Consider the following 72,089-nt stretch of genomic DNA (forward strand, 5'->3'; position numbering starts at 1 on the left):
TACATTTTTGAGGTTTTTTATTTTTAGAAATCTGTACACTAGTTGACCGTATTGTCTGCAGCTTCAACCTGGCTTCCTGCATATTTATGAAGAGCATTGAGTCTGAGGATTAAACTATAATGTGACCAAAATTCCAGCACAATTGGGAGACCTCACCGTATTTATAGTACAGTTTTCGATTTCCAAATATTGCATGAATCTAACTTTTTTTTTTAATCAATGTGCTAAGGTAATCTTAAATTCACGCTTCTTTAAATAAAATACATATTTGTGTTCTGTATTCAGCAATATTGCTTTATATATTACACTGATGTTTTCTTTCTCTTAACAGAATACAAATCTATAGAAGTTAAATCTTCAAATGAACTTACAAGTAAGTTCCATGTAGATATTTTTTTGTGGAATGACAGAATTACATCTGTTTAGTTACTTTGAATGAACAGTCTGGGTTAAATATATCTATATTGCTCAAAGTCCGGCACTATGGACAATATATTACAAACATTCCATTGCCCATTATATCATTAACATAAACAGTTAAGGGCCCTACACACTATGTGATCCGCCGCCGAGCTGCCCGACGGCAGATATGGCCGACGGGCGACCTGGCGGCTGTGACGGGGGGAGTGAAGTTTCTTCACTCCCCCTGTCACCCGGCTCCATAGCAGTGCATACCAATATGGACGAGGTCGTCCATATTGGCCTGCATGCACAAGCGACGGGGCACCAACGATGAACGAGCGCGGGGCCGCGCATCATTCATAGCTGGTGCCTCCACACTGAAAGATATGAACGGTATCTTTCAGTAATATCGCCCAGTGTGTAGGGCCTATAAGGTCTCCATGAGTAACTAATGCAACACTCATTGCTTTTTATATCAAAGTGATGCTCTATAATCCAAAATGTAGAAAGATTTACAGATATTACATCATGTAGCAGCAAACAAGATAGATAGACAGACAGATATATAGATATATAGATAGATAGATAGATAGATAGATAGATAGATAGAGAGAGATAGATAGATAGATAGATAGATAGATAGATAGATAGATAGATAGATAGATAGATAGATAGATCAGTCGATGTCAAAGGAGAAACTTTCAGTTTTGAAAGAGTCCTAGGCAGTACATAATATGATCATCATCATCATCATTGTTGATTATTTGTAGGGTTCCACAGATTCTGTGGGGCGAGACAATCATTTTATAGCTCCTGCACACATATAATAAAATAATATTTACAGATACTGTACATAAACACAAGCAAGCATAATCCATTCATAGATAGTCACAAGCCAGCAATTACAGCTAGCATGTATACAAATGCCATGAGGGCGACTGAACAAATAGCAGAGGAATTCAGCCTAAGACATAACAGTGGGGTGTATGAGGTGATCACAGTGTATAAATAACCCTGCAATGAGAGCTTTGATTAGACCTCTCCTGCCAAAGATGATTTTGCCCTGGCCTTTTGTTACATATTAGATTATTATTCTAAATCTTTTCTAAGTTTAAGACAAGGTAAATTTACTCAAACACTTTATATAGATTACATATGATTCTATATAAAAAAAAAACGATTTTGCATGTGAAAGAACCGTACTATATGCTTCATCTGCGTTCAATGTTTTCTTCTTTCCCAAGTGGAATTAATCCGTGCAAAGTTTTCTGACTTGATTTCAAGAATCAGCAAAACAATTTCTCACCGGATTGCTGATGAACTCTTTGCAAATCATTTTTTTACGATGGATGAGCTGAATGAGGTGAATTCTGAGCAGGTAAGCCATAAGGCCGCAAGGAGACTGATCACTGGGATTATGTGTAAGGGAGAAGAATCCTGCCAGCATTTTCTCATGTTTCTTGAAAAGCAAGATGAATGTTTATATCGGGATATGTTTGGAAAAAGTGAGTATTTACGCTATTTATAATGTACATATTATAGTTTTGTCTCGAAAACTGAATACTGTAAAATGTTGGATATACCACCATTCTTTCCAAGAAAATAAACTGTGATGCATCATGGAGTCCGTTTCAGTATAAAATAAATATAAATAGATTTATCTCCTCATTAGGATTGCACCCAGAGAAATCTATAGGGATACTTTGTACTGAGGGTTATGTCTCCCACCAACCACTTACATATCTAGCACTATGTCATTAATCGCTTTCTCATCACTATGTTATCCCAATCTCTTCCAATATCGGTATACCCCTCATTAATCACCCCTACTCCGTTACCTCACTGGCTTATGCCAACATTGGGGGTCATTCAGACCTGATCGCACGCTTGTTTTTTTCGCTGCGCTGCGATCAGGTCAGAACTGCGCATACGTATACACCACAATGCGCAGGCGCGTCGCATGGGTACAAAGCGGATCGTTGCTGTGCGATGGATTGTACGAAGAATCAATTTGCACATCCGATCGCAGGGAGATTGACAGGAAGAAGGCGTTTGTGGGTGTCAACTGACCGTTTTCTGGGAGTGTTTAGAAAAACGTAGGAGTGTCCATTTGCAGGGCGGGTGTCTGATGTCAATTTTGGCCCGGACAGGCTGAAGTGATCGCAGCGGCTGAGTAAGTTCTGGGCAACTCAGAAACTGCACAAAACTTTTTTTGTACCGCTCGGCTGCACATGCATTTGCACACTTGCAAAGCAAAAATACACTCCCCTATGGGCGGCGACTATCTGCTTGCAGCAGTGCAAAAAACCCCTAGCGAGCAATCAGGTCTGAATTAGGCCCATTATACCACACAGTCAAGGGCATAGCTACCGTAAGTGCAGGCAGTGCAGCTGCTATGGGGCCCCAGAGCTGAGGGGCCCACCTTCCCTGTCACAGTTACATGTGTTATATACATTTTTCACCACTAGTAGATACATAAGGGCCCTTACAAACGTTTGCCTTGGGGCCTACAAAATATCTAGTTATGCCCATGGTCCTGATCATTGTAATGTGGTTTAAAATGAACTAGAGGGCATTATAATGTTATATAATATGAACTGGGGCACTGTAATGTTGCACATTATCAAGTGGAGTCATTATAGTGTGACATAATATGAACTGGATGCACTTTATGTCATAATGTGAACTGGGGGTTCTTTGTAATAGGTACTGGCAGCCCTACAATGTGGCATAATGTGAACTAGGGCACTACTGTGATTCATAAAATAAACTAGGGCACTACTATGGCGCATAACATTAACTAAGGCACTACTATAATTCAGAGAATGGACTAGAGCACTATTATGGTGCATACAATTAGCAACGTTTGCAGAAAGGTTATCTCTAGAAGTTTTAGGACAGGGCCCCTTCAAAATGTTGCTATGGGGCCCACAAAGTTCTGGCTATGCCCCTGCACACAGTAGTGCCAGCAGAATGGTGTATGTTATATAATACATGTACAACTCACTGTAATAATCCATTCTCAGCTCTGGGCATAATTAAAACATGAAGTGATGGTTTGCACAGATACAGTATGTCTTGTGAGCCAGTGTCAGCTCACGGTTGCCATTCAAATCCCAATGTCCATTGAAATTTACAAAACTACTGTGAAAATTTATTGCCAGATGCTAGAGTATAACAATATCGAATTAGAATGAATCGCAGTGTGTTGGTGTACGAGCTCAATGCTTTGTGTACTAAAAACAAAAATTACCAAAATTACCAAACCGTATATTTTTGGGGTTACTTAGGTCCTCATTCATCTACTTTACCAGTGTCATCACTGGGATACCCCAGAAACATGCAATTGGTCATAAAGGTTAATAAAAAAACAACATATGTATGTCCTCTAAAGTAGTCCTTAATTTGTAAATAGGTTTATTTATGGGTTCAAAGTGGGGGGAAAAAACAATAAAAGCTAGTTTTACTTCTAAGAGTGTATGGAAGTTTTAAAACTATACGTTACCTACATGAAATAACATAACACCTAAGGTACATCTAAATCATACAATACTTGGAAAATTCTATCAAATATAATTTGTTGAATTGAATGTCTCCTAGTAAAGGAACAATTTATACCCCTTTTCCACTAGCTCAAAAAACACGGGTAAATGCACGGGGGCGCGCATTTACCCGTGTTTTTTGCAAGTGGAAAAGGGTAAACCCGGATCAAGTGACCCGTGAATCCTACCCGGCTATTTACCTGGTTAGGACACGGGACTGATCCGGGTAGGGTTGTAGTGTAAACGGGAGCCGTGTCGATGCGACACGGCTCCCATTTACACTGTATGGAAGGGCGGCGCTGGGAGATCATGTGATCTCCCTGCGCCGCCCCTGCCGCGTCACTAGAAGCGTCACCAACCCGGCATATGCCGGGTTGTGACTGCTGATGGGAAAGGGGCCGAGCACGGGTCGCAGCAGGGGGCAGCTCCCGTGTCAGGCTCCCGGCTGCGACCCGTGCTCGTAAGTGGAAAAGGGGTATAATTAAACACCTCTGAGGCCATTTCCAAGAGAGAAAAAACATATTAATAGATTAATACTCCTTATTATACAGATATATCACTGGAAAATACAGCTATCTATTCATACTCTTCCATACATCACATGTCATTCAGGATTTAACAAACCATTACAGGTATGAAAAAATACCCAGATATAATGTTACTTTTCACTTTTCACACTTTTTAATCCTTTTGACAGACATATTTACCCCCTTTTAAAGAAAATACTTAAAATGTACCTACTTAGTAACATTAGACAATTAAAAGATCAGTACAAAAAAAAGAGCAACCCTGTCTTATTCATGTATTGCCTTAGTACATCTTAACGAAACCACACCTGTAACACTCACTATCCAACAGACCAGTGTTTTGCAATCAGATACACTTCAAAGTGTGTCCCTTTAACCTTTACCTGGTTAAAGTTTAAGAGGAAGTTTAACAGGACTGTACATTACCTGTAATCATGACAATAACTTAAATACATTGCTGCTTGGGCTTCTCTCTCCTGTGTTTCAATGTTTGCGCTCATTACATTTAAACATCAATATCAATGATTGTTTTATGAGGTAACCAAAGAAATTATACCCTGGTTATTTTCACAAGTTTTTTTTCCCTTTGTATTTAGAAAATACCACTTAACTTTTCAGTCAATATTTTCGTTCAATATTACACATCAAATAAAATGTCACTAGAATGTACAAATAAATGTTTTTCATAAACTTTTTGTGAAAGTGTACCAAAAGCTGATTTTTTCGTTTGTTTTAGAAAAACCACAAATAAATACTGTGTAGTTTTTCATGTCATTAAGTCATTGTTTAAAAATTGCAACTGGTAGAATTATACACAAAAAGATGTACACTTAAAAATTATTACTATCATCTTTACTTTTTTTTTATTTAAACTCTCTTGATTAAACATTTGAAGTGTAGAAATAATATTTATGCCCAAACCTACCACATTAATTGAGAGGACCCATTTTTTATTTGAAACAATATGGTGGAGGGTTGGTTGGGGTACATTTTCCACAGATATTATGTAGTGTAGGGTTAATACCTTGGGAATACGCTGAGCACCAGGCAATTACTTCTGTGGGGGCACCACGTTTGAAAGAAGTGGTTCCCATCTTTAAAATGAGGTTGCCACCATCTGACTAATAATACTATTTTTTTTTCCAGTGGGTGGGAGTCCCTACGGGTAACACTTTGTTTTATTTCAATAGACTGTCAATAGGCATTCCTTCAAAGTGGATAATGAGTATCACTTGTCACCCACTGTTTTAGTGTACATGTGGATGACAAGTGATACTTATTATCCACAGCAAATGGGTGCAGCATTACATTTAATCAAAGAAAAAGACAGCACGTGCCCTTACAGTAGTTCCCAGTTGTACTCCAAAATATATATCAAATATACCTCCATGCTACTGAAACCATCACTCACCCCAAAATATCTCTCAGACCCCCTTAAATTGCAGCTTTTCTGCAATATCCCCATATTCCGTTTAGCAATCTATTTACCCCAAAACATGTCTAATAACTTCCACTTGTCCTAAAACAAATTCCACATGGCTGTGTACTCCACACAAAATGCTCCTCAAATTTCCCACTTACACCTCAAAAGGATACTCAGAGACCATCCACTATTAATCTAATGACTAATTACCTACCTAAAATTCCTTATCTTTAGGGGTTATTCAGGTTTTATTACAGATTCTGCTAAAAAGCAGAATCTGCAATCCATTCTTTCTGACGCTGGGGGCCACCTGTTGCAGGACAAGGTCATCCAGCATACTGACCGCAACTGTGGACGGCCCCTTGCCTCCGCAGCCCAGCTGAGAAGCCAGGCGCCCCGCCGACTGGAGCGGCTGCATGTGACATCATGCCGCCACCCTGAAAACGCTGCCGCACCGATGCCCCTGCAATAGTCCATCGCGTCAGTCAGGTAGAGGCATTCGCAGCCAATGTGATGCGATCGCATTGGCTGGATCGCACAGGATGGGACATGCGTGTGCGAATTGGTGCCAGTCCCAGGGCGCGACATGAATATCCCCCTTAGTTTAGTAAAGTAAATAGGAATGATTCTGCTCTTTCCCACAGTGTAAATGCACTTCCCTCCCTCTCCTCTCAGATACTTTGGTGTGGAGGGGTCCCATGATGCAGGAGCTAGCTGTTCCGTTCAAAGAATAAGATACAGTTCAGCATTATTATCTGTATTATTATGTGCCACAAATACATAAATGTATGAATAATATATTTACAGTGTGCCTCAGTATGCCATTAGAACAATATACATTGTTTAACCAATAGTCATATAATACATGTGTTTTATTTGGTTACTGTCTAGAAGAGTACCCACCAACTCCTTTTTTATTTTAGCTCCTATGGGAAGTGTAACAGAAGAGGATTTAGAATATTTAGAAAATCATCTAAAATATTTTTATCAGCACCCATCCTTTCAAACATTTCACCCACTGGGTAAAGATACGGGCATCGACATACTTTTTAATTTGGAAACAACATTTACGGATCCTTTACTATGGAAGAAAGACACACTAAATCAGAGGAAAATGCAAATGACATTGGAGGACGTATTAAACAAACTCCAAAGCCCATGTATTATTGAGGGAGAAGCTGGTAAGGGTAAAACCACAATATTGAGGAGAATTGCTGTTCTCTGGTCATCTGGAATTTGCCAAGCTTTACAGGAGTATAAACTTGTCTTCTTTATCACTTTGCGTAATACAAGTGAAGAGCTTTATGAAACTCTGTGTGATCAACTTTTTCCTGTTACATATGATTGGAAGAAAGAGGCGTTCATGCACAAAATATGGAAGCTTGGGCAAAAGGTGTTGTTTTTACTGGATGGTTACGACGAATTTAATTCTGCAAGCTGCCCAGAAATAGACGACCTCATTAAGCAAAACTATAAATATGGCAGTACCGTTATTCTTACGACAAGAACTGAATCACTTGGAGAAGTGCGATATTGTGGGTCTCAAATTGTTGAAACAAGTGATTTCACAGTTGAAAGTGCCAAAACCCTGATTACAAATGTCTTACGGGAAGAGGAAGCTGCAGGCTTATTGCTTCAATTGGATGAAACTGATTTCATGAAAAACCTCATCAAGACACCCTTGTTTTTAGTGATAGCCTGTGTCCTTAGGATGGGTGAAAGTGATTTTCAAATGAACACTGAAACAGCTCTCTTTTGTACTTTATATGATCTGATGATTGAAAGAGGCCAAAACCAATTCAAAAATATACAGGCAAATATCATAGAAGAGAACATCCGTTTTTGTGGAGACTTAGCTCTAAAAGGGCTTTTTGAACACAAGTATGAATTCCGAAGAGAGCACTTGACCAATATCAAAGAGGATATCTTGCTTAAGATAGGGCTGTTAAATAAGTATGGGGCTCAACAAAAAAATCCTGGCTACAGATTTTTTCATACATCATTTCAAGAGTACATAGCTGGAAGAAGACTCTCTCAACTTTTGTCATCTGAGGAAAGTTCTGATATGAGGACAGCAGAATGCTATATTAACAAGATACAAACCGTTTACGATGTTACCGGTAAATATAAAAATATGCTGCTATACACATGTGGATCATCCCAAACTGCGACTCGCAAAGTTCTCCATCATATTAGAAGTATGTACAAAGAAGAAATGAATGATTACAGTTGTGAATTTGTAGAGTTTGGCATTAACCTTTTTTATGAGAGTGCCACTAAAACGGAACTGAGTCATGATTTTAAATCCTTATTTACTGGCAAAATATTGCACATCAGTATGTATAATATAGCTTCTCATCATTTTGATTTTTTTGAGTATTTACCAAGCTGTCTAAGTGCTCTGAATTTGGTCAAATTAGACTTATTTGGCACACAAAGTAATAAGCTAACTGAAGGTGAAGACGAGGACAAAAGCCCTGCAAACGTACAGTTATCTAAGTCCAAGACTTATATTTCTGAAAAGGTTGTCAAGTTGTTTTTTGATTGGACTCAAGCTCTGCAGACGCTAGAGGTCACACTAAAGAACTTTGATCAGTTGAACAAATATGACATAAAATGCCTTGGAAAGATATGCTGCTGTGCTGAGCGTCTCAGGCTCAATATTAGCTGCAGTAAAGGAATCACGGGGACTCTGACAAGTGTGGTAGAGAATTGCAAACGAATGCAGGACCTGATTATTGAAAATACCCCTCTTAGCGCTGAAGATGAGAGGCGAATTGTAGATATGACAAATATGAAAATATTAAGCCTCTCCAATACCGAAATTCAACAACAACCAGGTAAATGTCTAAGAGAAAAGTAAATATTTTATTCAAAGAAAATGTATAATTTATTTAGGTTTTGCACAGAGCTATAGTCATTGGAGCCATATTTATTATATTATATATTGTTATAGTAGTTATTGCACTACAAATACCAAGAAAATAGGCTTTCATGTTTCTCTTTAAATGAACAGTGACTTTCTTATTTAAAGTGTCTTTGACCACAGTAAGAACAATTTTGTTTTCAGCCTTTATTCCTGTTTAGATTATGTACTCCATTTTGAAATGATTGGAAACATAACAAACTGTAGCAATCAGATTTCAGAATATGCACAGAAGTACAGAATATTTCAGGAGTAGTGTGTGAACTTCTGGGAAGAAGGAACTTGGTGGCAATGTTGCTGAAAACAGGTTACACATTTTGCATAGAGCAATATTAATAACACATTAACAGAGCTTAATGTACATTTTAAATGAATTATGACAGTGAGGAGACCTTGGGACAAAGTATGCCTACTCTTTCCCACAGTAGTGCAAGGCATTTTTAGTATCAAGACACAGTCTCCAGGACAAGGCTCCCACAAAGCAAGGAATGACACTGTAAAAGCACCATCTTTACTAATGAAAAGAATCCTGTCCCAGAAAATAAACATTTTATACTTCAGTCTGCAACCTCACTAAGCCAGACATTTCCTTAATCCACCCAACTCCTTCCAACCAGCGCAAACCTTTGCTCCCCTATAGATGCCTCCATCTTTGCCTGCATATCCATGTACTCCCCTGTAACACAAGTCACACTTGCATAAATAAAGGTGCGTCACATCCAGGACTGGCATTGTAATTAGGCAGCCTTAGGCAGCTGACAAGAGCACCAATGGTCAGGGGAGCATAAAACTATGAATGAGATAATGTCACACAGTGTTTATAATGTCCACACATGGCGTACCAATTGCTGGCATGAATGAGAAACGTCTTACCTGTGATACTGCCAGATGTCAGTAGCCATGTGGGAGAGTAGCATCAGGCTTACAATCTTACAATCCCAGGAGCAGAAGAGGCTGTCCCCACCACCCACCTACAGATGTATCCTCATACACCTTTCCCTTTTTGATTCATTTGGCACAAAATGCTTAGCATGGCTAAGACGCTCCACCATTAATAGCAATTGGATGGATTCCCAATTTCTTTTTACCGCAAAATAATTTGTGTGAAGTAGCAGATTAAAGTAGCATATTTTAAGAAATATCACAAGGGGTGGCTATGTCGCAGATTCCACTAAACGGCTAATTTGGGTATAAAGCTTAAATGAGGAAAGGGATATGTGGACACATCTGTATGTAGGAGAAGAGATGTACGGTATTAAAAAGGATTGTTTATTCAAGGAGTCACAGTGCTCCATAATGTAAATAATAAGGTGCATGTAACAGAAAATAAACAATAGTCCACACCGTCTATGAGACTGAATTCCATAGTGAGTCTATAGTTGGGGCTGATTTCAATAGTAGTGGTACTATATGTCCAAGTCTCTGTAGGTTAGATCAGCACTAGTAATTGTAATCCAAAGCGATAAAACCGCATCCAAATTGCAAAATAGTAGGTTTTGTGTTCTGGAGCATACCTTAATATTTACATTATGGAGCATTGTGACTCCTTCAACAAATAATCTTTTTTAATACCGTACATCTCTACGGTGGGGATTTGGGGATTCCCACAGGGTCTAGCTGCTCCTACCATCCCCCCCCCTCCTCAGTTGAGAAGCGCTCCGTCACCCGCTCTTGATTATTATATAGCAGCTGGTGGGGGGAGGGGTTTAACCCCTTTGGGAGCCACAAATAATATTAATCATACATGTTTACAAATAATTTAATAAAGTTAGCCTATATGGTTTGCTCCACTTTGACTCCACTTCCACTTCTGAATTTGAATACATCTCTTCCAATAACAGTTTTTAAACAGAGTACATAAAGTTGTTTATAAACCAATAGCAGTTGTCATTACCATATGTCTATTTATTATTTGTAGGATGTCTGTTAGATGGGTTGTGCAACCTTGTAGAAATTGAAAAATTTGTTTTGCACAAAATAAGCATGAACGAAAACGACGTGGAACTCTTGGGTGAGTACGTTAATAACTATGTAACAATAAACATTACTGTCATTAAATCAAAACCATATTTGTGGTGTACTGTAATTCACTGTTACGAGGAGATGTATCAAACATTCTAAAGAAGACAAGTGGATAAGTTGCCGATGGCAACCAACCAACTTATTCATGGATTCGGTATGATTAATTAACATTTAGAATGTCTACAATCATGATCTAGACTACAGCATATTGACATTTCGACATGATCATAATGTTGACATGCACGATATCGACTTGGAATATGCTGACACTGGTATAAAGTTGACATGTTAAATTATCGACATATCACTCAAACACTAACCCAAATTTTTATATTGTTGACATTATGATTATATAGACATGTAATATGCCAACGTTTCAACCATGTCAACAGAATGCTAAAATTCTACATTGTGGTGTTAGCTTGATGAATGTCTAACTTTATATAGTCTTTGTCAATATAATGACTTCATACCTTTCTCCACTTGTTCTCTTTAGAAAGTTTGATCCATCTCCAACTGTAACACATAAGGGCCTGATTCATATTAATGTGAATCTTTGCCTGTATTCAAAGTTAGCTACCTATAGTTTGTAATCTCTCACAAGTCAGGCCCACTTTCTTTTGTCTTCCCTGCATAACTATGCTAATTATACACTGTAACTATGGGGCAGATTTATTAAGCTCGGTGAAGTGATAAAGTGGAAGGTGATAAAGGACCAGCCAATCAAATCCTAACTGCCATGTCACAGGCTGGATTTGAAAAATGTCAGTTAGGAGCTGACTGGCTGGTCCTTTATCACCTTCCAATTTTTTATCACTTCACCAAGCTTAATAAATCTGCCCCTATGTGTTTATGTGAAAGTGTTAACTTGTTTGTATTAGTCCTTACTCGTGTAACTTATTGTCAGTTGCATTTTCCCTGTTGGACACTATGGAACCCTTATGGTGGTCTAGTGACAGTAGCCGTCATTACTATAAACACACATGTGCCCCTGGCATATCCTTGATGCAAGAGATCTGTATATGCTTAACTCTGCATGCAATCAGTCAGGGCAATCGGGGGGAGGGCACCCATAGACCCAAACATATAGCAATATAGCCAGTGGGGGGGGCGCTGTGGTATATGTGGTCTGGGTATTTTGTGTTACATATGTTGTAAAACATATGTGTGATGCTGGAAGTACAGTATTATACTGTACCTCTGATGACAGTGCCAGCCTATCATATTAATAGTGTTATTCATAGGGCCCCCACTAGCTAGTTCCCTGAGGTCCCCAAAAGCCTTAATCCAGCCCTGCACTCATCTCCTTTTAGACGCTGATGACACACCCTCAGAATACTTTGGGAACCATTTATCTATGAGTTTTAGCTATTTAAAACTTGTTGCGTATGATAAATAGTGCTCCAGCCAATCAACTCCTAGCTGTCATGTGTTTGAAAAATGACAATTGTGAGCTGATTGGCTGTTTTGTGTGTAGACTAATGGGCCCATTAGTCTACACACAAAACACCCCGTTGCTGTCCAATTACACCCACTCAGCTGCAAGTGAAGCTGAGACACATATGACTCTGAATTACCTATTACTCAGAGCTGTGTATGCTTGGCTGCAGAGCATGCGCAGTGAAAAAATATTATAATATCATTCCACAAAACGTATACGCATTCAGCTCTGAGTCAGTCCCATCGTATGAATACACATTAAACTTTTCAGAAATTATTGATGTGACTATAGATTTCCAAATTCTATTCTAAAACCAAACTCAATCCACACATCCGTACCAAAACATTGCTTACAATGACACAGACATATTTATATAGCATTACAGTTGTCTATATAGTTATGTTAATATAACCTTTTGAACAACTGACTTTTTAATATGTAAATAAACAAAGAGGGGTTTACTATTTGCCGCAGTAATTTTTCTTCTGAAAAATAAAAGCTTTTTTTGCGATTTTTGCCCGATGGTTACTGTCGGGCTATCCATTTATAGCCCATTTTTCCACAAGAATACAGTAATTATACTTTTTCGTGAAAGCACATAGGATCCACAAAAAGCCGCAGACCTATGTGTTTTCGCTGCTCAATCACTGAAAAAATGCTTACTTAAAAATCCCAATAAGTGCCGGCATTAGGGCTAATCGATAACTCCGGGCGAGTCAATTATCCGCTATAATTACTGCATATAATTGGTTACTGCCCAAAGAGTAAATTACTTATATCTTATATTTGCACAACAAAAAAATCAGTAGCAATAGGGATGTACTCAAAGATTTATGGGAACCCAATGTATAATTTAATTTAATCCCTCCTAATTTATATTAAAATAATTAGCAAACTGTATCATGGACTATTAAACTGTGTTGTGGGAGGACATAGCACAAGCTAAATACATCTCTTTATCTTAATTATTTCTGTGGTTTTCATATCATTTTATAATAGTTTTTTATATAATTTTTTGTTTGTTTGCTGTCCTTGGACACAACAGAAACTGCTCTGTGACTATCATGGTATCAGAGACAACCAATGTGACAAGCAGAGCTGTGTTGTATCCAAGGGTAATTGAAACGAACACATTTACTTAAATCAAAAAAGAGTTATGGTGAAAAATAGAAAGATAAAGCAATTTTAGTAGCAGGAGATAACTTTGCAGAGACTGAAAGAACATGCTACCACTAGCTCAGTGTATGTCCTGCTCAGGGGTGTCAGAACATTTTTTGGTTGGGGGGGGCAAGATGAAATCTCAGTTTGGCGCCCCTAACTTCTGACCACCTTAGAAAGGTCACTTGTACCTGTACGGAACTGTACGAAGTAGCTGGGAGTGAGTGGCTCCTTGTACACATTATGCCAGGTAGAGCCGCTTATACACCAGTGATCGCGCTGAGCCTAAAAAAAAGTGGGTCCCAGGGACCCCTCACTTTTGAAAATTGGGGTCCTATCGGTCTTTTTCTGGGTCCCATCAGAATGAAGGTTCTTTTAAACTTAATCTTGTTTGGACACTACAAAAGTGTTGCAAGGTGGGGAGGATGGGGGCGACAATGCTGCTGGGCTGTGTAGCATGCAGGACACCCTGCACCAGAGGTGTAACTAGACATTTTGGTGCCCTTAGGCAGGAAGTGAATTGGTGTCCCACCTCCCAGACCGCAAAGTATAGGCAATGCGCGCCGAAGGCGCACCACAAAATTTGTGGCTTCGTGGGGAAGGGGCGTGACCACATAATAGTGCCAATTCACATTACACCACACAGTAGTGCCGCTTATACACATTGCACCAGGTAGAACCTCCTATGCACACTGCGCCAGGTAGAGCACTTTATACATATTGCGCCAGGTACAGCACGTTATACACTTTACACCAGGTACAACACGTTATACACAATGCACAAGGTACAGCACGTTATACACTTTGCACCAGGTACAGCACGTTATACACTTTGCACCAGGTACAGCACGTTATACACTTTGTACCAGGTACAGCACGTTATACACTTTGCACCAGGTACAGCACGTTATACACTTTGCACCAGGTACAGCACGTTATACACTTTGCACCAGGTACAGCACGTTATACACTTTGCACCAGGTACAGCACGTTATACACTTTGCACCAGGTAGAGGACTTATACAAATTGCACCAGGTACAGCACGTTATACACATTTCTCCAGTTATTGCCCATTATACACATTGCGCCAGTTAGAGCACGTTATACACATTGCGCCAGGCAGAGCGCGTTATACACACTGCGCCAGTTAGAGCGCATTATACACACTTCGCCCGATAGAGCACGTTATACACAATGCGCCCGGTAAAGCACGTCATACACAATGCGCCCAGTAAAGCACATTATACACAATGCGCCCGGTAGAGCATGTTATACACAATGCACCAGGTAAGAGCACTGAGACACACTGCACCAGGTAAGAGCACTGAGGCACACTGCACCAGGTAAGAGCACTGAGGCACACTGCACCAGGTAAGAGCACTGAGGCACACTGCACCAGGTAAGAGCACTGAGGTACACTGCACCAGGTAAGAGCACTGAGGCACACTGCACCAGGAAAGAGCACTGAGGCACACTGCACCAGGTAAGAGCACTGAGGCACACTGCACCAGGTAAGAGCACTGAGGCACACTGCAGTAATCACCGTCGTCGCCCTCCTCTCCCCCCTCCTCCCCCCCCCCCCCCCCCCCCCTGGGCCGTAGCGGACACAGGGACACAGTACAGGGAATGCACCACACGTGTAGTGATCGGCGTCCTCCGTGATCTAGTGGGTAAAGCTGGGCTTTGTGACTGGGGCTTCCCGCAGTGCCGTCTGAGGCAGTGGCCGCGCTGCCGCTCTTGCTTCGAGGGGTTAAACACCACAAAGCAAGAGCGGCAGCGCGGCCACTGCCTCAGACGGCACCGCGGGAAGCCCCAGTCACAAAGCTTTACCCACTAGATCATGGAGGACGCCGATCCCTGCACTTTGCCAGCACCCCCCAGAGACGCTGTGGCAACCCCCCCCCGTAACCCATTCACCAGCCACACTATTCACTCACCGACACCAAGTCACCCGGCCTCCGCAAGCAGCCAGGCGCCAAAGAGGAGGGGAAACTGCCTCCACCTCCTCTTTATATCATTCAGCCCGAGGCCAGCGTGTCAGTTAAAACAAATCCCCCTTAGGGATTGGCTAATGAGGAGCGCGTCCCGGGGGACCCTCCCACTTTGTAAACTGGAGTCCCATGTCTTCAAAAACGGGTAAAAAACACGACATAGCGCGTTTATGCGATCACTGTACACATTACCCCTGGTAAAGCCCATTATACACATTACACTGCAGGAGATGAGGTGGGGGCGGAGCACACGGGGCAGGCGCAGGCTGCTTCAGCACTGCCCAGAGCCGGCCTTAACCAATTTAATGCCCTAGGCAAGATTTTGTCTGGTGACCCCTAGAACATGGAAAGGGGGGTAACATACACACATATGCCTTTGAGGGGCATGAGGACATACACTCTGGGCCTGGGGAGCGGGATGGTGACATACACAGAGTAGCTTGGGGGGATATGGTGACATACACACTGGCGTGGGGGCATGGTGACATACACAATGGGGTGGGGGCATGGTGACATGGTAAAGCATGGTGGCACACATACTGGGACCTGGGGCATGGTGGCACACATACTGGGACCTGGGAGGATATGGTGACATATACATAGGGGCTTAGAGGGATATGCTGTCACACATACTGGTGTCTGGGAGGGCATGGTGACACACATACTGGGGGGTGGGTGAGGGAAATGGTGACACACATAGTGGGGCCAGGTGAGGGACATGGGGGCACACATCCTGGGGGCTAGGTGAGGGACATTGTGACACACATACTGGGGGGTTAATGAGGGATATGGGGACACACATAGTTGGGCAGGGTGAGGGACATGGGGACACACATCCTGCGGGGCCGGGTGAGGGACATGGGGACACTCATCCTGGGCCGGGTGAGGGACATGGGGACACACATCCTGCGGGGCCGGGTGAGGGACATGGGGACACTCATCCTGGGCCGGGTGAGGGACATGGGGACACACATCCTGGGGGCCGGGTGAGGGATATGGGAACACACATACTGGGGCCGGGTGAGGGACATGGGGACACACATCCTGGGGGCTGGGTGAGGGATATGGGAACACACATACTGGGGCCGGGTGAGGGACATGGGGACACACATCCTGGGGGCTGGGTGAGGGATATGGGGACACACATAGTGGGGCCGGGTGAGGGACATGGGGACACACATCCTGGGGGCCGGGTGAGTGATATGGGGACACACATAGTGGGGCCGGGTGAGGGACATGGGGACACACATCCTGGGGGGCCGGGTGAGGGACATGGGGACACAAATCCTGGGGGGCCGGGTGAGGGATATGGGGACACACATCCTGGGGGGCCGGGTTAGGGACATGGGGACACACATCCTGGGGGGCCGGGTGAGGGATATGGGGACACACATCGTGGGGGGCCGGGTGAGGGATATGGGGACACACATCCTGGGGGGCCGGGTGAGGGATATGGGGACACACATAGTGGGGCCGGGTGCAGTGGCGGAACTAGCGAGCGGTGGGCCCAGATGCGACAAAATGCTTTGGGCCCCCCATCCCATCCAAGTCCACCCCCTCACCCCTGGAGAGGATCTGGTGAGGGGGACCTGCTCAGGGCCAGAGAAATGGATATCTAGCAACAGTGCCGTGACTAGACATTTTAGCACTGTGTGCAAGAAACAGCATCGGAGCCCCACCTCTGCATGCAAAACAGGGGCAGTGCGCGCCGTAGGTGCGCGCAAAAATACATAGTGGCGTGGCTTCGAGGGGAAGGGGTGTGGCCACAAAATAATACCAATTCATAAAACGGTGCACAGTAGTCTCCATTATTCAAATTACGCCGCACAGTAGCACCACTACACCAGGTAGAGACCCTTTTACACCTTACGGCGGACAGATTCCTCTTTTTACACATTACGGCAGACAGCGTCCACTTTTTACACATTACGGCAGACAACATCCCCCTTTTTACACATTACGGCAGACAGCGTGCACTTTTTACACATAACGGCAGACAGCGTCCCCTTTTTACACATAACGGCAGACAGCGTGCACTTGTTACACATAGCGGCAGACAGCGTACACTTTTTACACATAACGGCAGATAGCGTCCCCCTTTTTACACATTACGGCAGACAGCGTACACTTTTTACACATAACGGCAGATAGCGTCCCCCTTTTTACACATTACGGCAGACAGTGTGCACTTTTTACACATAACGGCAGACAGCGTCCCCTTTTTACACATAACGGCAGACTACGTGCCCTTGTTACACATAGCGGCAGACAGCGTACACTTTTTACACATAACGGCAGATAGCGTGCCCTTGTTAAACATAGCGGCAGACAGCGTACACTTTTTACACATAACGGCAGACAGCGTCCCCTTTTTACACATTACGGCAGACGGCGTGCCCTTGTTACACATTATGGCAGACAGCGTCCCCCTTTTTACACATTACAGCAGGCAGCGTCCCCCTTTTTACACATTGCGGCAGGCAGATTCCCCCTTTTTACACATCACGTCAGGCAGATTCCCCCTTTTTACACATTGCGGCAAAGATTCCCCCTTTTTACACATTGCGGCAAAGATTTCCCCTTTTTATACATTTCGGCAGGCAGATTCCCCATTTTTACACATTGTGGCAGACAGTCCCAAGAAAGACAGAAAGACAGACAGACAGACAGACAGACAGAATTATACTTAGAAGCAAGTGTTGGTATTTATCTGTGTCCAGGGCGCGTAAAAAAAGAAAAAGGTAATGAAACTTAACACATCCCTTGTCAAATGGGTATACGATGTCTTCTCCAGGTTATGCAGGCCTATGAGTCCTTTCGTTCAGGTGAATCTTCTCGTTATAAATGGCTCCCAGTTCATGTCAAAATGGAGAGAAATAAGAGAGAAAAAAAATGTGTAGCACCGTTTACAACAGCTAGAATCGAGAATTCCACACAATGAAAGTTTTTAAGGGCGTACCCCACTCACACAGAAACAAGTAAGTGGGTTCCCGTAAAGGTATCTTTATTGCTAGTTTTTTTCACCAATCCCCTCAGGTTAGGTTCACGTAATTAAGCGTGCCTGAATCTCACACCACATGGGGTACTGTAAACACGTAGGGGTAGCGTCTGAGGCAATTTCAATGCGTACCCTCACTTACACAGAGCAAAGCCAGAACATTCATATAACGGTTTCTTTATATCAACAAAAATCCTCAGGTGCGTACCCCAACTCACTCAGTAAACGATGAATGACTCCTATAAAGGTTTCTTTAAATAGATTCACTGGTATCCCTTTGGTGGATCCACAAGAGGAAAAGGAACTCTTTCTCCCAAATGCCAGACCAGAGTCATAAAAAAAATCATTCTTTCTAAAACAGGTTTTTTATTCCAGACATAGTCCAAATTCATACAAAGAAATCACCACACATGGTGACAGAAAAAATAAAAAAGTTTAAAAGTACAATAAAAATTCCAAAGGCAAAATTTGAGATAATAATCGGCGTGATTATTCCCTTTTTCCAGAAAAACTACTCACAGTACAGTCGTCCGACGCGTTTCGGTCTCGAATGGACCTTAATCATGAACTATCTGCACTGTGAGGAGTAAGCATATTTATGCTATGAACATCCAATGAATGAGTAGCCGGAAATGACATCATTAATTACAATGAAAATTAATTTTGTTTAAAAACATGATTATTCATCACACAAATTCATAATAACATATACATAAACACTAGTATCATGCATGGTGAAAAAGTACAGCAGGAAAAACACTTTAAAACATATTTTCTTCTCCATTAAAAAACGGAGCTTGGAATTCTGGGTAATGTAGTTTCCATAGTGGACTACTACATGACCATATATGGTGTTTCCACCGGATATTGTGTTGCACCGCTGCTTGTGAAACTTCCCCAGAAAATAATCCCTGAAGGTTTGTTCCGTTTGTAGCCGGAAATGACATCATTAATTACAATGAAAATTAATTTTGTTTAAAAACATGATTATTCATCACACAAATTCATAATAACATATACATAAACACTAGTATCATGCATGGTAAAAAAGTACAGCAGGAAAAACACTTTAAAACATATTTTCTTCTCCATTAAAAAACGGAGCTTGGAATTCTGGGTAATGTAGTTTCCATAGTGAACTACTACATGACCATATATGGTGTTTCCGCCGGATATTGTGTTGCACCGCTGCTGGTGAAACTTCCCCAGAAAATAATCCCTGAAGGTTTGTTCCGTTTGGAGAGACAGACGGCGGAAGTGACGTATCGCCGTCTTCTATTTCCGTTTTCAGGGATTCTGGGGTTTGTAGTTTAGAAGGGGAACCGGCGCGGCCATTTCATAGGTTAGAAAGCACTCTGAAACGGTCACCATGGAAACCAGCCGTGTTTTTGGTTTCTTTTCATACATATTATGAGTAGCTAATAAAAACGTAAAACAAAGAGAAACAGGAATTAGTGGAAAAAATAGAAACTACAGACTTTCTAAACAGATCTGGGGTAACACTTTTATGAAAATGTTGCATTAATAGATAAAGCTCAAAGTCGCATATTAATTTAGCACATCAGTCAAGGAACCATTTAAGCTCAAAATCGCAGTTCAGACCACCTGGACTTAAGGTGTCATACATAAAAATACATTTCATTTCCGACTTAGCTAGAAGTGTATTGAGGTCTTTATTCCTTCCGTTTCCTTTGACCTGTCTAATTCCATAAAAGCCTGATATTTCTGTGACCAAACAATTATGTTTGGTTTTAAAATGAGCAGACAAAGAATGGGTTAGAAGGCCTTTTTTAATGTTTCTAATGTGCTCCCCCAGGCGAACCTTCAAGGGTCTAAAGGTCCGCCCAATATAAAATAAATTACAGCTGCATTTAATAGCGTAAATGACATTTTTACTGTCACAAGTGATAAAATCTGTAATATTCACTTTTTTCTCATTTATATGGATATTTTCAATTTTGCTTTTTCCTTCACTTTTAATATGTCTGCAGCCCATACAATTACCGCATCTGTAAAACCCCTGGGACACAATTCTAGACTGGGATTTCGTCGAGGGCATAGCACTGGAGACCAATTTATTTTTTAAATTGGGAGCCCTGCGGTAGATATGGATGGGTCTATTGGGGACAAGGGGTCCAATCACCGGATCCTTCTTTAGCAGACCCCAATGTCTTTTGAAAATCTTCTCGATTTCTTGATGACTTTGGTTAAACTGGGTGATGAAAGCCCATTCATATTTATTGTCTGTAGTGGTCTTTATAATATTATCTTTCAGGAGATCCTTACGTGTGGTGTTTCTTACTTCGGAATGGGCTTTTTCAATAGTGCCCTTATTGTAGCCGCATGCCCTAAATTTTTCATTCATTTCTTTTGCCTGTGCTTCAAAAATATTATCCTCCGTACAATTCCTCCTGACTCTTTTTAGTTGACTGATGGGGATAGAATCCAGCCAGTTGTTGTGGTGACAACTACTGGCTGCTATATATGACCTCGAATCAGTGGGTTTGGAGTAGGTCATGGTGTGTAACTGGCCCTCTTTAATATAGACAGTAATATCAAGGAAATTGATGGATTCCCCACTCTTTTCAAATGATAAGACAATATTCTTATCATTCGTGTTCAACAAAGTACAGAAAGAGTTAAGTGTTTCGACTCCACCTCTCCATAAAAAGAAAATATCATCAATATACCTGGCATAGGACACCAGATTCGCTCCATAGCTATTATTTGACCAAACCGTGTTTAGTTCCCATAAACCAAGGAACAGGTTGGCATAGCTAGGAGCGAATCTGGTGCCCATAGCCGTGCCCGTTTTCTGGATGTAAAATTGATCCTGAAATAAAAAGAAATTATTATTGAGGATAAACTTAATTCCCTCTATAATCAGCTCCTTTAGATCCTTTGTATGGTTGGACTGATCCAGAAAATAAGTGACCGCCTCCACACCGTCATCATGATCGATAACGGTGTAGAGGGAACTGACATCAGCTGTCACTAGGATGTCACCTTCCTTCCACTGTACAGATTCCAACAGTTTAAGGAAATCCTTTGTATCCTTCAAGTGTGATCTATTCCTGGATACCAAGGGTTGCAGGATATAATCAATGAACTTAGACAGATTTGATGTCAGAGATTGAACTCCCGATATAATTGGCCTACCCGGGGGATCAGTAAGGCTCTTATGTACTTTTGGTAGTACGTAGATCACAGGTATAGTTGGGTCTTCTATGATAATAAATTTGGCCTCTTTGGCACTAATGGTTCCTTTCTTTTCATATTTATCTATAAGATTTCTTAACTTAATTAAGGTGGTATCGGATGGGTCGTTCCTAAGTTTTTTATACGTTTCAGTATCATTTAGCTGTCTCAGGACCTCATTTACATAGTTTGCCAGATCCATTACAACAACTCCTCCCCCTTTATCAGAGGGTTTGATTACGATCTCTTTAAGTTGTTTTAAATTTTTTAGGGCATTCCTTTCCTTAAACGTAAGGTTCTGAATTTTCTTTGGTTTTAGTTGAAGTTTTTCTAAGTCCTCAAGCACCATAACCCCAAAAGTTTCAATTAATGGCCCCTGTATATGTTTGGGGAAAAAAAGGGATTTAGGTTTAAATGGGGTGACTGCAGATGTGCTCAAAGGTGTACCAGTTGTGGCCAAGTCCTCCCTACTTGCAAAAAACTTCTTTATGGTTAATTTCCTCATGTACCGTTGTACATCTAAATATATTTCAAATGGATCGATAGGATTTGTTGGGGCATATTTTAAACCCTTACACAAAACAGAGGTTTCACTCTCTGACAGGATGTGGGAACTCAAATTGAAAATCTTTGTAGTGGGGATAGTTTTTCCTATATTTCCTATGGTGCTATTAGATACGGAATGGACATTTTCAGGGCTAATTACTGTCTTTTTTTGGGATTTACGTTTTCTTTTGCATTTACCTCTATGAGGTTTATGCACACCACCCCTCTTGCCCCTCTGCGATCTTTTTAGAATTATCGGTGCCTGTTTGGGTAATGTCTGTTCTCTAAAAAATGATGATTATGTTCTGGTTCGTTCGCCCTCCTTAGTGGAGAGAAGCGGTTCCTCGATCTTACCGGAACATTCTCATCAGAAGGGTACTTGTATTTGGGGTTTCTCTGGGAAGCCCCCCTCCATTCTGGTGTTTTATCCCTATACCTTCTGTCTATCCTTCCAGATTGTGGAAATCTGGCATGGTCATAGACAGATGTATAGTCCCTTTCGTTCCTCTTAATGGGTTCCAAAGTACGGTTGTTAAACAATCTCCTCCTTTGAGGCTTTCTATACTGAAAGGTTTCATTATGCCGAGGAGGGGGATTAGTATGGCTGTCTGAAATTTCCCCTCCTTCTACCTCATGATTCTTGGATTCGATTTGTTCAGATCTATCCCTATTAAATTTCCGTAATTTTTTTTCTATGAGTTGCTTTTGTGTTCGTTTAAGTTTTGTTTCAATCTCCTTTTCCATAATTCTATATTCTTCAGACTCAGAAAAAGGAGCAGAAAGTGATTTATATTCTGCAATCTCTATTTCAAGTCTATTAAGTTCCTTTTTCCTTTCCCTGATAACCAATTTCATTAGAGACTGGGAACAATGATTAATTGTATTATCCCAATCTTTTTTGAATTCCTCACTTGCCGTATTAAAGGAAGAGATTTTGATGATTTTAAGCCCTCGTGGCACTAATTCAAAAGAGGCATATTTTTCAAGTGTGGCTATCTCCCACCACACTTTACACTCTTTTAGGAGTGAATTTTCTAATTTCTGCATGGTTTCTTCTAGGTCAAAATCAACAAGATCTGAATGTTCCTTATTCCCACCAAAAACTTTTTCAAACATATTCAAACGTTCATCCCTTAAAGAAAACATTATTGTAACAATACAATGCAGCCAATTATGAAACAACCTCCCTAATGGTGATAAAACTGGATAGAAAAAAAAGAGAAAATAGGGAGGGTCTACAAGTTTGGCGCACAGCAGCCCGTCCACTGACAAAATACCTATGTAAAAATCACCGATTTTACCAAAACAATATATAGAAGAAGCAAGTGTTGGTATTTATCTGTGTCCAGGGCGCGTAAAAAAAGAAAAAGGTAATGAAACTTAACACATCCCTTGTCAAATGGGTATACGATGTCTTCTCCAGGTTATGCAGGCCTATGAGTCCTTTCGTTCAGGTGAATCTTCTCGTTATAAATGGCTCCCAGTTCATGTCAAAATGGAGAGAAATAAGAGAGAAAAAAAATGTGTAGCACCGTTTACAACAGCTAGAATCGAGAATTCCACACAATGAAAGTTTTTAAGGGCGTACCCCACTCACACAGAAACAAGTAAGTGGGTTCCCGTAAAGGTATCTTTATTGCTAGTTTTTTTCACCAATCCCCTCAGGTTAGGTTCACGTAATTAAGCGTGCCTGAATCTCACACCACATGGGGTACTGTAAACACGTAGGGGTAGCGTCTGAGGCAATTTCAATGCGTACCCTCACTTACACAGAGCAAAGCCAGAACATTCATATAACGGTTTCTTTATATCAACAAAAATCCTCAGGTGCGTACCCCAACTCACTCAGTAAACGATGAATGACTCCTATAAAGGTTTCTTTAAATAGATTCACTGGTATCCCTTTGGTGGATCCACAAGAGGAAAAGGAACTCTTTCTCCCAAATGCCAGACCAGAGTCATAAAAAAAATCATTCTTTCTAAAACAGGTTTTTTATTCCAGACATAGTCCAAATTCATACAAAGAAATCACCACACATGGTGACAGAAAAAATAAAAAAGTGAAAATTTAAAAGTACAATAAAAATTCCAAAGGCAAAATTTGAGATAATAATCGGCGTGATTATTCCCTTTTTCCAGAAAAACTACTCACAGTACAGTCGTCCGACGCGTTTCGGTCTCGAATGGACCTTAATCATGAACTATCTGCACTGTGAGGAGTAAGCATATTTATGCTATGAACATCCAATGAATGAGTAGCCGGAAATGACATCATTAATTACAATGAAAATTAATTTTGTTTAAAAACATGATTATTCATCACACAAATTCATAATAACATATACATAAACACTAGTATCATGCATGGTGAAAAAGTACAGCAGGAAAAACACTTTAAAACATATTTTCTTCTCCATTAAAAAACGGAGCTTGGAATTCTGGGTAATGTAGTTTCCATAGTGGACTACTACATGACCATATATGGTGTTTCCACCGGATATTGTGTTGCACCGCTGCTTGTGAAACTTCCCCAGAAAATAATCCCTGAAGGTTTGTTCCGTTTGTAGCCGGAAATGACATCATTAATTACAATGAAAATTAATTTTGTTTAAAAACATGATTATTCACTTGAAAAGAGTGGGGAATCCATCAATTTCCTTGATATTACTGTCTATATTAAAGAGGGCCAGTTACACACCATGACCTACTCCAAACCCACTGATTCGAGGTCATATATAGCAGCCAGTAGTTGTCACCACAACAACTGACTGGATTCTATCCCCATCAGTCAACTAAAAAGAGTCAGGAGGAATTGTACGGAGGATAATATTTTTGAAGCACAGGCAAAAGAAATGAATGAAAAATTTAGGGCATGCGGCTACAATAAGGGCACTATTGAAAAAGCCCATTCCGAAGTAAGAAACACCACACGTAAGGATCTCCTGAAAGATAATATTATAAAGACCACTACAGACAATAAATATGAATGGGCTTTCATCACCCAGTTTAACCAAAGTCATCAAGAAATCGAGAAGATTTTCAAAAGACATTGGGGTCTGCTAAAGAAGGATCCGGTGATTGGACCCCTTGTCCCCAATAGACCCATCCATATCTACCGCAGGGCTCCCAATTTAAAAAATAAATTGGTCTCCAGTGCTATGCCCTCGACGAAATCCCAGTCTAGAATTGTGTCCCAGGGGTTTTACAGATGCGGTAATTGTATGGGCTGCAGACATATTAAAAGTGAAGGAAAAAGCAAAATTGAAAATATCCATATAAATGAGAAAAAAGTGAATATTACAGATTTTATCACTTGTGACAGTAAAAATGTCATTTACGCTATTAAATGCAGCTGTAATTTATTTTATATTGGGCGGACCTTTAGACCCTTGAAGGTTCGCCTGGGGGAGCACATTAGAAACATTAAAAAAGGCCTTCTAACCCATTCTTTGTCTGCTCATTTTAAAACCAAACATAATTGTTTGGTCACAGAAATATCAGGCTTTTATGGAATTAGACAGGTCAAAGGAAACGGAAGGAATAAAGACCTCAATACACTTCTAGCTAAGTCGGAAATGAAATGTATTTTTATGTATGACACCTTAAGTCCAGGTGGTCTGAACTGCGATTTTGAGCTTAAATGGTTCCTTGACTGATGTGCTAAATTAATATGCGACTTTGAGCTTTATCTATTAATGCAACATTTTCATAAAAGTGTTACCCCAGATCTGTTTAGAAAGTCTGTAGTTTCTATTTTTTCCACTAATTCCTGTTTCTCTTTGTTTTACGTTTATATTAGCTACTCATAATATGTATGAAAAGAAACCAAAAACACGGCTGGTTTCCATGGTGACCGTTTCAGAGTGCTTTCTAACCTATGAAATGGCCGCGCCGGTTCCCCTTCTAAACTACAAACCCCAGAATCCCTGAAAACGGAAATAGAAGACGGCGATACGTCACTTCCGCCGTCTGTCTCTCCAAACGGAACAAACCTTCAGGGATTATTTTCTGGGGAAGTTTCACCAGCAGCGGTGCAACACAATATCCGGCGGAAACACCATATATGGTCATGTAGTAGTTCACTATGGAAACTACATTACCCAGAATTCCAAGCTCCGTTTTTTAATGGAGAAGAAAATATGTTTTAAAGTGTTTTTCCTGCTGTACTTTTTTACCATGCATGATACTAGTGTTTATGTATATGTTATTATGAATTTGTGTGATGAATAATCATGTTTTTAAACAAAATTAATTTTCATTGTAATTAATGATGTCATTTCCGGCTACAAACGGAACAAACCTTCAGGGATTATTTTCTGGGGAAGTTTCACAAGCAGCGGTGCAACACAATATCCGGTGGAAACACCATATATGGTCATGTAGTAGTCCACTATGGAAACTACATTACCCAGAATTCCAAGCTCCGTTTTTTAATGGAGAAGAAAATATGTTTTAAAGTGTTTTTCCTGCTGTACTTTTTCACCATGCATGATACTAGTGTTTATGTATATGTTATTATGAATTTGTGTGATGAATAATCATGTTTTTAAACAAAATTAATTTTCATTGTAATTAATGATGTCATTTCCGGCTACTCATTCATTGGATGTTCATAGCATAAATATGCTTACTCCTCACAGTGCAGATAGTTCATGATTAAGGTCCATTCGAGACCGAAACGCGTCGGACGACTGTACTGTGAGTAGTTTTTCTGGAAAAAGGGAATAATCACGCCGATTATTATCTCAAATTTTGCCTTTGGAATTTTTATTGTACTTTTAAATTTTTACTTTTTTATTTTTTCTGTCACCATGTGTGGTGATTTCTTTGTATGAATTTGGACTATGTCTGGAATAAAAAACCTGTTTTAGAAAGAATGATTTTTTTTATGACTCTGGTCTGGCATTTGGGAGAAAGAGTTCCTTTTCCTCTTGTGGATCCACCAAAGGGATACCAGTGAATCTATTTAAAGAAACCTTTATAGGAGTCATTCATCGTTTACTGAGTGAGTTGGGGTACGCACCTGAGGATTTTTGTTGATATAAAGAAACCGTTATATGAATGTTCTGGCTTTGCTCTGTGTAAGTGAGGGTACGCATTGAAATTGCCTCAGACGCTACCCCTACGTGTTTACAGTACCCCATGTGGTGTGAGATTCAGGCACGCTTAATTACGTGAACCTAACCTGAGGGGATTGGTGAAAAAAACTAGCAATAAAGATACCTTTACGGGAACCCACTTACTTGTTTCTGTGTGAGTGGGGTACGCCCTTAAAAACTTTCATTGTGTGGAATTCTCGATTCTAGCTGTTGTAAACGGTGCTACACATTTTTTTTCTCTCTTATTTCTCTCCATTTTGACATGAACTGGGAGCCATTTATAACGAGAAGATTCACCTGAACGAAAGGACTCATAGGCCTGCATAACCTGGAGAAGACATCGTATACCCATTTGACAAGGGATGTGTTAAGTTTCATTACCTTTTTCTTTTTTTACGCGCCCTGGACACAGATAAATACCAACACTTGCTTCTTCTATATATTGTTTTGGTAAAATCGGTGATTTTTACATAGGTATTTTGTCAGTGGACGGGCTGCTGTGCGCCAAACTTGTAGACCCTCCCTATTTTCTCTTTTTTTTTCTATCCAGAATTATACTTACCCTCTCCGCTGGCTCAGGCTCCTCTGTGCAGCTTCTGACGATTCCCCGGCAGGAGAGAAGGAGGAGGAGGGAGGTGCAGGAGGGAGCCGCAGCTGCGCTGTGTTATTGGTGGAGGCTCTGCTGCTGCTGCCCCTCTGCTTCACTATAGGCTGTTCTCGGAAGACAGCCTATAGTGAAGCAGAGGGGCAGCAGCAGCAGCGCCTCCACCAGTAACAAAGCGCTGCTGCGGCTCCCTCCTCCACCTCCCTCCTCCTCCTTCTACCCCGTGCTGCTGCAGTGCGCTCCTCTCCTCTCTGGGCGGCTGTGTGCTGCGGGCAACGGTTGCCCGCAGCACACAGCGGCATGTAATGAGTCAGTTTGACTCATTACATGCTTTGGGCACCTGGACAGAGGCGGGCCCCAGTGCAACGCACTGGTTGCACTGGCGGTAGTTCCGCCTCTGGCCGGGTGAGGGATATGGGGACACACATAGTGGGGCCGGGTGAGGGACATGGGGACACACATCCTGGGGGGCCGGGTGAGGGACACTCATCCTGGGCCGGGTGAGGGATATGGGGACACACATAGTGGGGCCGGGTGAGGGATATGGGGACACACATACTGGGGCCGGGTGAGGGACATGGGGACAAACATCCTGGGGGCTGGGTGAGGGATATGGGGACACACATAGTGGGGCCGGGTGAGGGATATGGGGACACACATAGTGGGGCCGGGTGAGGGATATGGGGACACACATACTGGGGCCGGGTGAGGGACATGGGGACAAACATCCTGGGGGCTGGGTGAGGGATATGGGGACACACATAGTGGGGCCGGGTAAGGGATATGGGGACACACATAGTGGGGCCGGGTGAGGGTTATGGGGACACAAATACTGGGGCCGGGTGAGGGATATGGGGACACACATCCTGGGGGCTGGGTGAGGGATATGGGAACACACATAGTGGGGCCGGGTGAGGGATATGGGGACACACATAGTGGGGCCAGGTGAGGGATATGGGGACACACATACTGGGGCCGGGTGAGGGATATGGGGACACACACCCTGGGGGCTGGGTGAGGTATATGAGGACACACATAGTGGGGCCAATGAGGGACATGGGAACACACATACTGGGGCCTGGGTGGGGGGAACCTGGTTACAAGCACATTAGAGCCTGGTAGGGCATATAAGATCAGACACACACTGGCTTACACACATACACAGGTTTCAGCTACAGTGAGAATATGCTGAGGCCGGTTGCTCACCTCAGATTGTGATTGAGCTGCAGGAGAAAGAGAGGGAACAGGCAGCAGTGCACACAGCTAGAACCCGCCCCCACTCTCTGTCACGCACTCACGGCTCCCCGTTCCGCCCCCAGCTGCTGGTGATAAAGTGAGATCACTGATTCTTCCTCTCCTCCCCTCCCAGTGCGCGCGGCGGCGCCCGCCCAGTTCCCGTCCGCCGCATTTGCCTATTATGCCTAGGGCCGGCTTTGCCGCTGCCCGCACTGCGCACTATAGTAGAAGCAGTAACACTACACAGCGGCTCCTCTGCAGCCGGCGGCGGTGGCTTACACAGGCAGGGGATGGATGGCGCCTCTCTCATGTTTGGGCGGAGCGAGCTGCCCCCTTGCCCCCCCCCCCACTCCGACGCCCCTGGTCCTGCTGGCTAGCGGGCTGTGTGCGACATAACATCAGCCACCATCAATTTAAAGATGTGATAACTTTCTCTTTCATAATCCACAGTTATAATCAGAAAGATTTTGTATCACCTGAATATGTAACCACTGATGTTTGTCATAAGGTTTGAAACCACTGTTATAAACATTAATGCAACTTTTCTCAACTTTTTTTTTTATTTACAGCAAAAGGCATTTGCTGCTTACACGAGTTAAAGATCCTGAAATTGTGTGATCTACGCAATGTTGGGAAAGGCATGGAACATGTTGTAGAATCAGTATCACACAACTGTCACCAAATAAAAGAGCTTTCCTTAGTTAATTGCTACTTGACCACAGAAGCACTGAGCTCTCTTTGTAAGTACGGCAGCTATTTCTTTTCGAGACATTTTGTTTGGCTAATTAGAAAATATTCATTCAAATCCAGTATACTTGACACAATAAAGAAGTGTTTGGAAGGTGTCTTGAATTTCACTGATAATGTTATTCTCAGATAGAAAGCAGGGCCGGTGCTAGCCCTTTTGGCGCCCCGGGTGGAAAATAGAGGCATGGCTTCATACAAGGGGCGTGGTCAGTTACGCCCACTGTAGAGTTGTGCCCCCATTTGTGCCCCCTGTAGGAGTAGTGCCGCTTACACACAAAAAAAATAATAATAATACTTACTATCCCCGCACCTGATTCCCGACCGCTGCAGACCTCCGCCGGCGCCGCTCCTCTCCTCGGATCTATGGGACAGATAGACACTAGAGGTCAATTATGACCCACTAGTGTCTGTGTCAGTCCCACAATGCTGTGCGGTGCGCGATGACGTCATCGCGCACCGCACAGCAAAGGTCCTCTCCACGAAGGGAAACTAGACGGGTAGCGTCTAGTTCCCTTCACAGCGGGGGACCAGTGGGGGACACAGCGGACACAGCGGGGGGCACAGTAGCAGATCTTGCCATGGTGCAGCACCCTCCGGATTGCGCCGGCGCCCTCCGGAAGGCGCCGCCCCGGGCAAAAGTCCTGCTTGCCCGTGGCAAGATCCGCTACTGATAGAAAGCATAGGGCCTAATTCAGACCCAATCGCTGCAATGGCAGCGATCGCAGCCTGAAGCCCTTTCTGGAGTGCGCACGCACAGCGGCCACACTGTGCGTGCGCACCCTGTGAGATGCGAAAGTATCTCACTGCTGCGATCGCCTCTGCCTGATTGACAGGCAAAGGCCGTCGCGGGGCGTGCTAACAGCATTAGAACGCTGTTGGTGGGGCGCGGTCCGGACAACGCAGGCATGTCCTGACCGTTGCGGGGGCGGGCCGCAGCGGCTGCGTAATGTCACACGCAGCCACTGCGACCGAGAAGGTAAATTTAGCACATCTACGATCAGGTCTGAATCACCCCCATAGTCTCACATGGCTGTTCCAACATTACTGTCCCAGCTGTAATGGGTGTTGGTCCCAATGTTTAATTCATCACTTAGCAAGTAGGACAATACAGGCCCCTCGGATGCAAAAACTGAGACACTATTAACCCAGGTACTCTAATTATTATAAGCTATATTTTATGTTATTGAAGAGTCAATAAAATTAATATATGAATGAATATTAAAAAAAGTGGTTGCCCTGGATAGGCTGTCAACCAGCAAACATACAATATACTGTATAACTGACTTCATCACAAATCATACCTGTGCGTACTGTACAACAGTATATGATAGCAGGTGTGCCAAAGTGTTAAAATCTGAGTGAGTGTGAAGCCTTCATGGGTTAAGGGATATAGCTGAGTCAGTAAGACAAGAATTAAGTTTGTTTATATAATAGATCTCTTGAAAGTGGTTCTCTCAGAGCTGCGCTATAATTTATTGGAAGTAGGTAGAGCACATAGGCTAAGAAAAATACGCCTTTCCAGTACCTCCTAGGTAGAGATGAGTGCTTCGGTTTTGACTGGGTTACGTTTGGATCTGATTGGCTATCTGGCTTGTACGTGTTTTGAATAACCAAAAAGCTGATGTTTTCAAATCTGTTTTTGCACCAAGTTGATAAAAACAGTACAGAGATTTAGATTTGGGAGATGTGTGTCCTAACTCATATATAAATTGCAGTGTAAAAATAAAGCTGTCCAGCATTTATGGGCTACATACAACAGCACACGTTGCTATGCATGCAATAAAAATGTGTATTTGTACCCCTTGCATTGCAACATTATTATTATTATTATTATTATTATTATTATTATTATCCTTTATTTATATGGCGCCACAAGGGTTCCGCAGCGCCCAATTACAGAGTACAAATGCACATAAAAAATAGGAAAACAGTGACTTACAGTTGAATACAATATAGGACAAGTACAGGGCAACTAAGCATAACTACACCAGTGAACATAGAGATAAGTTCCAGGTGGTCAAAAAAACTGTGGGATCTGGGCAGTTGAGGATTATTAAAGTAAGAAAAGTATAAGCACATGAGGGAAGAGGGCCCTACTCGTGAGAGCTTACATTCTAAGGGACATGGTTTGTTCTAGACACATGAGCTTTCCTTTATGCATCTTTTTCTATGTGCGTTTAAGTGATTGCATGTAACACTAGGATAATGAGATATTAACTGCCCACTAGCCTTTCCTCACCCTATTACCCTTTTTTGTTGCAAAAAAACCCACTTTTTAATTTCTGTGTTGTCTATTCAAGTGGTTCAACGTTTATTTTAAACAACCATAAGCAACTTATTGTGCCGTCAATGCTAATCACTTCTGTGCTTTCCCATATATCTATATGATATATGGTATAGGGTTCGGTAGGATTTTCCAGCAGGAGACCGACGCCGGGATTCCGACAGCCAGAATACCAGCAGCGAGCACAGCGTGTGGTGTCGTGGACTGCCACTCGAGTGTGAATACCGGGCTTTGGTTGGAATTTGGACGCCGGCATTTCCCCGGCTGTCGGGATTCCGGCTTTGGATTCCTGAATTCCGGGATCACGACAGCCAGTAAATTAACTGCGTCCCATGGTATATTCAGGCTCACTTGAGACCTGACACTTTCCTATATAAGTGATTCAGCAATGTGAATGAATCCTTACAGCAAATGAAAAATAAAAAAAAGTCTTAAAGTTTTCACTAATCCAACTTCTGTTTTTTATTTCACAGCAGTCAATCTGGAAAAACTTACTAACCTTCAGATACTCGATTTGTCTGATAACTATTTGGAAGATGGTGGGAAACAGTCAGTGAAAGAATTGGGTAAATATTTATGTTACTTACCAAAATCAACTAACAATAAAACACAATGCAGACCTGTTAAATGCATTTGCTTTCAGGTCATGCCTTGAGTCATTTGCCAGAACTTTCAGCCCTTTCGCTACCTGGCGGCACTGATGTCAAATGCTGCTTGGATGACTTGATGTGTCAACTTAAGAAAATTCCCAAATTATCAAAACTTGCATTCAGAAGATGGAACATGGCAGATGAGGACATGATAAAGTTAGGTGAGAAGACATGCAGCTTTCTTTTACCAATTAATAGCTGGGCCAGAACATTTTTACATTTCATGTCGGTAATTACCTAACACAGGGGTGATTTAGAGAGGGTCACACTGTAGTAGCGGCTATGATGGTTGTTGCACTGACGTGCGGTGGGGTGAGGCAGGTGAGGCAGAGTCTTTACTGTCATACTAACATTTGCACCAGAGTTTTGACTGTATAACGTATATAAAAAATACAAAGGATATGTTTGAAATATCTTCTTTGCATTATTCTAATCATTTTTATAGCCAAAACTCTGGAGTAAAAAGTCTATGGCAGGTGAGGCGGTGCCTCACCTGTGTATCTTTTCCGCACATCTCTGTTTAAAACTCACCAAATTTCCAGGAGTTTATACTGCTGCACCTGTGTAAAATGCCCAGATGTACGCTGTGGCTCATAAATTGCATGTAAATCTGGCTCTGGGGCTAGCCAGTGCCTCCTGAGCTATTTAGCTCACCGCACGTCCATGGGTTGTTGCAGCAGCTGCTAAATTATGCAAATGTGTGAAAAAAAGGGTTATGATTCTGCACTGGCCTAAGTACATTAGGGTTCAATAGGTAAGAAGACCAGAAGTGGACGATATACGTTAGTAGGTGAGTTTACACTATATGTCCATTTGGCAGTGCGCCCTGAGTGAGAAGGTATATATGCATGGAAAAGAAAAAGAAAAAGAAGACTCTTGTTTGGGCGCAATCTTAATTATATCAATTAGAAATGGTATTAAACAATTAATTTAAACTTAACTTTTATTGATTCTTCACATAAAATACATTAGGCAACCAAAACACTGCAAGGATAAAAAGATAAAATGTGTTCTGATCCGTCAGCATATGAGGTGATTTCAGACAGGAAAGTAGTTACATATAATACTACTTCCGTCTGCCTTGGATCAGTATAAAACAAGTTTGTATTAAGAAGACCCTAATTGGCCAATTAGTGTGAGGGGAGACCCACTCACTGGATTCATGATGCTTATAGTACCTGTAATATGTAATTTCAAAGAAGGTACAGTATATCATAGGTGTCCTTAAAGTTTATTACTTACTGTTACATATAGCATATGTAAGACAGGTAAAGTTCAGAAAGAAGTAAAAAATGGTGATCCTGCTGCTAGTGTTAGCGTCAGAACGGTTTATCCTTGCCATCCTACTCCATTGGGTATTCCCTGGGGGTCTCCCATCCAGGTACTGACCCATCCCACCACCGTTTAGCTTCCAAGATTAGACGAGGTTGTGTGTATGCGTTGGGGTATGGTAGTAGGAAAGTGGGCAGATAATTCAGACACACTAATGAGAGTGCACTGAAATGTTATGATCCCACTTGTAAAAATGAGATTCAGAAAAGGTAAGATAGGAGCAAATCCAACGGGGAAGGGGTTAAAGATGGAAAAGGGAAAGAAGAAGGTGACAAAGGGGAAGGGGGGACAAAAGGGGAAAACAAGGGGAGGGGGAAAGAAAGAGTGTAGATATGCTGTCAAGGGTGACAAGGGTGCATAGTCTAATTATGCAAATGTAGCAGGAGGCATCCTGCATGCTTCTATGACCCATGCATCAGATAACTTGTAGGCTGTTCATGCTGCCAGGGCCAGTAATTTGTGTTGGAAGCAGACCCTGTCCTCAGCACACCTACAAACCTGTAGAATGCGGCCCAGTGCCACCCCCTATCCACCCCCATATGGGGGCATTGCATGTGCATGCACAGTCCCACAAATATGGGAGATGTACATAAACCATCGATAATAACGATATCTCTGACTCAGGCCCACAATTGGGCATGTCACACAAAAGGATCTAGGTAAAATAAAGCCATAAGCTGCAATTGCTCTTGTTTAAGTAAATGGAAAATGTCACTAGGGAAGGAAAAATGAAAGCAGACATATGAGAGTTACATGGAGGGGTTATGGGTATATATGGGGCACAAAAATTGTTGAGCTCTTTATGTTGAGGCTGCAATGATGTGTTGCTTAAGTGAGCATTCCACTACCATCTGCGGGCATTGCTGTGCCTCATGGGAAGGCCTAAGCCACCAGACACGCTCTGTCTATACCCACTCTACTCTTGGTGCCTCTAACCATACAGTCAGGGTCCATGTCTAACAATTGGTGGCTAATTCACTAGTTCACATTGCATTATAGCTCAGTGAGTAAATGTGGTAAAATATCTCCTGGAATTATTTAGGTTTCACATGAAGCTAAGCTTGTGACAATATCAAACTTATACTGGACTGAGCAACGTTTTTTTTAAAATGAAGAATCTGCATGGTTAACATAAAAAGTGCTAACTATATACTTCAATTCCTCACCTATACAGGTACTTACTTTAAGGAGGAATTCATAAAGCTTGCATTTCTGGACCTATCATATAACCACGCTGGAGTAGCTGGCTGGATTTCTTTCATTAACGCTCTTCAAAACCTAAAGAGCCTGAAACATTTTAATCTTAGTACAGAGACAATCTTTATTCCAATTGGTGATGTTGTCCAGACTTTGTGCCGTGTAGTGGAGCAGCTTCCATTCTTATCTTCGTTGGAGCTGAATAACTGGGAACTGGATAATATGGACCTGGGTAAAATGAAAAATGTAAAATTAAACTGCACAACAGGAGAAAGTTATGAGCACTTTTTTCAAGTTCAGAAAACTTAACAGAATCTAAGATCCAGCAATTTGAATGAACAAAAAGCCTGATTCATGTTTATACAGTAAGTAAAGCAAAAAAAGAAAATAAGTTTGTGTTGCCATGCAAGGGGGCAATACCTTACACAAGACACTGAAAAAACTCTTAATCCATGCTCTCATTATCTCCCGCATTGATTACTGCAATAGTCTTCTTTCTGGTCTTACCAAAAAGAGACTCTCACCACTACAATCCATTCTGAATGCAGCTGCGAGGCTAATCTTCCTTGCTAGACGTTCATCGTCTGCAGATCCACTCTGTCAGTCCCTCCATTGGTTACCTGTATTCTACCGTATTCAATATAAAATACTTTTACTCACACATAAGGCCATTAACCATACTACACCAATGTACATCACTTCGCTCATCTCAAAATATCTCCCAACCCAACCTCTCCGATCTTCACAAGATCTACGTCTCTCATCCACACTCATTACTTGCTCCCATGCACGATTGCAGGACTTCCTTCGGGCTGCACCCACTCTGTGGAATGCCCTACCATGCACAATAAGACTCTCCCCTAGTCACCAAACCTTCAAACGTTCAATGAAAACACACCTCTTCTGGCTAGCTCATCACATTCCAGAACCGCTCACTCAACCTTCATAAGCTTTCCTATCCGTTTATATCCCCACTGTACAGTCCGCACATATCCTCCACATATTTTCTCTTTCTTCACTTTCCCTTCTTTCTGACCAGGGTTCATCATTGCTGTGATGTGATATCATGCGACCCACCTAGAACCTATGCAATCCGGTGGACAATTAAGCAATATTTAATGCCTTTCCTTGTGTATCAATGCCTATTTCCCTATAGATTGTAAGCTTGCGAGCAGGGCCTTCCTACCTCTGACTGTTTATTACCCAGTTTTGTTATATCATTGTGTCCAATTGTAAAGCGCAACGGAATTTGCTGCGCTATATAAGAAACTGTTATTAAATAAATAAGGGGAGCAAATACATTTATAGGGAGCAAATACATTTTTGTTTGTGCAGGGTAAATACTGGCTGATTTTGCATGCAGCCCACAAATGTTAGAGAGCTTTATTTTTACAGTTTGAACACACCCCACCCAATTCTAACTCTCTCTGCACATGTTACATCTGCCCCACCTGCAGTGCAACATGCTTTTGCTTTACTTACAAACATGAATCAGGCCCACTGTACCATGACTAGTAATGCTGTGCAATACACAATTGGAAATCTATCTTTACTAACATAAGTTTTATTATATTTCAAACTCTGATGTAGTTTTTGTTCCCTCTGGTAAAAGTTGGTTTGTTTTGACGATTTTTATTTTTATGCTAATTAATGTAAGATGGTTAAATGTCAAAACTGAAAATTTTTACTAAATGACCTCCCTGAAACTTCTCCAACCACTCTATGGGAAGCGCATAAGGCCGTGCTACGTGGTCATCTGATTAGCCAGGCGGCTAGACTTAAAAAGTCCCGGGAGCTTAGCTTCCTTTCCCTCTCAACTAAACTCCAAGCTCTTGAGCGCCAACATAAACTCTCTCCTACCCCGACTAATCTAGAGACCCTGTTAGAAGCTAGAAATGCACTGTCACTCTCTCTGTCGGAACGTACGGCAAAGACTCTTCAGAGACTTAACCAGACCTTCTATGAGAAAGGCGACAAGGCCGATAGAATCCTGGCTTCCCGCCTTAGAGCACAACGATCACGAAATAATATCCTAGCGGTGCATACCGAATCTGGCGAAGTCACGTATGACCCGGGGAGTATAAACAAGGTGTTCCGAGACTATTACAAAAAACTCTATAATTTAAACCCTTCTGCTCCGAATCCCAGTCCCCCTAACGCTGTAATCTCAGAATTCTTACGCCAAGCCGATCTCCCTAGACTATCTGACACCGACTCTGCGGAGCTGAATAGAGATATCACAGAGGAAGAAATAACTGCCGTCCTAAGAACTCTAAAATCCTCTAAAGCCCCGGGCCCTGATGGCTTCTCGGCCTCTTACTATAAAAAATTTGCCCCCCTGTTGGTCCCTCATCTCAGGGTATTGTTCAACGCAGTACTACATGGCACCCCTTTCCCAAGTACTATGTTGGAGGCTAGAGTCATAGTCATTCATAAAGAGGGTAGGGACCCACGAAGTTGCGCTAACTATCGCCCGATATCCTTATTAAATCTAGACATCAAAATCTACGCTAAAATCTTGGCTACCCGACTTAATGGTGTGCTCCCTGGTCTGATACATTATGACCAGGTGGGATTTATCCCAGGACGCCAGGCCAGGGACAACACGAGAAAGGCGATTGACATTATTCATTTGTTGAATGGCAGGCAAACCCCATCTATTATCCTCTCTCTCGACGCCGAGAAGGCGTTCGACCGTATCTCTTGGCCATTCTTATTTCAGACTCTTCAGACATTTGGGATATCGGAGGAATTTCTGACTGGGGTCTCTGCCCTCTACTCCTCTCCAATAGCAAAAGTCCTCACCAACGGAATACTATCCCCCCCCTTTCCGTTAGCCAATGGGACTAGGCAGGGGTGTCCTCTCTCCCCCCTGGTATTTGCCATGGTCATTGAGCCACTGGCGGCTATGATAAGAAAGTCCGGTAGTGTCCGAGGAGTGCAGATGGGCTCACAGGAGTCTAAAATCTCACTCTTCGCCGACGATGTACTACTATCTCTCACTCAGCCGCAGTCTTCCCTCCCCGCCCTATATCGGATTATAGAAGAATATGGTTCCCTATCGGGCTATAAAATAAATTTTACTAAATCTGAAGCCATGTTATTACATGTGCCAGGAGATCTTAAACGCTCCCTGCAGTCCTCCTATGACCTTCGATGGCAGACCAATAAGATTAAGTACCTAGGTGTTAATATTACCTCTCATTATAATTCCCTGTACTCTGAAAATTTCCCGCGGTTAATGACCAAGATCAAATCTGATTTGGCAAGATGGAGAACATATATTATATCCTGGCTGGGTAGGATTATTGCCCTCAAGATGACAGTCATGCCACAACTTCTCTACCTTTTCCAGACTCTACCTGTGAGGGTACCGGAGAAGGTCCTCAGGGATGCCCAGGCCTCATTTGTGAAGTTTGTCTGGAACGATAAACCTCCACGGATAGCCTTCACTGTGCTTCGGCTCCCCCGCTCCGAGGGAGGCCGAGGATTTCCCGATGTTAAATTTTATTATCTGGCTTGCCATCTAAGTCAAATAGTGGCCTCATTTGTACCCCGCGGCTGTATTGCCTGGGTTGATCTTTCTGCACTTTCTATGGGAATTCGCTCACTGGCTTCGCTGTGGGGCCTAGGCAAACCACACCTGCTGACACTTAGAAACGCCTTCCCCTCCCTTAAATTTCACCTATCTATCTGGCATAAATATCTTACGAAATATAATCTGTCCGCTTCACACTCCCCTCTTACACCCCTATGGGACAACCCGGATTTCCCCGCTGGGATCCCTCCCCGTAAGTTCACATCTTGGTTTAACGCTCGGATCCTTGTGGCCCACGACCTATCCCTACAAGGCCATTGGATGTCAATAGATGATATTAAATCCAAATTTCCCTCACTGTCCCCTCCCTTCTATGAATATTTTCAACTTCGTCATTTCCTCCTCTCCCTGCCTCAGGTGGAAACTCAACGGGACCTTACTCCCTTTGAATCTCTATGCCTTGCAAAACCCATAAGCAGAGGATTGATCTCGCAGATATATACCATGTTGGTCGGGGCCTCCTCTGGACCGCAGACCCGCCATGAACGGGAGTGGGAGAGGGACCTGGGTCCCCCTCCAGACGAAGCCTGTTGGGAAGAAGTACGAGAGGGCATCGCTAAAAGCTCTATCTCTACCCGACTCAAGGAGACATCCTATAAATTGTATTATCGGTGGTATTATACCCCAGACAAACTATCTCGGATGTTCCCTTCTGCCACCCCGGTCTGCTGGCGGGGCTGCGGCCAACGTGGTACTCTCCTCCACATTTGGTGGACCTGCCCACGTATTGTTAACTACTGGAAAAAAGTACTTGACAGACTGAACTCCCTGTCTGGACTTAGGCTCACATTGGACCCGTGGATGTTTCTACTAGCCCGCCCACACCCAGACCTTGATCCCCTAATGAATAAATTATTCTCCCATATATTAGTAGCGGCTAAATCTTTAATAGCTAAGAACTGGAAAAACACTGTCCCTCCCACTATACCAGCTCTGAACAACTATATCTGGTTCGTAGCTAATATGGAAAAGATCACTTATTATCTGCATGACTGTCCCCACAAATTTGAGCTCGTTTGGGGTCCCTGGTTAGTCGCGACGTCTCCCCCATCATGAGGTCCGGTCCATTCTTCTGACCCGCTTGCCAGGACGCTGACCAGGTTATGCCTGGGCCCTCACTCCGGGCGCCGTTTTGCCCTTCCAGGTCTCTATTGGATATGTAATGACACATAACCTGCAGGTATGCCTATACTGTGTTTAGTGTATACACTCTCCATGAATATATCAGATATTTTGCTCCTAATGTGACATGGAACGGTCCTGTTATCCCTCTTCTCTCCCTTTTTTTTTTTTTTTTTTTGTTTCCCCCCCCATACCCCCCTCCCCCTCTTTCATTATTCCCCGATGTTCCTGCTTTTCCATGTATATCCTCCCCGTACCGGGAGAAATTCTTGTTTTCCTGTTTCAATAAGCACAAAACTATTTGAAAAAACCAACACCATGTAGACTGTCATTCATGTTTTATTCTGCATCTGATTCTGTAATATGTATCGTAGATTTTTCAGTCTTTCGTGGTGTTAATAAATAAATTGTTAAAAAAAAAAAAAAACTGAAAATTTTTTACATTTATTTGTTTATTAAGTAAAACAATTGGCTCTGCTACAGTTACCTGCTAGTGGATCCAGCATCATTTGACACTAGTCAAATATATTATTACATCAGGAATGATACCTGAACTAACAGGAACTCACCCATACCGTCACTCTTTCACTCATACTCACCTTTTAATTAGTATTTGCACAGCATAGTTTTTGGATTCATTGCAGGTAATCTCCCAACGTAAAGAGCTGGATCAATGGGGGTCATTCCGAGTTGATCGCACGCTAGCTGTTTTTAGCAGCCGTGCAAACGCATAGTCGCCGCCCACAGGGTAGTGTATTTTCGTTTTGCAAGTGTGCGAACACCTGTGTAGCCGAGCTCTACAAAAACATTTTGTGCAGTTTCAGAGAAGGTCTGAACTTACTCAGCCCTTGCGATCACTTCAGTCTTTTTGGTGCCGGAATTGACGTCACACACCCGCCCTCCAAACGACCGGACACGCCTGCGTTTTCCCTAATACTCCCAGAAAACGGTCAGTTGACACCCATAAGCGCCCTCTTTCTGTCAATCTTCTTGCGATCGGCTGTGCGTATGGATTCTTCGTTAAATCCATAGCTCGGCAACGATCCGCATTGTACCCGTACGACGCGCGTGCGCATTGCGGTGCATACGCATGCGCAGTAGAGACCTGATCGCAGCGCACCGAAAATCGGCAGCATGCGATCAACTCGGAATAACCCCCAATGTTCCTTGCCCTACCATGGTCTAGCCATCAGCAATAAATCAAAGATACATAACTGGCTGTAACCTGAATGAGTGCACATTGGCTTCTATACATGGTTCTGCTTAGTACCCAGGGGCGGAACTCTGGGAGGCAGTGGAGTCGGCTGCCGCCGGGCTCCTGGCCTCAAGGGGGCGCATCTCCTCCACTGTCCCCAGTGCCGCTCACCGCGCTGCTGCTGCTGTCTGTGAGGGGAGGGGATCGCAGCGTGCGCCTCCCCTGCCCCTCACTCTCCGGCGGCGGCGCGCTTCAATTCAGCGCCGGTCCGTGAGCCAATCAGAGCTCGCGGACCGGCAGCTAAGGCTGCCGGTCCACGAGCTTTGATTGGCTCATGGACCGGTGCATAATTGAAGAGGGACACAGCCGCCGGAGAGTGAGGGGCAGGAGAGGCGCACGCTGCACTCTCCTCCCCTCACAGACAGCAGCAGCAGCGCGGTGAGCAGCACAAGGGATGGGGGGGAGGGTCATCTATATGTGGCACTGGGGGCATTGCTGGCACTGTGGGGACCTGTATACCTGGCACTGGGGGTCATATCTGGCACTGTGGGGACACTGGCATTGGGGGCATAGCTGGCACTGTGGGGACCTGTATACCTGGCACTGGGGGTCATATCTGGCACTGTGGGGACACTGGCATTGGGGGCATAGCTGGCACTGTGGGGACCTGTATACCTGGCACTGGGGGTCATATCTGGCACTGTGGGGACACTGGCATTGGGGGCATAGCTGGCACTGTGGGGACCTGTATACCTGGCACTGGGGGTCATATCTGGCACTGTGGGGACACTGGCATTGGGGGCATAGCTGACACTGTGGGGACCTGTATACCTGGCACTGGGGGTCATATCTGGCACTGTGGGGACACTGGCATTGGGGGCATAGCTGGCACTGTGGGGACCTGTATACCTGGCACTGGGGGTCATATCTGGCACTGTGGGGACACTGGCATTGGGGGCATAGCTGGCACTGTGGGGACCTGTATACCTGGCACTGGGGGTCATATCTGGCACTGTGGGGACACTGGCATTGGGGGCATAGCTGACACTGTGGGGACCTGTATACCTGGCACTGGGGGTCATATCTGGCACTGTGGGGACACTGGCATTGGGGGCATAGCTGGCACTGTGGGGACCTGTATACTTGGCACTGGGGATCATATCTGGCACTGTGGGGACACTGGCATTGGGGGCATAGCTGGCACTGTGGGGACATATATATCTGGCACTGGGGTCATATCTGGCACGGTGGGGACACTGGCAATAGGGGCATAGCTTGCACTGTGGGGACATATATATCTGGCACAGGGGGGCATATCTGACACTGGGAACACTGACATTGGGGGCATAGCTGGCACTCTGGGTACATATATATCTGGCACTGGGGGCATATCTGGCACTGGGGGCATGGCTGGCACTTTGGGGACATATATATCTGGCACAGGGGCATAGCTGGCACTGGGGGGACACGTATATCTGGCACTGGGGGCAAAGCTGGCACTGTGTGGGGACATGTATATCTGGCACTGGGGCATATCTGGCACTGTGGGGACACTGGCATTAGGGGCATAGCTTGCACTGTGGGGACATATATATCTGGCACTGGGGCAGAGCTGGCACTGTGTGGGGACATGTATATCTGGCACTGGGGGGCATATATGGCACTGTGGGGACACTGCATTGGGGGCATAGCTGGCACTTTGGGGACATATATATCTGGTACTAGGGGCATAGCTGGCACCGGAGGCATATCTGGCACAGGAGCATAGCTGGCACTGGGGGGACACGTATATCTGACACTGGGTGCAGAGCTGGCACTATGTGGGGACATGTATATCTGGCACTGTGGGGACACTGCATTGGGGGCATAGCTGGCACTTTGGGGACATATATATCTGGCACTAGGGGCATAGCTGGCACTGTGGGGACACTGGCATTGGGGGCATATCTGGCACTGGGGGGACAAGTATATCTGGCACTGGGGGTCATGTGTATCTGGCACTGTGAGGCATATATGTATCTGGCACTGTGGGGACATATGTTTCTGGCAGTGTGGAGGCACCCATTTTTTGACATTTTTATATGTATGTGGCACTGTACAGGGGCATTATAGGTGGTCTTCAGGTTGCCAACTGTCGGGATCCCGGCGCACAGTATACCGTCGCCGGAATCCCGACAGCCGGCATACCGACAGTTTTTCTCCTTCGTGGGGGTCCACGACCCCCCCTGGAGGGAGAATAAATAGCGTGGCGCGCGTAGCGAGCCCGCAAGGGGCTCATTTGCGCTCACCATGCTGTCGTTATGCCGGCGATATGTAGGGGGGGCACCAACATTTATCATGCCTCCGGGCGACTGGGGCGAACTTACGCCACTGTTAGTACCAGAGTGTGTATTGTGAATGGTCTTCCCAATGACACCCCTTGTATGATCATTAGGTTCTGCAAGAACAACAGAGGAGATCCAGAAAAGGGGATCACAGGGAGGAGCAGCACCCTCAGCTTCTGACATGGGAATGGGCACCAGAGTAAACTATTTATCTAGGTTTTGATGCTGGTTTAAAAAGATTTGAAGCCACACATGATGTTGTATTTATTTTAGTGAAAAAAAATAAGAATTTACTCACCGGTAATTCTATTTCTCGTAGTCCGTAGTGGATGCTGGGTACTCCGTAAGGACCATGGGGTATAGATGGGCTCCGCAGGAGACTGGGCACTCTTAAAAGAAAGATTAGGTACTATATCTGGTGTGCACTGGCTCCTCCCTCTATGCCCCTCCTCCAGACCTCAGTTAGGGAAACTGTGCCCGGAAGAGCTGACATTACTAGGAAAGGATTTGGAATCCAGGGTAAGACTCATACCAGCCACACCAATCACACCGTACAACTCGTGATAACTATACCCAGTTAACAGTATGAACAATAACTGAGCCTCTCTCAACAGATGGCTCATACAATAACCCTTTAGTTAAGCAATAACTACATACATGTATTGCAGAGAGTCCGCACTTGGGACGGGCTCCCAGCATCCACTACGGACTACGAGAAATAGAATTACCGGTGAGTAAATTCTTATTTTCTCTGACGTCCTAGTGGATGCTGGGTACTCCGTAAGGACCATGGGGATTATACCAAAGCTCCCAAACGGGCGGGAGAGTGCGGATGACTCTGCAGCACCGAATGAGCAAACTCAAGGTCCTCCTCAGCCAGGGTATCAAACTTGTAGAATTTTGCAAAAGTGTTTGAACCCGACCAAGTAGCAGCTCGGCAAAGTTGTAAAGCCGAGACCCCTCGGGCAGCCGCCCAAGAAGAGCCCACCTTCCTCGTGGAATGGGCTTTTACTGATTTAGGATGCGGCAGTCCAGCCGCAGAATGTGCAAGCTGAATCGTGCTACAGATCCAGCGAGCAATAGTCTGCTTTGAAGCAGGAGCACCCAGCTTGTTGGGTGCATGCAGGATAAATAGCGAGTCAGTTTTTCTGACTCTAGCCGTCCTGGAAACATAAAGTTTCAGGGCCCGGAGTACGTCCAGCAACTTGGAATCCTCCAAGTCCCTAGTAGCCGCAGGCACCACAATAGGTTAGTTCAAATGAAACGATGATACCACCTTAGGGAGAAATTGGGGACGAGTCCTCCATTCTGCCCTTTCCATATGGAAGATCAGATACGGGCTTTTACATGACAAAGCCGCCAATTCTGACACACGCCTAGTCCAAGCTAAGGCCAAAAGCATGACCACTTTCCACGTGAGATATTTTAGCTCCACGGTCTTAAGTGGCTCAAACCAGTGGGATTTTAGGAATCCAACACACGTTAAGATCCCAAGGTGCCACTGGAGGCACAAAAGGGGCTGAATATGTAGCACCCCTGTAACAACGTCCGAACTTCAGGCAATGAAGCCAGTTCTTTTTGAGAGGAAAAGGGATAGGGCCGAAATCTTGGCCTTTATGGATCCTAATTTTAGGCCCATAGTCACTCCTGACTGTAGGAAGTGCAGGAATCGACCCCCCTGGAATTCCTCTGTAGGGCCTTCCCGGTCACACACCAGGCAACCTATTTTCGCCATATACAGTGAAAAAGTCTTGCTGTCACGTCTTTCCTAGCCTTTATCAGCGTAGGAATAACTGCATCCGGAATGCCCTTTTCCGCTAGGATCCGGCGTTCAACCGCCATGCCGTCCAACGCAGCCGCGGTAAGTCTTGGATCAGACAGGGTCCCTGTTGCAACATGTCCTGACTGAGAGGCAGAGGCCATGGGTCCTCTGAGAGCATTTCTTGCAGTTCCGGGTACCGAGTCCTTCTTGGCCAATCCGGAGCAAAGAATATTGTTCACACTCCTCCGTTTATTACAATTCTCAGCCCTTGGGTCTGAGAGGAAGAGGAGGGAATATATAGACCGACTGGAACACCCATGGTGTTACATAGAAACATAGAAACATAGAATTTGTCGGCAGATAAGAACCACTTGGCCCATCTAGTCTGCCCCTTTTTTTTTTTTATATATTATTTTTTTTTTATCACTAACCTTATTTGTTCCTTATTTCTTTGTAAGGATATCCTTATGTCTATCCCATGCATGTTTAAATTGCTCTACTGTCTTAGCCTCTACCACCTCTGATGGGAGGCTATTCCACTTGTCCACTACCCTTTCTGTGAAATAATTTTTCCGCAAATTTCCCCTGAACCTCCCCCCCTCCAGTCTCAGTGCATGTCCTCGTGTCCTATTGCTTCTCTTCATTTGGAGAATGTTTCCCTCCTGGACTTTGTTAAAACCCTTCATATATTTGAAAGTTTCTATCATGTCCCCCCTTTCTCTTCTCTGCTCCAAACTATACATATTGAGATTTCTTAGTCTTTCTGGGTATGTTTTGTGATGTAGGCCATGCACCATTTTAGTTGCCCTCCTTTGTACAGTTTCTAATGTATTAATATCCTTTTGAAGATATGGCCTCCAGAACTGAATACAGTATTCTAGATGAGGCCGTACCAATGACCTATACAGTGGCATTATTACTTCTTTCTTTCTGCTGCTGATTCCTCTCCCAATGCAGCCAAGCATCTGACTAGCCTTCCTCATTGCCTTGTTACATTGCTTACCTGCCTTTAAGTCATCTGAAATAGTGACTCCTAGATCCCTTTCCTCCTCAGTAGTTTCCAGTATAGTGCCATTAATACTGTATTTAGCTTTAGGATTTTTGAGACCCAAGTGCATGATTTTGCATTTTTTGGCATTAAACTGTAATTGCCAGACTCTTGACCATTCCTCTAGTCTACCTAGATCCTCAATCATTTGTTTTACCCCACCTGGTGTGTCTACCCTGTTGCATACCTTTGTGTCATCTGCAAAAAGGCATACTTTCCCTTTAATCCCATTTGCAATGTCACCAATAAAGATATTGAAAAGCACTGGTCCAAGTACAGATCCCTGGGGTACTCCACTGGTAACATTTCCCTCCTGTGAATGCACTCCATTTACCACAACTCTCTGTTTTCTATCCTTCAACCAAGATCTTATCCATTCAATAATCCTAATATCCAATCCCAAACTTTCAAGTTTATTTAGCAGTCTGCGATGTGGAACTGTGTCAAAAGCCTTACTAAAGTCAAGATAAGCTATATCCATGGCTCCACCTTTATCCATCACTTTAGTCACACAATCAAAAAAGTCAATAAGATTTGTTTGACATGATCTTCCCCCAGTGAATCCATGCTGTTTGGGATCCAGTAAATTGCCGGATTTGAGATGATCTACAACTCTTTCTTTTAAGAGTGTTTCCATCAATTTCCCTACTACTGATGTAAGACTCACTGGTCTGTAGTTGTTTGCCTCTTCCTTGCTTCCACTTTTGTGCAGTGGGACTACGTTTGCTCTTTTCCAGTCCCCTGGAATTTCTCCTGTAGCTAATGACTGGTTGAATAATTCTGTCAATGGTGCTACCAGCACCTCTTTAAGTTCTTTTAGTATCCTTGGATGTATCCCATCTGGCCCCATAGATTTGTCCACTTTCAGCAACCACAGCTATCGCCTGAGAGTCCCTTGACCCAGCGTAAAACCTTTTTTATCTTTTTATTGAGGTGGGACGCCATGTAGTCCACCTGAGGCAGTTTCCATCAATTTGCAAAACTGCGTGAAGACTTCCTGATGAAGTCACCACTTTCCCGGGTGGAGGTCGTGTCCACTCCCGGAATGAACACTGCTGACAGTGCGCTTACTTGATTCTCCGCCCAGCGAAGAATTCTGGTGGCTTCTACCCTCGCCACCCTGCTCATTGTGCCGCCCTGGCGGTTTACATGAGCCCCTGCGGTCTGACTGGATCAGAACCGGTTGGTCGCGAAGCAGGAACTCCGCTTGACTTAGGGCGTTGTATATGGCCCTTAGTTCCAGGATATTGATGTGAAGGCAAGTCTGTTGGCTTGACCACAAACCTTGGAATTTTCTTCCCTGTGTAACTGCCCCCCACCCTCGGAGGCTTGCATCCGTGGTCACCAGGACCCAGTCCTGAATGCCGAATCTGCGGCCCTCGAGAAGGTGAGCACTCCGCAGCCACCACAGGAGAGACACCCTGGCCCTGGGGGATAAGGTGATTAACCGATGCATCTGAAGATGTGATCCGGACCACTTGTCCAGTAAGTTCCATTGTCCTTGCATGGAACCAGCCGAAGGGGATGGCCTCGTATGATGCCATCATCCTTCCCAGGACTCGAGTGCAGTGATGCACTGACACCTGTTTTGGTTTTCAATGGATTCCTGACCAGTGTCATGAGCTCCTGAGCTCTCTCTATCGGGAGATAAACCCTCTTCTGGTCTGTGTCTAGGATCATGCCTAGGCGAGGCAGATGAGCTGTAGGAACCAACTGCGACTTTGGAATATATAGAATCCAGTTCGTGTTGCCGTTTCACTTCCAGAGAAGGTGATACGCTGTCCAGCAACTGCTCTCTTGATCTCGCTTTTATGAGGAGATCATCTAAGTATGTGATAATAGTGACACCTTGCTTCCGCAGGAGCACCATCATATCCGCCATTACCTTGGTGAAATTGGTAATGACAATCCCGTACCGCAATTCTGAGGTACGCCTGATGAGGTGGATAAATGGGGACACGAAGGTATGCATCCCTTATGTCCCGATTCATTTCAGGCTTGCAATGACCGCTCTTAGCGATTCCATCTTGAACCTGAACCTTTTCAGGTATATGTTCAGGGATTTTAATTCAATATGGGTCTAACCGAACCGTCTGGTTTCGGGATTATAACATGGTCGAATAATAACACCCTCTTGTTGAAGGAGGGGACCCTTGACCACCACCTGTTGAAGATACAATTTACGAATTGCAGTTAACACTGGCTCCCTCTCTTGGGGGGAAGCCCGCCGGGTCCTCGGTGAGGGGGCATCTTCTCACAGTCCAGCCTGTATCCCTGCGATACAATTTCTATTGCCCAGGGATCTAACAGGGAGTGAACCCACTTGTGGCTGAACTTACGAAGGCGTGTCCACACCGGGCCTAGCTCCGCCTGTGGAGCCCCAGCGACATGCGGTGGATTTTTGTAGAGGCCGGGGAGGACTTCTGTTCCTGGGGACTAGCTGTGTTGTACAGCTTCTTTCCTCTGCCCCCGGCTCTGACAAGAAAGGACGCACCTCAGACTTTCTTGTTTCTTTATTCGAAAAGCTGCATTTAATAATGTCGTGCTTTCCTAGGCTGTGCAGGAATATAAGGCAAAATATCAGAATTACCAGCTATAGCTGTGGAGACCAGGCCCGAGAACCTTTCTCCACACAATCCTCAGCCTTCCATATGCCTCTTAAGTCGGCATCATCTGTCCAATGTATATTCTACAGGACACGTCAAGCAGAAATCGACATAGCTTTTGTCTCTAGGACCCAGTATACTCATGTCCCTTTGGGCATGCTTTATAATTATATATCTATCACTTAAGACAGCATCTTAAAATATTTATATGCATACTAGGGTCTCAATCTCTGCTGATAAGGTACCTGTCCACGCTGCCACAGCGCTATAAACCCATGCCGACACAATCGCCGGTCTGGGTAGTATACTAGAATATGCACACTATCTGCAGGATCCCTGAGAATAGCTAGTGCAAACAGGACACCCAAGGGGAAGATTCTCAACCCATCCTGGCCCTAGTGGGGAAAGGATACAGCCTGAGAATTCTCTTGTGGGAAGCTGCCGTGTCTTGTCTGGAGATTCCCGCTCTTTTTCCTCATGAGAGGAGGGAAATTTACCTCAGCATTCTTCCCCTTAACATGTGTACTCTCGTGTCAGGGACAGATGAGTCATCAGTGATATGCAAATCATCTTTTATTCCAATAATCATATATTGAATATCTTTTAGCCCTCTTGGCTGTAACTTTGCATTATCGTAGTCGACAGTGGAGTTAAACTCCGTGTCGATACTTTGTTATTTTGGATAGTGAACATAGAGAGACTCTGAAGAACTCTGTGACATAGGGACAGGCCAGGGTAGATTTCCTTTCTGTTCCCTAACCTTTTGTGCAATAATTTTACCTCAGCACTTACACATATCCAAACAGGTGTCGGCGTTGTTGACGGAGACACCCTCCCACACACTTATCCGCTCTATCACCTCCTTAGAGGAGCCTTTTACCTCAGACATGTCGACACACGCGTACCGACACACCACACACACAGGGGATGCTCTATTTGAAGACAGTTCCCCCACCAGGCCCTTTGGAGAGACAGAGAGAGAGTATGCCAGCACACACCACAGCGCTATATAATGCAGGGATGTACACTATACTGAGTGATTTTTCCCCTATAGCAGCTTATATACACAGTTTTGCGCCTAAATTTATGTGGCCCCCCCCTCTCTTTTTTACCCTTTGCGTACCAGGATACTGCAGGGGAGAGCCTGGGGAGCTTCCTTCCAGCTGAGCTGTGAAGAGAAAATGGCGCCGGTGTGCTGAGGAAGAAGGCCCGGCCCCCTCAGCGGCGGGCTTCTGTCCTTTTATGTACTGTAATGGCGGGGGTTAATGCACATATACAGTTTATCAGACTGTATTATGTGCTTTTCGCCAAGTAAGGTAATCTAATTGCTGCCCAGGGCGCCCCCCCCCCCAGCGCCCTGCACCCATCAGTGACCGGAGTGTGTGGTGTGCTAAGGGAGCAATGGCGCACAGCTGCAGTGCTGTGCGCTACCTTAATGAAGACCGGAGTCTTCAGCCGCCGATTTTCAACTTCTCTTCGTTCTTCTGGCTCTGCAAGGGGGACGGCGGCGCGGCTCCGGGACCGGACGACCGAGGACTGGGCCTGTGTTCGATCCCTCTGGAGCTAATGGTGTCCAGTAGCCTTAGAAGCCCAAGCTAGCTGCAAGCAGGTAGGTTCGCTTCTCTCCCCTCAGTCCCACGTAGCAGTGAGTCTGTTGCCAGCAGATCTCACTGAAAATAAAAAACCTAACAAATACTTTCTTTTCTAGGAAGCTCAGGAGAGCCCCTAGGGTGCATCCAGCTCTGGCCGGGCACAGATACTAACTGAGGTCTGGAGGAGGGGCATAGAGGGAGGAGCCAGTGCACACCAGATATAGTACCTAATCTTTCTTTTAAGAGTGCCCAGTCTCCTGCGGAGCCCGTCTATACCCCATGGTCCTTACGGAGTACCCAGCATCCACTAGGACGTCAGAGAAATGGTATTTAGTTTTCAGTTAGAAAAAATATCTGTAAGGGTTCGGCATGCGAAACCACCGGTCAGCATACCGACACCGGTATCCCAGCAGCGGAATGTCAGCAGGGGGTGGGGGTTAGCGCAACAAGCCCCTTGCGGCTTGCAGCGGGCTCAGTGGCACGCTGCGCTTGCCACAGGTTCTATTCCCACTCTAGACACCCATGAGTGGGAATAGTCCCTGCTGACTATCGGGATTGGGAGCGAGCGTGATTTAGGGGCCGGTATTGTGACTGGCGGTATTGTGTCTCCTGACCGCCAGTCACATACGTGCAACCCATCTGTAAGCTATTTGAACTAGAACTATTGCAGTATTTGTTTGCGTTTGGAAATATATGTATAATCCATAAACATACCCATGTAATATGTATTATGCAGGCAAACCTTCAACAAATTAATCTCTGAAGAAATCCCCAGCGTGAGAGATGAAACGCTTTAGATAATACTGCATGCCATTATTTGAACATTGTGGATAAGACTATTATATTATCAGTGAATCAGCACCATACTTCCAGCTCTCAGTTCAAAGACTATCAGTCCAGCGTCAGCAGCCGAAGCACTGCAAAATCACCAGAAAAAATGCAATTTTCCCGGGGTTTTGCACATGCACATTAGGGAAAATTACCATGGAAATGCACACAGACCCCCTCCTCTCTTGATATGCCCATGTCTCACAACCTTAGTCTGCCACCTCTGATTCATCATGACAGCTAATGCAGCACACTCTGCAGTCTAGGTGAGATACTGCCTATCATTGGAGCGGGCAAATGCTGAACATTTGATCAAGTCTCCTGCAAATCATCAAAGCCCCCTCAATTTACCTCACATATCTGGTCTCAAGATGATAGCTTATATTTTATTTAATCTTGTATCTTTGCAAACATTATTGACTCGAGGTGCGTACTATACATAGTAAAGCTGTTAATAAACGCTCTGTACCCCAGTATGATTTGTTCTCCATGCTGCCAGTTACAAAATGGATAATTATCGGTTTAGAGAAGAGCAGGAGCAGCAACAAAATACTGTACTTTCACTGCAGCTTATGCAACCAGTTGTGATGATGATTCTAGTCATTCAAAGACATCTAAAGCTCAAGGGCAAAGATTGTTTAAGTCAGGACATCTGAAATAAAAACATGCTGACATAGAAATTGAGGATGCTACCATGGAAGTGCAAGAGGATGAAGGGCATTACTGATGCCGACGCTTATGAGGATGTTGCAGATGAGGATGTTGTTTGTGTAAGTCAGGCACTAGTGGAAGCAGTTCTTGCCCATGATAAGAAGGCAATTGTCATGCCTGGTCATAGGACAAAAAAAATCTGCCTCTTATGTGTGGAATTATTTTTACCCAAATCCTGTCAACAATTGTCAAGCCATCTGTAGCATTTGTAAAACCAAAGTAAGTAGACGTAGGAATGTTAACCATCTAGGAACCTCCTCACTGTTATGTCATTTGCAGCGAGCTCATGAAAAGTTTTTGTTGACATCAGAAGCTTCTGCTAAAAAAATAACAGCAAGCAGTCCAGCAAGCTCCTTTCGCTCAACTAGATCCCAGCACCTGCAATCTCCACTGACAACAACACCTTCATCTTCAATATCCTCAGTAATGATTGGAAGTAGCCCTGCGTCCAATTCCCCTATCCATGATTCCTCTGAAGAATCCTTCAGCGCTAGGCCTGTTGCTGCTAGGGATGGATCTTCATCCCAGAAGAAGACTAAGAAGACTAGTATTTTTAAATAAAACAACAACAATTGACTGGTAATCAATCCTTTGCAAAGGGAAGCAAGTATGTCAGCTGTCACCCAGTCGCACAGTGGATCACTGACGTCATGACAGCTATGTTAGTATTAGATCTACCAATATTTGCCAATAATACAGGGGGTTTTAGACAGTTAATTAAGGTCTTGTGTCCCCATTACCAAATTCCATCATGGTTCTGTTTTACTAGACAAGCAATACCTCGCCTGTACCAGAATATAAAAAAAACGAATTATTGGTCTACAATATGCCATTGTACCCACTGTCCACTTAACCACAGATATGTGGACAAGCAGTAGTGGGCAAACTAAAGATTACATGACAGAGACAGAACACTGGGGGGTGCAGCAGCATCTAACAAACAAAGCCATCTTATTCAGAGGCGGGCTACTCTGTTTATTGCTGGATTCAATAAGAGGATTACCACTGACAACCTCTTCAGTAAGAGGGAAACCACTGACAACCTCTTAGAAAAACTAGGGGATGTCATATAAAAATGGCTTACCCCGCTAGTATTTTCCTGTTGTGATTTCTGATACGGCCCAAATATTGTAAAATAATTACAGATGTGTTAAATCCAACATGTTCCATGTTTTGCTCACACCATCAACTTGGGTTTTTAAAACAATTATAGGGGAGTGCAGGACATGCTGTCTGTGGCCCAAAAAATGTTGGGACATTTTTGGCACTCAGCAACGGGACGCAGGAGATCCATGAACTGTTCAATTTGTCTTGCTACCAGATAAAGCAAAAGGTGGTAACAAGGTGGAATTCCACCCTTTATATGCTTCAGCGTATCGTGGAACAGCAAAAAGCCATCGAAACCTATACAACAAGCCATGATATTGGGAGAGAAGGATGAATGTACCTTTCTGCAGCAAGTGGACAATAAGTTCTGTGTTGTGCAAGGTGCTGAAACCCTTTGAAGTAGCTACCTGTGACACTGCCAGCGTGAGTCAGGTGATTCCCCTAATATGGCTTTTTGAAAAGCAGCTAGAGAAATTGAAGGAGGGGATGAAATGAAGCAATTCCGCAAAGTATGTCGGACTTATAGATCAAGTCCTTTACTGTGTGGCAGTGTTTAATAGGTGTGTTATAAACTGCCATTTGTTTGTGCCACTGCTCTTTCGGTTAGTAACCAAAACGGATGAAAACAATATTGTGAGGTGGTCAAAATTGACTGTAAATGAATGTCATTGAGGTTAATAATACTATAGGAACCAAAACAGGCCAAAAGTTTGTGATTTAAGGTTTTTTTTTTCTAAAAAAATACAGACAATACCAAAACCCACAAGGGCGGTTGGGGCAAAACCAATACAGATCCAACACACAAAGGAGATACAGATCCAAAACCCAAGATTTGGGCAAGCGCACATCTCCACACTAAAGTGATTTGGCCGCACATGGTTCAGTCCCCACTTTCACAATGTTGGTAGATATGGCATAATTGCACAGAGGCTTAGCTTTGCTTGTTTAATGATTATTTAAATTTTTAAGCAAGTTGCCATTTTATTGTGGCTCCTTTAAATAAGTGCAATCTAAAGTGTCTTTTAGACCAACAAGAGTTTTGCACCACTGGCAGAGATCATTTTTGGTAGTTTAAAATAGTTTGGAATCATATCCATATCCAAAATAAGTGTGTTCATAATATTCCCAAGGATAGGATTATAAGGACAGGATTATAAGTATGACTGCAGGGTTTGTAGATAACATTGCACTGGATGACTAATCCTCAGCTTGGAGGGGAGCCTGAACTAACTGGGATAAAAAGGAGTAAATCCCAAACAGTAGCTCATGTAAACTCTGAAAGGCTTGAGGAGTTTGTTCTACTTAATGCTAATTAAAATTCTTAAAAAAGGAAACTTGGCTCAGCTTTATAATAACCTGACCAACAGAAGGTGACAGTCTTCTTAATTCATGTTTCTTTTGGACATGTGACAAATATACTCTGATCACTTCTAGTATTTATAACCATGCTACCACGCAAGGAGCTCATTATCCTGTTTATGCTAGTCTGATTGCATGCATGCATGGCGGGGTAAAGACAAATGAAAGATGACACTTTTAAAACCATAGATTGTTTTCCTCACATCAGTTAAAGGCAAACATTACAAAAAAAAGCCTAAATAGTGTAATCCGAACCCAGCAATATCAACCCAACTTTGACTGGGAAATGTGATTGAAAATGGTGGAATGATCATTACTGATATAAAGGACCATTAAATCACCAATTTAAGGGATTTATATACAATGCGTTGGGATTTAAAATCCGACACTTCTGATCGTGTCTATGACTGAAAGTTAAAAGGGCAATGATTTTAATACAGGACAGCGGCAGATTGGCATGCCGGGACATCTGATAAGATCCAGGTTGGCTGGTCCCCTACCCCACTCAGCGGGCCAGCCGGTGGCCTGCACTGGCTGACGGCTCAGGCTGCTGCTTTTCCGGGATCTGAACTCCGTTGGAACACACGCCGGAAGTTGCAAGCTGTTCCAGGTAGCGGGCACTTACGGGTGCCGCTAGCATGAATCAGAATCAGCTTTATTGGCCAGGTACACTTGTGTATATTAAGAATTTTTTTTCAGTTTACAGTGCAGCAGCCAGGGGGGAACACGTAGACAAGAGGGGGGAATAAATGCAGTATACAGATTAAGTAAAAGTACACAGTGTTCGTTCCAATCAGAAGATCGGAGTAGAGTGACTGGACAGTCAGTCCGCCAAGCGATTTGTCAGGAGTTCGGCAGGTGGACTCCTTGTGGAAAGAAGCTTTTGAGGCTTCTATTGGTTCTGGTGGGAATGGCTTTATATCTTTTCCCGGAGGACAGCAGGTTGAGCTCGCCATAGCCTGGGTGCGGCGGATCATTGGCAATCCTAGTCGCCCATTTTTTGGCTTTGGACCGGTACAGGTCATGGACAGGCAGGAGGTCAACTCTGATGATCTTCTCAGCGGACCTTACAACTCTTTGGAGCCTGCTGCATTTGTCTCTCTCACTGGTGGAGCTATACCAGACGATAATTGTGGAGCACAGGACAGACAGATTCTACAATTGCGGAGTAGAAGAGGAGAAGGATATTCTGTGGGACGTTAAACTTCTTAAGTTGCCTGAAGAAGAACAGCCTCTGCTGCGCCCTTCCGATGGTGGCATTTGCATTTGGTCCCCACTTGAGGTCTCTAGAGATCGTAGTCCCCAGGAACTTAAAGGAGTCCACTAGCGGCACCGCACTGTCAGCTATGATTAGTGGGGGTGTTTCAGCTGGTTTCTTCCTAAAGTCTGCTACCATCTCAATGGTTTTAAGTGGGTTGAGCTCCAGGTTGTTACAGCTGCACCACCGGGCCAACCGATCCACTTCCCGTCTGTAGTCCAAGTCATCCCCTTCTTTTATGAGTCCGATGACGGTGGTGTCATCGGCGAATTTGATGATTTTAACTGACTGGGACTCGGAGGAACAGTCATTAGTGTACGGGGAGAAGAGCAGGGGTGAGAGGACACAGCCCTGGGGTGCCCCAGTACTGATGGACCAAGCTTGGAAGGGGAATCCCCCCGCTTTGACCACCTGTGTTCTGTCAGTCAGAAAGTCCACAATCCAGGAACAGATTGCTTCCGAGACCCCTTGGCGGAGTAGTTTGTGGTAGAGAATGCTGGGGTTGATTGTATTAAAGCCGAGCTGAAGTCTACAAACAGGTTCCAGGCGTGTCCAGATGCTGCAGGATGTGGTGCAGGTCCAGGTCGACAGCATCCTCAACGCACCGATTTGCTCGGTAGGCAAACTGAAGGGGGTCAAGATGGGGGCTGGTCACGGCATTAAGGTGGTTCAGGACCAGGCGCTCGAACACTTTCATGACCACAGACGTCAGTGCAATCGGACTGTAGTCATTCAAGCTTGCGATATTAGGTTTCTTGGGAAAAGGAACGATTGTGGAGATTTTGAAGCAGGAGGGAACTTTGCGTGTTTTTAGCATTTCATTAAATATTTTGGAGAATATGGGGGCTAGCTGACCGGCGTTTGCCCTCAGGGCAGATGGGGATACTCCGTTAGGACCGGGTACCTTCCTTGGATTGACCCTCTTGAACATCTCCTCCACCTCCTCATGGGCAAACTGTAGTGCTTGGGGTTGGCGATCAGAGGTGAGGGCAGTGGGGAGGAGTTTGTGTGGTTCGCAGGGAGCGTCTCTATCGAACCTGCAGTCGAAGAGGTTCAGCTTGTTTGTTAGCTTCTGGTTCATGGTGGCGTGCTTAGGGGGAGTCTTGTAGTTGGTGATGGCCTGCATACCTTTTCATACGAATGCATGGTCCTTGGTTGAGAGATCTTTTGCCAGCTTGTCCGAGAACTGCTTTTTCGCCTGTCTGATTCCTTTCGTTAAGGAGTTCTTAGCGCGGTTGTATAGTGCTTTATCTTTGCTGCTATAGGCCTTCTCTTTGGCCCGGCGAAGTTGCCTCAGCTGGGCGTTGAACCATGGCTTGTTGTTGTTGTAGGTTCTGTAAGTCTTGGTAGGTATACACATGTCCTCGCAGAATCTGATGTAGGATGTTGTGGTGTCGGTTAGGTTGTTCAGATCGGATGTCGCAGCTGTGAAGACCTCCCAGTCCGTACAGTCGAAGCAGGCCTGAAGCTTCATCTTAGCCTCATCGGTCCATTTCTTGACTGTTTTGACAACTGGCTTGGCCGCTTTCAGCTTCTGCATGTATGTGGGGAGAAGAGGGACAAGGCAGTGGTCAGATAGGCCAAAAGCAGTGCGGGGGATTGACCGGAAGGCAGACTTAAGGGTAGTGTAGCAATGATCCAGGGTGTGCCATTCCCTTGTGGGGCTCGTCACCTGTTGTTTGAACTTTGGTAGTTCCTGGCTTAGGTTGGTCCTGTTGAAGTCACCCAGCACAAGTAGCAGAGAGTCTGGGTGTTTTTGCTCTATGTCTGATATGCTGGCGGCCAGATGATGCAGGGCTTCGTTTGTGCAGGCTTGCGGGGGGATGTAAACTCCTACGAGGACTATTGAGGCAAATTCCCGGGGGGAATAGGAGGGGTTGCAGTTGATGCATAACATCTCCAGGTGAGGGCTGCAAGATTTGCCTAGGATCGTGACATTGGTGCACCATCTGTCATTGATGTTAAAGCAGATGCCGCTGCCTTTCGATTTGCCCGAGAGTTCCTTGGAGCATGAAGATGGAATCAAGGACGGTGCTTCCCCAGTTGAAGATTGCAGTGGGTGTTGATTTTGGTAAGCTGTGGCCGCTGTCCCTGAAGCCTCGCTGTTCACTTTTATTGTCTGGCTGTCTTGTCCGTAGCCGTCACTGATGGATGCAGCAGGCAGAGAGATGCCCGCCTCCTTTCATAGTGTCAATCACACAGGAAGCTCCACTCCCCACAGTACACGAGGACAAGATGCTTGTTAGGCAAGTTTATTTTAAACAGCTTTTAATGTTTGTTGTTGTTGGTGAATTACTGGGTGCTTGGCAGGGCCGGCTCCAGGCACGTTCGACTAGAGCGGCCGCGCGGGGCGCCACCCTTAATGGGTGCCGCGTGCTAGCGTCGCCATATTTGTGCCTGGAGCCAGCCTGCAGTGCTTCCTGGCCTCTTGCGTACGCGGCTGTGCAGCGCCGGCATCTGACTTCAGATGCCGGCGCTGCGCAGCGCGCATAGCACGCACACAAGAGTTTTAGAAGAGTCCGCCCGCGCCCTCAGCGGCACTCCCCCTCCCGCCACCACCGCAGGGGGAATTTATGGATCGGGCACTGTGTGGGGGCATTGTGGGAGCATATCTTGCACTGTGGGGGTATAGCTTGCATTGTGGGGGTATTTATGTATCTGGAACTGTGGGGGCATATCTGCACTGTGGGGGCATTTATGTATCTGGCACTGGGGGCATATCTGCACTGTGGGGGCATTTATGTATCTGGCACTGTGGGGGCATTTATGTATCTGGCACTGTGGGGACATATCTGCACTGTGGGGGCATTTATGAATCTGGCACTGTGGGGGCATATCTGCACTCTGGGGGCATTTATGTATCTGGCACTGTGGGGGCATTTATGTAACATACATAGTAACATAGTATCTAAGGTTGAAAAAAGACAATTGTCCATCGAGTTCAACCTATTTGTGGTCTCCTATGCACGATTATTTTGTATAAAATTTTGACTGAAGTTGATGACTGCCGTTACGTTTTACCCCTCTTTTTTATAATAACCATAGTGCGTGACTATGCCCCGTAACCCTGGATATCCTTATCCATTAGGAATTTATCTAACCCATTCTTAAAGGTGTTGACTGAGTCGGCCATTACAACTCCCTCATGCAGGGAATTCCATACATGTATCGTCCTTACCGTAAAAAAGCCTTTACGCTGTATTGTGCGGAATCTCCTCTCCTCTAACCTGAGCGAGTGTCCACGAGTTGACACCATGCTCTCTAGACCTTCTGTTAGGTTGTTAATGAAAAAATTGAACAATAGTGGTCCTAATACTGAGCCTTGCGGCACACCACTTAGCACTTCAGTCCAAGTTGAAAAAGATCCATTAACCACAACGCGCTGCTCCCTATTATTTAACCAGTTTTTGACCCAAGTGCATATTGTGCTTCCTAGCCCTGATACTTGTAGCTTGTAGATAAGTCTCATGTGTGGTACAGTGTCGAATGCTTTGGCAAAATCTAAAAAAATTACATCCACCTCTTTACCCTGATCTAGGTTTGCGCTTACTGTTTCATAAAAGCCAAGTAAGTTGGTTTGACAGGATCTGTCCTTCATAAACCCATGTTGATTCCTTTTAATTACCTTATTGACTTCAAGGAACTTCTGAATACCATCTCTTAGAATACCTTCCAATACTTTCCCCACTATAGATGTAAGACTAACTGGTCTATAATTACCTGATTCAGCTTTACTTCCCTTTTTGAATATAGGCACTACTTCCGCTATACGCCAGTCTTTGGGAATCATGCCTGATATTACTGAATCCTTAAAGATCAAAAATAGCGGTTTTGCAAGTTCAGAGTGAAGCTCCATTAGAACCCTTGGGTGAATACCATCCGGACCTGGTGACTTATTAATCTTTAAATGTTTTAATCGGTCACAGACTACTTCCTCGCTTAAATAAGTACCTATCAGTGGGATATTCTCATTATTGAGCTTATGTGTTAGTCCCTGAATTGGGTCCTCTCTAGTAAATACTGTTGAAAAAAACTCATTTAGTGTGTCCGCTATGTCATTATCATTTTTGCTTAAGACTCCCAACTTGTCTTTTAAAGGGCCTATACTCTCCTTCTTTAATCTCTTGCTATTAATGTATTTAAAGAATTTTTTGGGATTCGCTTTCCTTTGCTACTAGTTTTTCAGTTTCTACTTTAGCCGCTCTTATTTCCTTTTTGCATATTTTGTTACATTCCTTATAGTGCTCAAATGACTCTGCTTCCCCGTCAGATTTGTATTTTTTAAATGCTCGCCTTTTCTTGCCCATAAGTTCCTTTATCTTTTTGTTAAGCCACATCGGTTTATGATTTTTATTCCTTTTTTTGCTGCTCGTAGGAATAAATTTGAGTGTATTTTTAGCTAGCAGGAATTTTAGTACCTCCCATTTCTCCGTAGTATTTTTTCCTAAAAACAAACCTTCCCATTCAATATCCCTGAAAAATACCCTCATCTTTTCAAAATTCGCTTTGCTAAAGTTTAGAGTCCTAGTTGAGCCAGTATAGGGCTGTTTATGAAAACTGATATTGAATGTGACCATATTGTGGTCGCCGTTTCCTATGGGTTCCCCTACTATAATACCTGATACCAAATCCCCATTGTTTGTTAATACCAGGTCTAAGATTGCATTGTACCTAGTTGGTTCCTCAATTAGTTGAACTAAGTAGTTATCATTAAGTGTGTTTAACAACATATTGCCCCTAGCAGTATCACATGAATCGTTTTTCCAGTTTATCTCTGGATAGTTAAAATCTCCCATCACTACTATGTCTCCTACTCCTGCTGCTCTTTCAATTTGCTTTAGTAACAATTCCTCATCAGATACGTTGATACCAGGTGGCCTATAGCATACACCCAATACTAACTTTTTAATTCCATTTTCCCCGCATGCAATTTCTACCCATAATGTCTCGACAGTGTCTACAGTCCCCTCCTGAATATCTTCCCGTATATGAGGTTTTAAAAATGGCTTTACGTAAAGACACACCCCTCCACCCTTTTTATTTAGTCTGTCTCTCATAAACAGTGTATAGCCCTCTAGATTGACTGTCCAATCATGAGATTCGTCCCACCAAGTTTCAGTAATGCCTATAATATCCTACTGTTTGCTTGCTGCAAGTATTTCTAGTTCGCCCTTTTTACCAGTAATGCTTCTAGCGTTTACATACATACAACTAAGATAAGTATTTTCCCTTGCGTTAGGGACATCTTTCACCTTATGTAGGAATGATGACCTGTAATCGTCATTGGTTAGTGCTTTGGTAAAATCTCTTTTAGTACCCATGTTAGTAACCTTACCGCCTGCTCTTACCCTCCCCCCAACTTCTGCCCCATTTCGTTTACTACCGCCATCCCCACTATTCTCACTGCACGCCCCGTAGTTTCTAGCTAAACCCTCCCCCCGGGCTCCTAGTTAAAAAATCTCCTCCAACTTCTAACCATCCTTCCCCCCAGCACCGCTGCCCCCTCCTCAGTCAGGTGCAATCCGTCACGACAAAAGAGATGGCGCCTGACTGAGAAGTCCGCCCAGTGTTCCAGGAACACAAACACCTCTCTCCTGCACCAATCCCTAAGCCACACATTTACCTCCCTAATCTCCCTCTGCCTCCCTGGACTAGCGCGTGGCACGGGTAATATTTCAGAGAATATTACCTTAGATGTCCTTGCCTTAAGTTTCTTTCCTAAGTCCCTATAGTCTTTCTTAAGGACATCCCACCTTCCGCTAACTTTGTCATTGGTGCCAACGTGCACCAAGACCGCTGGGTCTTTCCCAGCCCCACCCAATAATCTATCTACCCGGTCCGCGATGTGCCGTACCCGAGCACCCGGGAGACAACAGACTGTACGGCGATCACGGTCCCGGTAGCAGATTGCCCTATCTGCCTTCCTGATGATAGAATCCAAATGTATCTGGCACTGTGGGGGCATATCTGCACTGTGGGGGCATTTATGTATCAGGCACTGTGGGGGCATATCTGCACTGTGAGGGCATTTATGTATCGCACAGTGGGGGCATATCTGCACTGTGGGGGTATTTATGTATCTGGCACTGTGGGGGCGTTTATGTATGTGGCACTGTGGGGGCATATCTGCACTGTGGGGGCGTTTATGTATCTGGCACTGTGAGTGCATATCTGCACTGTGGGGGCATTTATGTATCTGGCACTGTGGGGGCGTTTATGTATCTGGCACTGTGGGGGCATATCTGCACTGTGGGGGCATTTATGTATCAGGCACTGTGGGGGCATATCTGCACTGTGGGGGCATTTATGTATCGAACTGTGGGGACGTTTATGTATCTGGCACTGTGGGGGCATATCTGCACTGTGGGGGCGTTTATGTATGTGGCACTGTGGGGGCATATCTGCACTGTGGGGGGCGTTTATTTATCTGGCACTGTGGGGGCATATCTGCACTGTGGGGGCATTTATGTATCTGGCACTGTGGGGGCATTTATGTATCTGGCACTGTGGGGGCATTTATGTATCTGGTACTGTGGAGGCATTTATGGATCTGGCACTGTGGGGGCATTTATGTATCTGGCACTATAGGGGCATTTATGTATCTGGAACTGTGGGGACATATCTGGCACTGTGGCCATTTATGTATCTGGCAATGCTGGGGGGCATGTCATGTGTATCTGGCACTGCTGGGGTGCATGTCATGTGTATCTGGCACTGCTGGGGGGCATGTCATGTGTAGCTGGCACGGCTGGGGAGCATATCATGTAGTGTTCCCGCTAGGAGTCTGTGGCTAGGCAAAATGTCTAACGTGTTCTGCCTGGCGCAAAGTGTCTAACGTGCTCTGCCTGGCGCAAAGTGTCTAACGTGCTCTGCCTGTCGCAGTGTGTATAGGAGGTTCTAACTGGTGCAATGTGTATTAGCTGCACTACTGTGTGGTGTAATGCGAATTGCCACTATTATGTGGCCACACCCCTTCCCCACGAAGCAACACCCCAAAATTTTTGCTGCGCACCTTCGGCGCGCACTGTCCATGCTTTGGCATGTAGGTAGGGGAGCACCAAGCATTACAGTATGTACATCATTTTGCCCTCCTAACGTAAAAATTTGCCCTCCCTGTGATCAGCACCCTGCCCTAAAAAGTGAACACTATCATATGTAGCTGGCACTGCTGGGGGGCATGTCATGTGTAGCTGGCACTGCTGCGGGACATGTCATGTGTAGCTGGCACTGCTGCGGGGCATGTCATGTGTAGCTGGCACTGCACATTATGTGTATCTGGCACTATACTGGAGACATTGGGGGTCATTCCGAGTTGTTCGCTCATTGCCGATTTTCGCAACGGAGCGATTAAGGCGAAAATGCGCATGCACCTGGTACGCAGTACGCATGCGCTAAGTATTTTAGCTCAAAACTTAGTAGATTTACTCACGTCCGAACAAAGAATTATTATCGTTGAAGTGATCGGAGTGTGATTGACAGGAAGTGGGTGTTTCTGGGCGGAAACTGACCGTTTTCTGGGAGTGTGCGGAAAAACGCAGGCGTGCCAGGATAAAACGTGGGAGTGTCTGGAGAAACGGGGGAGTGGCTGGCCGAACGCAGGGCGTGTTTGTGATGTCAAACCAGGAACGAAACGGGCTGAGCTGATCGCAGTGTAGGAGTAAGTCTCGAGCTACTCAGATATTGCTAAGAATTTTCTATTTGCAATTCTGCTAATCTCTCGTTCGCAATTCTGCTAAGCTAAGATACACTCCCAGAGTGCTGCAGCCTAGCATGTGCAATGCTGCTAAAATCTGCTAGCGAGCGAACAACTCGGAATGACCCCCATTGTGTGTAAGGAACACTACTGTGGCTGTTATGTGTAAGGCTGCTAATTGTGTGCGTAGAGGGGGTGTGAAAATATATTTACAGTTTGATTATATGAAGTTATGAGGCCACGCCCACTTTTCAGGAAGCCGCACCCACTTTTCCAGAGACCACGCCCACTTTTCCAGAAGCGCGTGCACCTGCGGCATGCGCATAGGGGTTGGGGGGGGGGGGCTCTTACATTTTTTCGCTCAGGGTGCTAGTAGCCCTGGAGCCGGCCCTGGTGCTTGGGAATAGGTGCTGGGGTGAATATATGTATGTATATATATATATATATATATATATATATATATATATATATATACTGTATATATAAAATAGGTGCTAAGGGGGTAGCATGCTGGGTGTGTATGATATGATGGGTGCTGGAGGTATATGACGTAATTGTTTGATGGACAAGTATGTAGTAATGGGTGTTGGGCATGTATGCAGTGCTGGGTGCTGGGCGTGTATGCTGTGACGGGTGCTGGGCGAATTTGCATTGATGGGTGCTGGGTGCTGGGCGAGTATGCATTATGGGTGCTGGGTGTCTATGCTGTGATGGGTGCTGGGCGTGTATGCTGTGATGGGTGCTGGGTGTGTATGCAGTGATGATTGCTGTGCATATATGCAGTGCTGGATGTGTATGCAGTAATGGGTGCTGGGTGTGTATACAGTGATGGGTCTGTTTGGAGTGGTTCCGGTATGAGTGGTCGACCATGTTATGGTCGACAGTCATTAGGTCGACCACTATTGGTCGACATTGACATGGTTGACATGGACACATGGTCGACACATAAAAATGGTCGGTGCATGACAGGTCGACACATGAAAAGGTCGAAATGGACTTTTGAACTGTTTTTGGTGTCATTTTTTTCCGTAACATGACCAGGAACCCCAATTAGTGTACTGCGTCCCCTTGCATGGCTCGCTGCTCTCGGCACAGGTTACCGTTCCCAATTGTAGTCCACATGGCTGGTAAAGTATGACAGTTCTAAAAATCTATTTTTTTTAAAAAGAAAGCCATGTCGACATTTTTATATGTTGACCTGTCATATGGCGACCATTTTTTATGTGTCGACCATGTGTTCATGTCGACCATGGCAATGTCGACCATAACATGGTCGACCATCCAAACGGATACCGTTTGGAGTAATGGGTGCTGGGTGTGTATGCAGTGATGGGTGGTGGGCATATATGCAGTGCTGGGTGTGTTTGAAGTAATGGGTGCTGGGTGTGTATGCAGTGATGGGTATGTTTGGAGTAATGGATGCTGGGTGTGTATGCAGTGATGGGTGGTGGGCATATATACAGTGCTGGGTGTGGTTGAAGTAATGGATGCAGGGTGTGTATGCAGTGATGGGTGTTGGGCATGTATGCAGTGATTAGTGCTGGCCGCATTTGCAGTGATGTGTGCTGGGTGTGTTTGGAGTAATGGGTGCTGGGTATGTAGGCAGTGATGGCCACTGGGTGTGTATGTATTGATGGGCACTGGGCATGTATGTAGCGATGGGTGCTGGGCGTGTTTGTAATAATGGCTGCTGGGCACATTTGCAGTGATGGATGCTGGGCATGTATGCAGTGATGGGTGCTGGGCATGTATGCTGTCATGGATGCTGGGGGTATATGCAGTAATGGGTGCTGGGGGTAAATGTATTAACGTGTTTTATTTTTTCCTTTTGGGAGCAGATGTCTTTTATTCTTTCTGTTGGAGGCAAATGTGTTTTATTTATTCCTGTTTACGGCCAATGTGTTCATATCTTACTACAGGGGCCATTGTGGCTAGGCTTTTTTTCCTGTTGGGGTCTATAGTGGTTTTTTTCCTGTGAGGGACAAGGGTTGGAATTCAGTTGTTTTCTTGCACCCAGTGACGGGAGATCAGGGTGCGATATTCAATACTTTGTTCTTATCTTGCTCACTGTACCCAACCTGCCCGTGTTTAGCCGTGTAAAGTGGCTAAATCCGACCAAAGTACTGAGTGCCACGTGAAAAGTCCCATTTGTGCTGGAGGGACAAGAAAACAGTTTAATTCTTGCCATTGTATGTGTTTTCTTCCTGTGGGGGCTAATGTGTTAAAAAATATATATAAGATTTTAAACCTACCGGTAAATCTTTTTCTCCTAGTCCGTAGAGGATGCTGGGGACTCCGTAAGGACCATGGGGTATAGACGGGCTCCGCAGGAGACATGGGCACTCTAAGACTTTAGATGGGTGTGAACTGGCTCCTCCCTCTATGCCCCTCCTCCAGACCTCAGTTAAAGAACTGTTCCCAGAGGAGACGGACAGTACGAGGAAAGGATTTTTGTTAATCTAAGGGCGAGATACATACCAGCCCACACCATCCACACCGTACAACATGGAATATACGAAACCAGTTACCAGTATGAAACAAAACAGCATCAGCCAGAGACTGATCTTAACTGTAACATAACCCTTATGTAAGCAACAACTATTTACAAGCCTTGCAGAATTTGTCCACACTGGGACTGGCGCCCAGCATCCTCTACGGACTAGGAGAAAAAGATTTACCAGTAGATTTAAAATCTTATTTTCTCTTACGTCCTAGAGGATGCTGGGGACTCCGTAAGGACCATAGGGATTATACCAAAGCTCCAGACCGGGCGGGAGAGTGCGGATGACTCTGCAGCATCGATTGAGCAAACATGAGGTCCTCATTAGCCAAGGTATCAAACTTGTAGAACTTTGCAAAAGTGTTTGAACCCGACCAAGTAGCTGCTCGGCAAAGCTGTAATGCCGAGACGCCTCAGGCAGCCGCCCAAGAAGAGCCCACCTTCCTAGTGGAATGGGCCTTTACCGAATTAGGTAACGGCAATCCAGCCGTAGAATGAGCCTGCTGAATCGTGTTACAGATCCAGCTAGCAATAGTCTGCTTAGAAGCAGGAGCGCCAACGTTGTTGGCTGCATACAGGACAAACAGTACCTCTGTTTTCCTAACCCGAGCCGTCCTGGCTACATAAATTTTTAAGGCCCTGACCATATCAAGGGACTTGGAATCCTCCAAGTCCCCCGTAGCCACCGGCACCACAATAGGTTGGTTCATATGAAACGACGAAACCACCTTAGGTAGAAATTGAGGACGAGTTCTCAACTCTGCCCGATCCACATGGAAAATCAGATAGGGGCTCGCAGATGCCAAGGCCAACAACATGACCTCTTTCCAAGTGAGAAACTTTAATTCAACCGTTTGAAGAAGTTCAAATCAGTGTGATTTAAGGAACTGTAACACCACGTTAAGGTCCCACGGTGCCACTGGGGGCACAAAAGGAGGTTGGATGTGCAGCACTCCCTTTACAAAAGTCTGGACTTCTGGGAGAGAAGCCAGTTCCTTCTGAAAGAATATAGACAAGGCCGAAATCTGCACTTTAATGGAGCCTAACTTTAGGCCCATATCCACTCCTGTCTGCAGAAAATGGAGAAAACGGCCCAGGTGAAAATCTTCCATAGGAGCATTCTTGGCTTCACACCAAGATACATATTTCCTCCAGATACGGTGATAAAGCTTCGCCGTCACCTCCTTCCTAGCTTTGATTAGAGTAGGGATGACTTCCCCCGGAATACCTTTCCTAGCTAGGATTTGGTGTTCAACCGCCATGCCGTCAAACGTAACCCCGGTAAGTCTTGGAACATACAGGGCCCCAATTGCAACAGGTCCTCCCTGGGAGGAAGAGGCCACGGATCTTCTGTGAGCATTTCCTGAAGATCTGAATACCAGGCTCTCCGAGGCCAATCTGGAACAATGAGTATTGTCTGTACTCTTGTTCTTCTTATGATTCTAAATATTTTTGAGATGAGTGGAAGTGGAGGGAACACATAGACCAACTGAAACACCCACGGTGTCACTAGGGCGTCCACCGCCACTGCCTGAGGGTCCCTCGACCTGGAACAATACGTCCGAAGCTTTTTGTTGAGGCGTGACGCCATCATGTCTATTTGAGGAAGTCCCCACCGACTTGTTATCTCTGCAAATACTTCTTGATGAAGTTCCCACTCTCCTGGATGGAGGTTGTGTCTGCTGAGGAAGTCTGCTTCCCAGTTGTCCACTCCCGGAATGAAGACTGCTGACAGAGCGCTTACGTGATTTTCCGCCCAGCGAAGAATCCTGGTGGCTTCTGCCATTGCCGCTCTGCTCCTTGTCCCGCCTTGGCGGTTTACATGCGCCACAGCCGTGACGTTGTCTGACTGAATCAGAACGGGTAGGTTGCGAAGAAGATTCTCCGCTTGTTGTAGGCCGTTGTATATGGCCCTTAATTCCAGCCCGTTGATGTGTAGACAAGTCTCCTGGCTTGACCATATTCCCTGAAAATTTCTTCCTTGTGTGACTGCTCCCCATCCTCGGAGGCTCGCGTCCATGGTTACTAGAACCCAGTCTTGAATGCCGAACCTGCGACCCGCTAGAAGGTGAGCACTCTGAAGCTACCACAGGAGAGACACCCTGGCCCTGGGGGACAGGCTTATTTTCTGATGTATTTATAGATGGGACCCTGATCACTTGTCCAGAAGGTCCCACTGAAACGTCCTCGCATGGAACCTGTCGAACTGGATGGCCTCGTAGGCCGCCACCATCTTTCCCAGTACTCGAGTGCATTGATGAACTGACACTCTTTTTGGTTTTAGCAGGTCCCTGACCATGTTCTGGAGTTCCTGGGCTTTTTCCGTTGGGAGAAAAACCCTCTTCTTTTCCGTGTCCAGAACCATGCCCAAAAATGACAGTCGAATCGTCGGAATCAACTCTGACTTTGGTAGATTCAGAATCCAGCCGTGTTGCTGTAGCACTCTCAGGGAGAGTGACACGCTTTTCAGTAACTGATCTCTCGATCTCGCTTTTATCAGGAGATCGTCCAAGTATGGGATAATTGTGACTCCTTGCCTGCGCAGGAGCACCATCATTTCCGCCATTACCTTGGTGAAAATTCTCGGGGTCGTGGAAAGCCCAAACGGCAACGTCTGAAACTGGTAATGACAATCCTGTACAGCGAATCTCAGGTACGCCTGATGAGGGGGATAAATGGGGACATGAAGGTATGCATCCTTTATGCCCAGCGACACCATAAAATCCCGCCCTTTCAGGCTGGAGATCACCGCCCGGAGAGATTCCATCTTGAATTTGAACCTTTTCAAATACAGGTTCAGGGATTTTAGATTCAGAATGGGTCTGACCGAGCCATCCGGCTTCGGGACCACAAATAGGGTTGAATAATACCCCTTCCCCTGTTGTATTAGGGGAACCTTGATAATCACTTGCTGTTGACACAGCTGTTGTATGGCAGCTGAAACTATTTCCCTCTCTGGGGGAGAAGCTGGCAAAGCCGATTTGAAAAATCGGCGAGGAGGCACTTCTTCGAACTCCAGTTTGTAGCCTTGGGATACAATGTCTAGAAAATAAAATAAATCAACACCCAAGGCGCAAACACACTTATGCAGCTAATCGAGTAAATGAGAGCCACCTAACCCTCGTATAGACAACAATGAACAACTACTGTTGAGTTTTTTTTTTTTTCTGTTCATTGGGATACAATGTCGACCGCCCAAGGATCCAAATCCGACTGCACCCAGACCTGACTGAAGAGTCGAAGACGTGCCCCCACCGATGCGTACTCCCTCAGCGGAGCCCCAGCGTCATGCGGTGGATTTTGTTGAGGCCAGGGAGGACTTTTGTTCCTGGGAACTAGCCGTAGCAGGCGTTCTTTTACCTCTACCTCTACCTCTGGCGAGGTAGGAAGAGCCCCAACCCTTTCTGAACTTATGCGACCGAAAGGACTGCATCTGATATTGAGGTGTTTTGTTTTTTTTTTGCTGAGGGGGAACGTAAGGCAAAAAAGAAGACTTACCCGCGGTAGCTGTGGAAACCAGGTCAGCGAGTCCCTCCCCAAATAAAACCTTACCCTTGTAAGCTAAAGTCTCCATGTGTCTCTTTGAATCGGCATCACCTGTCTATTGGCGGGTCCACAGGGACCTTCTAGCCGAAACTGCCATGGCATTGGCTCTTGAACCCAACAGCCCAATATCTCTCGCAGCCTCTCTCATATACAATGCTGCGTCCTTAATGTGACCCAAGGTCAACAAAATACTATCTTTATCTAGGGTGTCAATGTCAGATGACAAGTTATCTGCCCACGCTGCAATTGCGCTACCCACCCATGCCGACGCTACTGCCGGTCTGAGCAGGGCACCCGTATGTGTATAAATTGATTTTAAGGCAGTTTCCTGTCTGCGATCAGCAGGATCCTTGAGGGCTGCCGTGTCTGGAGACAGTAGCGCCACTTTTTTGGACAAGCGCGTTAAAGCCTTGTCCACCATGGGCGAGGATTCCCATCGTAACCTGTCCTGTGAGGGGAAAGGATACGCCATAATAATTCTCTTGGGAATCTGCAGTCTCTTGTCTGGAGTTTCCCAAGCTTTTTCAAATAAAGCGTTCAGCTCATGAGATGGGGGAAACGTTACCTCAGGTTTCTTTTCCTTAAACATGCAGACCCTCGTGTCAGGTACAGAAGGGTCCTCTGTGATATGCAAAACATCTTTTATTGCAATAATCATATAATGAATACTCTTGGCCACCCTTGGGTGTAACCTTGCATCATCATAGTTGACCCTGGAGTCGGAATCCGTGTCGGTATCAGTGTCTGCTATCTGGGAAAGGGGCCCCGAAGGTCCTTGTGACACAGTCAAAGCCATGGATTGACTCCTTTCTTTTTCCCTGGACTCTGCTTTGTCCAATCTTTTATGTAATAAAGTCACATTTGCATTTAAAACATTCCACATATCCAACCAATCAGGAGTCGGCGGTGCCGACGGAGACACCACAATCATCTGCTCTGCCTCCTCCCTAGACGAGCCTTCCGCTTCAGACATGCTGACACACACATACTGACACCCCCACACACACTGGGATATTCGTATGTGGGGACAGCCCCCCAATAAGGCCTTTTGGAGAGACAGAGAGAGAGTATGTCAGCACACACCCAGCGCCACTGGACACTGGAAACTAAGTCCCAGTCTGTGCAGCGCTCTCTCTCTCTCTCTATATATATATATGCATACACTTTTTTGCGCCAAATAAATGTACCCCCCCCTCTTTTTTGCCCTCTGTTACTTGGTTCAGCAGGGGAGAGTCCGGGAGCAGCTTCTCTGCAGCTTGCTGTGGAGAAAATGGCGCTGGTTAGTGCTGGAGGATCAAGCCCCGCCCCCCCGACGGCGGGCTTCGGTCCCGCTCAATTTTTTTACACTGGCGGGGGTTTTATAATATACTGCCTCCGCAGTAACTGATACCTGTGCCAGTGTTATTTGAGGTAATTATTGCTGCCCAGGGCGCCCCCCCTGCGCCCTGCACCCTTACTGTGCCTTGTGTGTGTGTGTGGGAGCAATGGCGCGCAGCGTGACCGCTGCGCGGTACCTTACTGAAGATCTGAAGTCTTCTGCCGCCTGTGAAGTCTTCTTTCTTCTTATACTCACCCGGCTTCTATCTTCCGGCTCTGTGAGGAGGATGGCGGCGCGGCTCCAGGACGAACAGCGAGGACGACACCTGTGTTCCGACCCTCTGGAGCTAATGGTGTCCAGTAGCCTAAGAAGCAGAGCCTATCAGTTAAGTAGGTCTGCTTCTCTCCCCTCAGTCCCACGATGCAGGGAGCCTGTTGCCAGCAGTGCTCCCTGAAAATAAAAAACCTAACAAAAGTCTTTTCAGAGAAACTCAGGAGAGCTCCCCTGTAATGCACCCAGTCTCCTCTGGGCACAGGATCTAACTGAGGTCTGGAGGAGGGGCACAGAGGGAGGAGCCAGTTCACACCCATCTAAAGTCTTAGAGTGCCCAAGTCTCCTGCGGAGCCCGTCTATGCCCCCTGGTCCTTACGGAGTCCCCAGCATCCTCTAGGACGTAAGAGAAAAGTGTAATGTTTTTCATCTGTGTATGCGTTTGAGTTGCACCACGCATGCGTCCCGAGAGTGTTCGTAGAGTCATAGTACAGATTCAGCCACATGCACGAAGAAGGGTATTAGAAATGTGTTTGGTGTACCTGGGTGGTTATAGGGGGTTGGCTAATCAGATGCAGATATAGCATAATATGGTGTGTTATGACCCATATAATATGGGTGTGTTTTGATGTGACATAGGCATGTTGCTTATAATCGTTGAGCACAGCTCACGACTATTATTATTACCAGTTATTTATATAGTGCAAGTACTTTACAGAGAATATTTGGCCATTCACATCGGTCCCTGCCCCAGTAGAGCTATATAAATAAGCTCACATTGGAGGCCATACTCAGACAGGAGATCTGCATGTAGCATAGGGCTGGCGTAAGTTTCAGCGAACTGTTTTTATTGAAAATGGAATGACGCAGTAACATACATCAACAATGAGCTGGTGAAAGTTTCAATACTGCGACCAATGGTGGGGTC

The 72,089-nt window shown here is 44.8% G+C and overlaps 1 protein-coding gene and 1 pseudogene across 1 annotated transcript; one reads left to right on the top strand and one right to left on the bottom strand.

Annotated features, from left to right (window-relative positions):
- Positions 1-334: 334 nt before the first annotated feature.
- On the top strand, positions 335-35,633 carry NLRC4 (NLR family CARD domain containing 4). Its single transcript, XM_063918048.1, has 8 exons — positions 335-373; positions 1,647-1,907; positions 6,818-8,734; positions 10,739-10,831; positions 29,684-29,854; positions 32,619-32,711; positions 32,789-32,956; positions 35,302-35,633. Coding segments are annotated over exons 1-8 (3,036 nt in total). The 5' UTR covers positions 335-372.
- On the bottom strand, positions 34,136-34,254 carry LOC134913003 (5S ribosomal RNA; annotated as a pseudogene).
- Positions 35,634-72,089: the final 36,456 nt, after the last annotated feature.

This window comes from Pseudophryne corroboree, chromosome 4, assembly GCF_028390025.1.
Source record: "Pseudophryne corroboree isolate aPseCor3 chromosome 4, aPseCor3.hap2, whole genome shotgun sequence".
NCBI classification, from domain to species: Eukaryota; Metazoa; Chordata; class Amphibia; order Anura; family Myobatrachidae; genus Pseudophryne; species Pseudophryne corroboree.

What these genes read in the sequence shown, in the direction of transcription:
- NLRC4 (XM_063918048.1), top strand. An exon ending in CGAAATTCAACAACAACCAG is followed by an intron (nt 8,735 to 10,738) that starts GTAAATGTCTAA and finishes TATTATTTGTAG; the next exon opens with GATGTCTGTTAGATGGGTTG. An exon ending in AGAAGCACTGAGCTCTCTTT is followed by an intron (nt 29,855 to 32,618) that starts GTAAGTACGGCA and finishes TTTATTTCACAG; the next exon opens with CAGTCAATCTGGAAAAACTT.